Here is a 72,089-nt window from a genome sequence, read left to right on the forward strand (position 1 = left end):
TCAAACAGAAGGAAATTTATGAGTTGTAAAACACCATTACTCTTCACCTCCTCCATAATAAGTGCCATTATCTTGCAAAATGCATACGTTTTGACCTCACCACTCTGCTGGGCACTCAGGGAAACCCTCCGATACCAAAAATGAAGCGTCTATCTCAAAAAGTGATAACTTCAAACTTCTTGCAAAGTCTGTTAAATTTTGAAATTTTAACGCTCGTAATTCATACACTTTTGTGATCGAGTATTTCTCCGTTTGCATAATTACTTCATATGTAAAAACGAGTCGATTGAGCACAGGATCAATATGAAGTCAGAGTAACATCTCACGACCTTCTTTAGTCAGATCACAGGATACAATTTTGTGAATAGTTTCAGATGGTTACACGTAAACTGGGATGTACTGGTAGCATTGTTTGGTCAGATCAAGCACAATTCAAACTTAATAGAACTGCTAGTAGGTATAATTGTATGTACTGGACTTAAGATAATCCCCCATATTACGATAAAAGGCTGCAAATTTGCCTGGTGTAAATGTGTGGTGTCGTTTGTCTCCTAGCGAAATCATTGGGTCTTTCCGTTTCGACAGTACTGTAACTGGAGAAAAGTATCTAACAATGCTTGCTCATCCATTTTCTCTGTCACTTGTGCAATGTACGGTAATGATCGGTTTAATTACCAACAAGATGGCACCCCGCCGTATCATAGGTATGTGGGAGCATCTGTGCAACAAAATGTACCAGGTTACTACATATGACGCAGGGGATCAGTCAAGTTTTCTGCACGCTTTCCAGACCCGCTCAATATTTTTCCCATAGGATACAATAAAGGATAAGATGTATCGTCGTATACCATGTAACCTGGACACACTTTGGGATGATATTCAAATGGTATGCGCAGAAATCCGATTAGACTATTTGGTGCGAAGTAGGGAAACCAGTCGTACTCAGAAATGTACCATACTGAAAGCTACCATTTTGAATATCCACTTTAACCACCACTTGGAACATTCATCTTGACCAAAAAATTTACTTATTTTTTAAATTAGCCCCCCTTTACTCAAAATTTTAATCTTATATTTTGGAAGATAAATTTTCTATGATAGTTCAGAAGTGTGCATATGTTTTACGCACCCGGTATATGTTATTATTAAGTATTCTGTCTGAGGCAGGTCCTGCAACATTTCTTTCTTCTTTTTTAATTCGGACCTGAAAATGTTTTCCCACGTGTTTCGATCTTCAACTTTTTCTTTTAACTCCCAATATTTTCTTGTGTTTTTCAAATCATCAATCAGTTGTATTATTCTTCCTACTCTTCGCTTTCCTTCCATATTTCCCTCTATGGCGACATGAAGAAGACAATTTCTTCGCAAGATGTGTTCGATCCAATTGTACTTCCTACAAAGGGCGGTGACTAAAATCGTCCTCTTCTCTCATACCTGCTTTGAAACATCTTCTTTTTTACTCTGTCCGTCCATGTTATCTTCTCCATCTTCCTCCAACACTACATTTCGAAGCTCACTAAATATTTCTTCTCTAACTTCCGCAATGTTCAAGTCTCTGAACCTATAGTCCAATACTCCATATATAGCACCTAGTCATGACTCCTGATGAACCATACTCCATATGACTGTTGTAAATTTTTGTACAAGTCTCTTCTCTTCTCGAAACTTTTCTCCTCTCCTTTTGTAAATTTATGAACAAAATTCATGCCCTGAGATTTTCCTTTAATTTCAGTCTACTGGGTTCGATTCCCTGATGATATTTCATCTGTACTGTCAAACAGGATTGAGAACATTTTTTCCTCTTAATTATTCTACATATTGCAATCAAACTTTACCAACGTATAACTTTATTGTTTTAGTATTATATTTGAAGGTAGATTATATTCGAGTACCTGTAGTCGGCGTCGCTTTAAGGGGCATTAAATTTTAAAAACGGAGGGAAATTTCCTTATTTTACTCAAAATTTCTCTTCTCTTGTGCACCATAAACACAGTGTTATAATATAAAAACTTATTTCGTTCTAAAGAGAATAATGTATGAACGGTGATGCTCGAAGGGATAGTGCTGAAGCAGTAGCTACTTAACTGTAAATCAACAATTTCTTCAAAAAAAAAGTGCAAGAATCTAAAATTGTTAATTAATACATTAATGTATTTTGACATATACTATTTCCTTGCCGTATTTGTAGATCATTGCATACATATTGATAATATGCCTGTAAACCGATATACCACAAAAACGATTATTTCTCTTTAAAACACACATGGATTTATCTAGGTGGTCACTACAACCAAGACTCGTGTCTATTCTGAAAAGACCAAAGGTGGTAGCTTTCGTGATATCCATGTGCGTCTCCATAGGCTGTAGGTGCGTTAGCCGCGGTTTGTATGAACATAACTAATTTTTTTTACAAACTATATAATTATCACTAATATCTGAACTTGAAGCGTATGTTTTCTTGAAAGATTATTAACTACTGTTGTTGATTAAGATTGTAATTCATGAATAATGAGGTAATACATATATTATTAAAATAAAATCACTTGGTTCTACAATGCACAGTATCACTAGTTATTATTGATTTTAAATTCCTATAAATCCTGATAAATATCTAAAATATTGTTTTAGAAAATGTAACTACATTCTGCAACAATTTATTTGCAGGTGTCTGCCAAGAACCTTTGAAACTTTCAAGTTATGCTATTCACATGTATTATAACCATTTTACAATGTAGCCCATGGGGGCACAGTGGTTCAGTGGAATAGCGTTTACCTCTGGTGTGTGCGGTCCCTGTTTCGATCTCCAGAGAGGTAAATTTGGGATGGGCAACCCCAGGGTACTTCCAAATTCTCATTCCACCAATTTTTCCATCACCATTCATTTGCCTTAATTATCTATATCTCTTAGCTTAAAGGGCATAATTGTGATACGTTGAAATGAAAGATTTCATCTCATTTTTACAATGCAGGCCATGGTACTCAGGATAGTATATTTGGAGTTGACAACAGCTGATCCCTCGCAAGTTTGCTATCCCAGAGGCAAGCAAATGTTAAAAAGGAATCAACAAATTGGTTTCATAGACTCTACCAGTATCAAGTATTATGCCTATTATGTATTATACTCTCCTCTCTGGACTAATAGATAGCGCGTACGAGGACCGGGGTTTGGTTCCCGGTAGAAACTATTGAACACATTGCGGTGAATCGGAGAACTGAATGTCACATCTTATGTATTCTCGGTACTAACTAACTCTATGGCCTATGGAACCCGGAGGTTCAATGCAGAGTTCACAAAAGCTCTCCACTGACTTCTATCCTTAGCTAACTGCATCCAGTTTCTACTTTGTATTACAATCTCTGCGAGATCCATCTTAATATTGTCCTCCCATCTGCGCCTAGGTCTGCCTAATGGTTGTTTTCCGATTGGTCTTCCAGTCAAGACTTTGAAAGCGTTTCTCCTTTCTTCCATTCTAGCTACATGACCAGCCCACCTAAGCCTCCTAAACTTGACGACCCTAACAATGTTGGGTAAACCGTATAAATATGTAGATCCTCGTTATGAAGTTTCCACCATTCCCATTTCCGTTCCTCTTTTGTCCGAATATTCGTCTCAAAATCTTGTTCTCAAATACTTCCAGTCTTCCTTCTTCCCTCAGCGTTAGCAACCATGTTTCGCAACCATACAGAACAACAGGCAGGATTATCGTTTTATATACTTTAAGCTTCAGATTCCTCGACAGAATTCGCGAAGACAAGAGATTTTGAACTCAGTGATAACAAGAATTCCCTACTTTTAGTCGACATTTAATTTCTTCCTGAATATGGTTTTCGTCTGTTAATATTGATCCTAGATATTTGAAAGTATCCACTCGAAAGTATTCACTAATATCAAAAGTATTATTTGATATTTTAACGCATCCATAATTTGCCATACTACAATCCCGACGAACTTCCATGTATTTCGTTTTATCTGGATTTACTTCTAAACCAAGTCCCTGCAAGCATTTAATAAGACCTCTGCATTTCTTTCTATTGTTCTCCTATCATCTTCTATTAAATTTACATCATCAGCGTACGCCATAACCTGGTGAATACCATTATACTCTAGGCATTGGTTGCTATCTTTGATTTTCCTTATAGCATACTCCAGGACAAAGTTGAATAATAATGGGGACAACGCATCTCCTTGTTCAAGGCTATTTTTGACGTGAAATCTCGTGAACAAAAAGTTTCCTACCCGGATTTTACTTTAGGATTCGTTTAAACTTATTTTAATTAATCTAATTAGCTTTTTCGGTATTCCAAATTCTGTAATAATGTTGTACAATGTTTCTCTCCTAACCGAGTCGTAAGCATTCCTAAAATCAATAAATAATTGATGTACTGGGGTATTGAATTCTCATTTCTTTTCGAGTATTTGTCGAATGGTAAACATTTGGTTGATAGTTGATCGATTTCATCTAAATCCGCACTGATAATCTCCAATAATTTCATCTGCGTATTTGGATCATTCTTGCTAATAGAATGTTTAAAAGATTTTAGAGGATGCTGACAGAAGAGAAAATCCTCGATAATTATTACAATCAGCTTAGTCACCTTTCTTATGAATTGGAACAATGATTGATTCTTTCCACTCTTGAAGCAATTCCTTCTTGTTCCAGATAAGGAGAATAAGTTTATCTTGTTTCACAATTTTTCGTCTCGAGCTAAAATTAACTCAGCCGGAATTTCGTCTATACATGGAGATTTGTGTTTGTTTAATATCTTTAAAGCGTTTTCCATTTCCAATAACTTTGTTTGGGCAAGGTTTCAAATTCAGTAATATGATTATCCTATTCCTACTTACACTTCAGGTTTAGTCTCTCTGTCATCTGATATTAACAGGTAAACACGACTATTTTTTCTGCAATTCATATTTTAGGGCTCAGCAGAAACGAAGAAGTGTGAGGAGACTAATACTCGGCATAATGTGAATTTATTCTAAAATCGTTTCGGGAAGTAAATGATCCTCTGAACAACTCATCAACGATATGACAAAGAGTTGTATTTACAAAAATCTCACTTTTTCAGAAATAAAGAAAAAAAACATACTAATTCCGTAGAGAGGAACAAAGTTAAATACGTAATAACTCGTCATATATTCCAGGTAGTTATTATGTGGAATAGAAGACGAGTTATTGCATATTTAACTACTTCATTCTCTACGGAATTATTTTTCTTTCTTTAAGTCTGAGAAAGTGTTATCCGTTTTTCAAATACGACCCTTCGTCATATCTCGTTGACTGTTTGGAATTCCAGGAGGAGCCATGTTCTAGGTTACTTCTCTAGTTTAGTGGAAAGTTTAATACTTTCCGGATAGATGTCATATTAATTTTGTTTGTTCTACTTGTAGATATATAAAAAGATACAAGGAAGAGGTTCAGGAAGATAGTTCTGAGTATGTTAATCATCCAATTAATGCTTATCATATGCTGAGAAGAATTGTTGTGGATTGGAAAGACTTAAAGACGTCTTTGAAAGTGTATAAATTGAAAGGTATTTCTGTTCATGTAACATTAAGTGTATATTTTAGAGAATTTTATCTGATTTAATTTGACAGGTGAAATAGCATAGTTGTAAAAAAAATCGTCCTTCATTAGATTTTTATATTTTCCGCTCAAAACTGACCTTTAATTGGTATTTAGATAGTATTTATGTTGCTTTTCTTGTTTCTAATGATTTAGAAATTCGATTGTACATAACTCTGGGAACCAAAAAATGCTTCAAAATCTCACAGTCTACGCAACTTACTCTGACTTTCACGTAATAGATTTAACTTCACCTTCACACAATATTGTTGCCTATTCTTTCACACAATGCTTTTGCCTTTAACATCGTACTTGTAATAATTAAAAAAGACAAATAAGTATTCATCCTCATGTTTAATATTTATTGAATACTCAATTCATTATTTAATAGTTTGGTACGTTTCGAGCGCATCTATGGAGTTCTTTTTCAACCTATCAACAACAAACTCACGGTAATTAACACTTGACAATACACTGAATGTTACATTTACATAGATTATTTATGTATGACAATAGCATCAGATAGAAAAAAATGAAAGTATTTAACAATCTAATAAAATACTATAACTTTTATAAGTAAAACTTCATGTTCAAAGGTTCAAACCGAATTTGAAATACATAATATGTATAATCCCTCTATTAAATTGGATCAACTACATTCTCAAATTTATTGATTGTAACCAAATCTTGTATTTTACAGAATTTGTGACATACTTTTTAATGATTTTAAAAAGTTCCTTAGAAATGCTACCAACATCACGGTTTAGGCTTCGTTCTTCTTTCACAATGAAAAATAACTCAGCAACTAAGTTGTTCGTTAAGTTTTTGAATTTATATCTTAATTTCGATTCTGGCATTGAGTAGTTAGATTCACTTAACACTTACAGTGCTAATCACGTATATATCCAGAGTGATCGATCTTCTCTACAATGCGGATCACATTAATATACGGAGTCTATTTTAAAATTTATTTCAATGATGATTTGTCGTACAGTTGCGAAGTTAGCAGTTCTGAGTAATGTTTGGACATCATAGTTTCTCATTCCGTCACTAGATGGTGAGCAAATGCTCATAATTGTTCTGTGAGCATATCTTTAGGCATGTGTTTTCATTTTGAACATCATCTATCTTGTTATTTTTTTTTATTTTGAGTACATTTTATCTCATTTACGATGCATCTTCCAAGGAAGGCATGTCCTCATAATGTAACGTGTTATATATCAGAATAAAGAGAAAGATTCAATCTTTTCAGCAGTGTATGATACATGTACAGTATGCGGCAAAACAAACAGTACTGAAATAACATTGTTGGCAGTTATTTATTTATTTGTTGTATAACATAATGAAACATAGGAAATGTTGCCAAATGGGTGCAAACTGAATAATACTCAACACATATTGTAAATTTAAAAGGAATCGCGCCTGTAAATTATATGTTCATATTTCTATCGTATTTCTAGCCTGAGTTATCAATTTCTGTAATCAGGGAAGGACTTCTCGGACACCCTGTATTGACGATCATGTCGCACACATTATTCATAGCGGTCCTGTAGATCGATGAACATGTTAGTGAACACGGGTTGCTGAAACGACGAAACAAATGACCGAATCTTGTCTCTTAAATCCGGTATAGTGGTAAGAGGCTATCTGTTCGGAAAAGTGCTTCCTTCAGCATACCCCATATGTAGACATCAGGAGCCGTGGGGTCAGGGGAGAGAGAAGGATATGGAAAGTCCGTTCCACGGGAAATCAAGCGATTTCTGAACTCTTGTGGTCAGAAGGACAACTGACTCATTTGCAGAACGGGCAGTAGCTTTATCTTGCTGCATCCATTGTTGTAACGACAGATACTTTGTGCGACAAACTCCGCTCAAATCATGCAAGAATGGGTCAGTAATCAACTGTCGATTGTCTAGCGATCAATGTTCACATGGTTCTCATCACTGAACCATATGTTACTGATGAAATCTTCATCTTCACATGCTATAGCTCCAGAGCAATACAGCAGAAGTGTGCACTCATCTTCTGTAGTGAGACAATGCCCCACACTGTATGAACGGAAATAGTGCTCTAAAATAAACATTTTCTCCTCTGTTGTAAGTAACATTATCTTCGCGCCAACTGCACACTAAGATAGTCCACACACAACTAAACACATATGTGGCAATCACAGCTCATATCGCATTGCACCTGCGCGCCATCCGTACGCGAATTTCAGTACTGTTTGTTTTGCCGCATACTGTATCTCATATTTCTAGATTTTGAGATATGATTTTTAAAATCTAACAAAAATGACCACCATGCTTGGGATGGGTTTCGACCTACAGATCAGCATTGTAAGTGTTAAATGTTGTGAGATTGGTTTTAGTTGAGCGTGCTTTTATGTTCCTCACATGTTCCTTTACTCTTAAATTGTAGTCCCGTTTTGTTTGTCCAATGTATTTCCCCTCACACAGGTTGTCAAACAGTTTGATTTGCTTTTATCTGCGCTATTGGCATCTGTGAATAATCTATGTAAATATAACTTTCAGTGTATTGTCATGTGTTAGTTATTGTGAATTTGTTGTTGGTAGGTTGAAAAACAACTCCATGGATGAGCTCCAAACATACCAAACTATTAAATAATTGTTTTGGAGACAAATATTGGGTTCTTATTTTCTTAATTATAATAATGTATGTTCTCTCACGCCCATTCAATATTAGTGAATGATCATATATGCACTTGGGGCGATTAAAAATGATTGACACTCAAGTGATGTTCGTTACAATAACCATTTTTGGAACAACGTCAATAAAGTCATATTACAGGTTGACCTCCACAACATCTATGCACCGTTACCAGAATTACGGCAGTTTCTGTATTTACGTTGAACATTCCCTGGGAGCACATCGGCGCCATTGCACAATGGGCTGAAACTTGACATACATGGTGAGTATGTCGAGTTCTTAACCGCGCAAGACCTCTTTCATTGTGTCAGCCAAGGTACATTCACTCGGGGTACTATCCGATCGATGATCCATAGACTGCAATGTGGACTCGCATTGTCGTGTTGGAGAACAACATTCCGAATTCCGCAAGCAATTTCCGGGACAGTTGCTGAATGCATCTGCGCAGTTGTCGCAATGGTTTGCAGTACCGATCACTATTAATGGATATTCCTGGGGGCATCAATTCTAATAGGAGGTTCCCTTTTGATCCCATATCACAGTCGCCACTTGCTTTCAGACGAATAATCATGACCGTGTGTTCTTCAGGGAGGACTACCAGCGTGTCTATATTCCACAGAACGGCATTTCTTGTCGAAATCTCTTGTCAGAACTATGACTTGTCTACGATGGCCAGGCATTCCAAAAACTCCGCCGTATCCGTGCTGTACCACAGCAGCAATAGTTGGCATATCTCTCTACGCTGGGTGACACAATGGGACACTCATTGCACATATACTTTTCTCAGGTTCAAGTCATGATGGATATATGTTGTGCAGTCTTCAACCTGATAGACCTGTTGCGTTTGCCAAATCATAGAACATGATTCACCTTCTCTCAAGTATTAGGTAATACACACACTGAATATTGTCAGCTTTGCGTCTTGGGTCGCACGTTATCTACCCAACAAAACAAGAGTTTTGCGAGTTGATGCTGGGTTTCCATACACGGAAACTAATCTTGTATGGATCGGTGATGTAGTAACGCCTTCCTTCCAGAGAAACCACGCAGTCCGTGATTGTCCGTGATTGTCTCTTCCTATCCTGTTAGCGCACACTCCACTGTCTACACATTACCACGTTTGATGTTGCACTGATGTACCTGTGCGCAGTAGCACCGTAATCTGGTGGCTATAGGGAGCCTTATCATATATATTCCGCACACACTATGCACACACTTCCAATTGCTGTAGTCCTTGTTTAACGGGGCCACACCCTAAATATATTTATCATAGGATAAGGACGGTTGTCATGAGAATACTTACCCCTGATCAGTCAGTCTATACATTCTAAACTGTAAACCGTGTGCAAAGACAGTAACTTCGTAACTTCAAATTGAATCACTGATTGGAAAAAGGGAATAAGTGCATCAGACCTAAGTTTTCAAAAACGCTAAAAAACCTTCCCGAGGCGTTGTTTGTATTTGTTGCAAAAAGTGTATAATTGATTACTTGTAGCAAAAGAACTAACAAACACTAAGACAAGAAGAAGAATCTTGTATTGCAGCACTGCAATTGGTCAGATAAGCTTAAAAATGAAAAAAAAAATTCTCTTTTTCCAATTATTTAGAGTTGGACGCAATTGTAATTGTGAGTAGGATATGTAATGTGCAGTTTATGATAGAAAGCTATGAAAATATACATGCTGAATACAATGTTGTATGTTAATCTTGGATATATGTATCCGAACTATCACGCATGTTAGGCTTCTAACACTTTTATTGTCACCGTTCGTTTCTTTTCTTTCTTCTTTTTTTTTTGTAAATCACATGTTATTCGTACAGCAAGAAAAATCATACGATAGACAGCTGAACAAAATACGTAGCAAAATACGTTGTCAAAATAGAATGACTTTACGTAGGGACCTATCCGTCTGCATCTTCGTCTTCTACGGTTTCTGATTTACTGTTTGCAGCGAGTATAAGTACAAAAACGAGAGAAAAAACATAAGACTGACAGGATATATCTTTCAGAAAGGAACGAAGGTTATTATTTTGAAAGAATATTGTTTTAAAGATTTTATTTTATTTTATGTAACCTACAAAAGCAAACTCATATCATGCGCCTATACATCTTATGGATAGATTTATATCAAAGTGATAGGTTATATGGAAATTGGAGTTATTAACCGATAAATATAAAATTAGTCTTAAAAGGATAGACTTTTACTTTTGAACCATCAGTGCTGGTGGGTCTTTAATTTTCCGCAAGCTTTTATGCTCCTATGCTTTTTAAATCTTACAGTGGAATCAATATTTTCAATTACGCTCTACTTTAAAATTGTCTGCAAGGGAGAATATTTTACAAGGAAATTACTATCATTAATTAAATGGAAAGCAGTTCTCTCTAGGCGAAAGTGTGTTTCACGCTAATTATATATACATAAAGAAATACGAAACAAATTTATCACAGAATGAAATCCAATTGATTTCACAAAACTACTGCTCCTTATTCAGAGTAACACCGGAACACTTATATGTTGTATGACACACACTATGAAATGTATGACTCATATTGTATCTACAAACTTCAAAAGAATTAAAAAGACAGTAAAAACTTGTAACAACTTTATTACTCTACGGAATGAAATATTATGTATTCGCATTTAATACGTGTACTAACTTCAGTGCGTCTTAAAAATACTACCCGTTAAATGTCCTCTTCTCATATGGCTATACTACTGGAGACGGAGACAGGGAGAAATCTTTATGCTTCATTGCAATGTATTCAAAGGAATTGCGCGTATATCACGGAAAACATATCTTCTTTACTCCTCAATCGTATGCAAACGATGGGCAAAAGTTTCTCCTCTAAGCACCCCAAAGAAAGTACGAAACTTTTCCACGGCAAAACAATACATGTTACAATTGGTGAAAATCATCAGTTCTAAAAGGACAACGCAAGATCACACACGGTATGTTCAAGTTTGTTTTTACTTCGAACATTATTTCTTATATATCCCACGTGGGCTATTTGATTTGGCCATCCATCTGAGCAAACTTAAAAGAATCAGATCATTTTTACGAAAACGTTTTGTCGTTTACACATAATCGAAAATTGAAGTAGAATATGACTAGGTGAATTTCTTATGGTTCAGGACAATCTGAGTGAAGAAATTCAAGGGTGCACGGGTAATAGTGGAGGCAAATGGCTGCCCAGAGCAATTCAAAGGAGAAACGGGCAAACGTAATGATCCGTGAGAGTAGGCTGATATTGATGAATTCCGATACGAGGAATTGTTTCTGCGATCAGATGTATTATGATTATCCCTTTTACCAGTGGATTCTGTCCAGTGCGTTCATTTCGGTACTAACCCTGGAATACTAGGATAATTTTTAGGCTTCCAAACTGTACTATGCGTAAGCGTCGGATGTATTATAGAACGGCTTTATTCATCTGTCCGTCTGTCGAGAGGTATCAGAGGAAAACAGTAACAGATATCGAGATTCAGTGTTTTGCAATTGATTCGGCGTCCCAAGGATGACTTTATTTCCTTTGGTAACTCCCTGTTCAAACCGGAAGTAGTCCAAATCAGTCATCTCCGGTTTTAACGTTTAGCCTCATAAAATGAAAACGGTAACAAATAGCGAGAGGTATTTCTTTGCAAACGATTGAGCATCCCAAGGCAATGTTCTATGAATATCTTGAGCACGCTTCCGAAACCGGAATTCCCGGTTTTAATACTGATTTCTACAGAGCAAACATGGTAAAAGATATCAGAACGCGTTCTCCGGCAATCGATTCAGCATCCCTAGAATAGTTTCCATCTTCTCCACTAACCCTCTATTCAAACCTAAAGTGGTTTAAATAAGCAATTTCCAGTTTCAACGTTTATCGCCCTAGAACAAAAACGGCAACATATAGCGAGAAGCTTTTCTTTTTCAAAAGAATCAGCGTCTCAAGTCAACGTACCATGAGTATCCCGAACACTTCCAAAAACGCGAGTGGTTGAAATTCGCTACTTCTTCCGGTTTCAATACTGATTTTCATGGAGCGAAAATGGTAAGAGATATCGATATGAAGCTTCTTGCAATCGATCCACCATCCCAAAAGTAGGTTCTATCTCCTTCCTTATTCATTTATCTAAGCGCTAAGTGGTTCAAATTAACGATTTCCGGTTTCAACCTTTGTCTCCAGAGAACAAAACCAGCAAGACATAACGAGTAATGGGTTTCTGATGTGGATTCAGCGTATAGATGTACAGCGGGGGACACTTCTAAATGGTACACCTTAGCCGTAAATCTCCATATGACTGTACCATTTAGAAGTGTCTCCCGCTGTACAAAGGCGCCCATATTGTGGTTTACAAGGGGGGCAAGTATAAGCGACATTTCAAATGTAGTCTCAAATTTTGCGGTAACTATTGTAAAATATCTATTGGATTTCCGAAGCACAATTTTCTCTAACTGGAGGGGGGGGGGGGCAAGCGCCCCATCTTGCCCCCCTGATGGGCGCCCTTGCAGATGTACTACCTGAAGTGTGAATATTGAATTGCCATAGTTTGGAAATCTGCCGTAGTTTCACACTATGAAACGAAACTCACTTGTTCACCTGTTATTACTAAGATGGATGAATTTTCACCCAGAGAATATTGTTTTCCTTAAATAAATAATGTTATCCAAATAATTTATAAATGCATGATCTATGGATATCTATATACATTCATTGTGTATCTTTAGCTAAAAAAAAATCTTTTGAAAGAAACTTTCATTATTAAAAGATATATATATATATATTTCTGTGTTTTTGAATTGCATTGTTGAATAACAATTAACATAATTAGAGGAAAGATACAAAAATTGCAAAATTACATTTTTACATTCTAAATATTTATTTATTAACGTTACATCCATCTAATATAAATAAAATAAAGAGTTTGTTTGTGTTTCTGTCTGTCTGTGTGCGGTCTGGGAACCAGACAAGTTGACCGAGAGTTACCAAATTTTGGTCACGGATACCTTGGTCCAGGCCCCAGACCAAGACAAAGCGTTTTTTTTTTTTTAATTCGAACTAAGGAAGTTTCAGGGGAGCTTTTACCGGGACACGTAAAGGTAGTAAAAATGACCGATATTAGTGTCGAATTCATAACTTTCGCGGTCGCTGAGATCAATGTTGACACTACCATTAGCGATGACATTCAAATTCATCCACAGTTGTATGCGGGCCTTGGGTCACCAGAGGGAGGAATTCCGAGACATGTAAAAATAATCTAAAATTACCGATATTAACGTCAAATCCATAGTTTTCGGGATCGCTGAGCTAAATGGTGAAACTCAAGATCGGTTCATTTTCACATTTAGCCCACATCAGCTAAGGAACGTTGCAATAATAAATGGGGTCACCGAGACATATAAAAATAATCCACAATGACCGATATTAGTGTCAAATCAATAGTCTTCGCGGTCGCTGAGATCAATGGTGATACTTTCATTAGCGATGACATTCAAATTCAGCCGCCATTGCATGCAGGCCGGGGTTGCCTGCGGAGAGGGGAGTTACGGAAACATGTAAAAATAATCGAAAGTGACAGATATTAGTGTGAAATTAATAGTTTTCGGAGTCGCTGAGTACAATGGTGAAACTCAAAATCACGTTTACTTTCAAATTTAGCCCCCATCAGCAAAGGAACAGGGGCCATAATAGAGAGTTATCGAAACATGTAAAAATAACCCAAAATGATCGATTATTAATGTCAAATCCATGGTTTTCGCGCTTGCTGGGATGAATGGTGATACACCCACGGGTGTTGACTTCCAAATACAGCCACCATCGGCTGGGGGGCAGATTCATTGTTTTTTGAAAATTGGAACCAGGGAGTCACAGGGGGCGTTTACTGGGATATGTAAAAGTAGTAGAAAATGACCAATATCTGTGTCAAATCCATATTTATCGGGGTCGCTCATATGTATAGTGACACTCCCGACAGTGTTTACGTTCAAATTCAGTCCCCATCGGCCATCACAATGAAAACACATCTACGTTGTTGGATATACATTTACACAAAATAGATCAAATTTTAGAATATTTCTTAATTGTTCTTTCGTTGTTCAGTTTGTTTACATTGATATTTTATCTGACCCGTACGAATAACTGGCATAACAGCTAGTTAGTAATATAAGGGGAAATATTCTGTTTGTTGAACTTTTATCCCAAGTAAATTAGTAAATTATATTTCTCAATAGCTTCAAAAGTTTAATTATAGAATACAAAAAATGAGTTCTTGTGGTATTCGCTTTTCGAACAATTGTCACAAAGTTCCTATGTTGCGCACATATAAAATGTTAACATCGTGAGCACCACACTGCATACCTTTTGTCCAGACTTAAGGGACACAAACCTTCCGTGATGACCTGTACGATGGTTCCAATTCTCGTCTTCCTGACGCATCTCTAATTGCGAGAAAGTCTTCAATTTTCAGACGAAGATTTGAAGTAGAGTTTTTTTTTTTTGTCTGTAGTCTGCCTAACATGAATAGTTTTTTCTAACTATTCTCCTAAATCGTACAGAAACTGCAGACAGTCTAATCTTTTGCATCCATTAGCTGCTGCCATATTTAGCGGAAATTATGTTCGCATTGATGCCACTTCTATGTGGAATTCCATAAAATACAGCAAGAGGCCAGCGTTTCGTTTTTCTGCTACTGGAGTATGTTTTGCAGTTTATCGTAAACATCTACACCGCCTTCTGTGCGATTGTAAAACTCATTAACTACGGGCTTATTGCTTTCTTAAAGTGTTGCTGACTCATGCATACACTGTGAAAAATCCGTTATCTAGACAGCGGTTTATTGTATATACAAATATACGAAATCTTTATGCTTACTACGAAAGTCAGTACGAAGCATATGTTGTCCATATGCTACATATTTTTCTCGCTATACCATGCCATTGCAGGATGTATCACACCTAACAGTCTTCCGTATATTACATACATATACGCATGTTACACGCGTCAGCTATATGCTACATATGTCCATTTGTATGGGATATCCTGACCGCCTATATACAGTTCTTTCATTCGTACGGAAAGTACGTTTATTCGGAGCACTTGTGCGCAATGTATGTATAAAATATACTTTTTTTCAGTTAGACGTTTGCTGTATGTTAAGTCAAAAAGTACAGGATTTACACATGTAACCTACATTTTATGTACGCCACATACGTATTTTTTCTCAGTGTAGACGAGGCTACAAATACAACATTGCCTTTTCTAGGACTAGAAGGATATATTGTTTGGTATGTGTCACACACTAAAACTGATGTGTCCGGTTCTCGATTTTTTTATCACTAGCAATTCTGATGGAAATTCTACTTTGTTCTTTCACACAGTACCCACCATTGTGAGCTGGAAATCGGTTAGCACCTTTTTCATCAATGAAAAACTGGTAAACCAATTGTCAGTTGTAATATTGAAATACAGATGGTGATCAGAAAAATGGAAACACCTGTAGTTGGCAACACGTCAGATGTATGGGTTGGCAGTGGTGTCGTGGCGCCCGCAGCGCCAGACAGCTGGTGGTGGTGTGTTAGGTCGGTCTCCATACTACGTCTGGCGCAGTGGAACAGCAGTGTCCAGTGGCTGCAGCAGACGGAGGTAGTGTAAAATGGAAGACCTCTCAGATTTTCTAAGAGGGCAAATTGTTGGTGCGCGGTTATGTGGAGTGAGTGTGACGGCAGTGGCTACTGTGTTAGGTGTGTCGCGTGAGACAGTGTCGAAGGTGATGACGGCCTACACAACACACGGGAAAACCACATCGGGGAAGCGGGTGGGCGGAAGAAAATCATGAGTGACAGGTCACGCCGGGTATTAAAGCGCATTGTCACACAGAACCGTCGTGCTACTGCGGAGCAAGTGACGGAGGAACTCAATCAGCACCTCCCCCACCCTGTTTCGATAATCACAGTCCGCCGCGAATTACATGACATGAACTTACGGGGTCGTGTTGCACGGGCTAAACCGCTCATCAGGGACCATAACGCTTTCGCACGCCGCAAATGGTGCCGCGACCATGCAACTTGGACCATTGAGGACTGGAAACGTGTGATATGGTCGGATGAGTCATCCTTCACCCTATTCCCAACTACGGGCCGTGTTTATGTGTGGAAAACGCCCAAAGAAGCTTATGATCTGCAGTGTCTCCGCCCAACTGTGAAACATGGCGGCGGCTCGGTGATGCTGTGGGCCGCCATATCATGGTTTTCATTGGGTCCTGTGGTCACACTTAGCGGAAGAATCACTGCCAACGATTATGTCGCAATTTTAGAAGACCACTTGTATCCTATGGTCCAGATGTTGTTCCAGGACAATGACGCCATCTTTAAGGATGATAATGCACCCATTCACACAGCTGGCGTTGTTGAAGCGTGGTTTGAGGAACATCGGGATGAAGTTCAACACCTCCCCTGGCCCGTCCAATCCCCAGATCTCAACATAATTGAACATCTGTGGTCCGTCTTAGAAACACGACTCCGGCGACGATTTCCACCTCCATCCTCTCTCACAGAACTGGCCGATGCCCTGCACGAGGAATGGTGTAAAATTCTACTTGCTACCATTCGCGACCTCTATGCCTCCATCCCACGTCGCATCAAGGCTGTTCTGAAGGCGAAAGGTGGCCCGACACCATATTATTCTGGTAAGTTGCAATTTCGTTCAGGTTTTTCCATTTTTCTGATCACCATCTGTATCTTACATGAATAGGTTTTGTCAACTCTTCGACAAAATAATCAGTTAGTGCTTTGTCACCATTGGGGTGTGCTTTACAAGGTACAGTATACCATTGACAAGGTAAAATGAAATTGTCGTCACACATAAGGGCAAGCTTGACACCATTTTGCCTGGTTTATTAGGAATATAGGTTGAAACTTGCATTTTTTATGAAAGCCAAGTAACTGCTCATCTACAGTTATTTGACATGATGGTTGGTAAGTTTGTACAAAGGAAAATGTATCGGTCCCATAACCAACAAATGTGTGTGAAGAGATCAGCTTTCTTTCTGGTCGTAGGGGGGCCACGATGGCTCGGTGGTAGCCCTCCCTGCTGGTCTAGTGGCTAGCACGTGCGCCTTTGGTGTACGGGGTCCCGGGTTCGATTCCCGGTGGGAGAGCCTTTGTGATTTTAACTGTCCTCGATATTTCTGTGTTCGTGTCCCTGTCGCTCTAGGAATTGGAGAAAGCAAGTAAAAAATGAGTAAAGCAAGTAATATTAAATATAAGTAGATTAAGTAAGTTACTGGAACACGTTCGGTGAGTCAGTTGACTTAAAAAAAAAGTGGTAGAGCGTTCACCTCTGGTGCTTGGGGTCCTGGGTTCGATCCCAGCCCCCACCAAGTGAACTTTGTGGTGGACAAACACCGTGTGCGTGGGTTTTCTCGGGGTTCTCCCGTTTTCTCCCACTTTCTTCATTCCACCATTTCATTCATCACTCATCATCGCCGTCTCCTTTAGCCTAACCGGCATAACCATGGGACGTAAAAGTCAAAGATTTCATTTCATTTTTTCTTTCTGGTCGTATTAACTTATCATCAAATCTCAAACAATTGGAAATGAAATTGAATCTCTCTCTCATGGTATAATACTTGGATAAACATGGCTTCCTAAATTACCCTGTAGAAACGTAGCTGGCATTTGATTGCCTTGTTTAGGTTCAGAAAGAAAAAAAGGCCAACAAAAGCTCCTACTTCTATCATATTAATGTTATTTATCCAGACAGGATCCATTCGAAAGTTTTCTCTTTGGCCAGCTGTTTCCATATTAGCATAACGAACAATAGTTTCAATCATTCCTTCATCGAAGTAAAGTGACTAGCAGTCCAGCTCAGTTGCGTACTTTCTAGCTTCTCCAATAGAACTAGGCAATTTTCTAATTATGTTTCTTGTTTCGCATTTCTTGTTTCAGGATCCTAGAACAGTCGGCCACTTGAATGCAGTTCAGTACCGCCGTCACATTCGCTTGAATCGATGCAACATTATCAAAACGCTCCTTTCTGAGGGCAGTTTTGAGCTTACGAAATAGTATAAAATCCACTGAGGTTAAATCAGGTGAATATGGGATGTGTACGAGAACTGTGACCCTTCTTTTTCTCAAAAATTGACACAAAAAGTGCTTCGTCCAAATCCAGTTTTAGGTTCAGCAACTGCTACTGCTACAGCATGGATAAAAGGAGCGACAAGATCATTATTGGATCAGCAGCGGCCGGACAACCGCGTGGATAATGCCGGCCTTATAGCGATATCCTGTTAGTACACATTAATTTAATACTTCACCAATTTATTGTTTTTTTATTACACATAAAACACTCCAATATAGAACATCTTTCATCGTTACACCATGTGGAACTCATTTTAAGGTATTCCTCATTATAGGGTCTCATTTTCGTGTTTTGCGATATAAAGAATTGATACATCTAGTGTTAGCATTGAGTGTTACCCGCACAAATTTGTGGAAATCAACATCATCATCATGTTTCGGATTCCACGCTAAGCTGTAGGTTCATATCTCGCACAGCTTCGCTTATGCGAGAGACACTAAGCGCAAATCAAATAAAATAAATTATTATTACAATTGTATATACCATCTTCACATGCAATATATTAATACTGTCAGTTTTTCTGTACTGAACAAATAATTTATGGCAAGGATCATAGTGATCACATTATTACTACATTAAGACAAAGCATTAATAACCTGCGACATCGAAAGGGAGCAGAAAGAAAAAAGAGTGGACATATGAAAGAAGAAGACTTATTATTTTTGTTGAATAAAATTGAGAAAATACATAATTTAAGAACTAAATCATCGAAGACATCACTCTCCTTACGACATTGAGTTTTACAAAAAATACATAATTAGATTGTAACTTTTTTGTTTCAAAGAAAGAAAAACAAAACAATAAAGAAGAACATATAAATAACACTTTATCACTTTTTTGTCAGTAAAAATAAAGAACTTCAAGTAGTGTTATATGAGTAGAAAACAACATCAAACATGGTGTATCAATGCCTACAAACAAGCAAAGTTTTGACGTAATTTTACGTTAAACTATTTTACATTCTGCAAAATATTACTATATTAATCCTTTCTCTCGTATTATTAAGATTTCCAAATAAAGCTAATTTAAACTTGCGTAATTTTAATAGTCATATTCCTTGAAGTGACAGAAATAAACAACGAAATCTATTCTTACAAATGACATCATTTTACATTTCTGACAAATTGTGAAAATATCTCGGGTGAAAATGGGTTCGTTTAATATGGCACTCAAAAATTGATGGGAAACGTGCTTGATCCTCAACAGGAAGGATAACGTGTTTGGTAGCGAATAAGATAGATTGAGCTCATTTTGCTATGAGTTTATGGTACTCACTGACCCTTGTAGTTGTGATTTGTAGTTGAGACTTAAAACTCACATGATCCCTGGTAAATTAAAAATCACTTTTAAAGGCAGAATTAGAGCATTTTCAGCATGGAATTAAGTAATCTCATTATTAAGTGCTCAAAGGTACTTGTAATGAGAAAACAAACGCAATGAATATCACATTTCATTTGCACAGTACTTGAAGGGTCATTTCCTTTTACAAGGTTTAAATCGAAAGTTTCTTTAAACTCTCATTTGATCTATTTTTTATGTACCCCTTCCCCTTTTCCAGTTTTTCCTTCTGAGGTCTTTTTCATTGAAAGGAGATGATTGTTTACCAACCACTTTTCTTTTATATTGTTTGATGAGATTAAGGAAGAAAACAGAGTGGAATCACAACGTTGACGGCGTAATATATTCGCCTTAACACGGACACCAGAATTCTTCTTTAGTACGAAAGAGTTATTATTCTTCTTACTCAGCATTGAGTATAAGAAGTATGAGGTTTAATACTTTGAGGTTGACTGACCTCAACATCAAAATAAAAAGTTAACTTTAAGAAAAGCATGAGTTCCGATCTACAATGTGTGGAACAGGCAGCAAGTTCATTGAGTTAGATTAGCGAGAATTCGAGAGAAATTGAAGTAAGACGGGGGCATGCATAGAAAGATAAAGTTTTGTGTAAACTATATTAATGCTTATGTAACTCAAGAATGAACGCATCTTAAGGTAGGGAGGCTGTAGTGGCTCAGTGGCATAGCGTTCACCTCTGGTGTATGGGGTCCTTGGTTCAATCCCAGCTCGTGCCAAGTGATCTTGTGGTGGATAAACACCGTGTGCTCGGCGGGAGCTCATGTGGTTCGGATTCCACGTTAATCAGTAGGTCCACGTCTCATATAGCCTCGCTGCTGAAAGGGACGCTAAACTAAAATCAACTCAACTCAACACCGTGTGTGTGGGTTTTCTCGGGGTTCTCCCGTTTTCTCCCACTTTCTTTATCCAACAATTTCCTTCATTTCTCATTATCACTGTCTCCTTTAGCATAATCGTGGGATGTAAACCTCAAAGATTTCATTTCATTTCATTTACATCTTAAGGTAGTCTTTTCATTTCACTTCATCTGCTGATACTTATTTACTTACTAAAACAAATATCCGTCATTTTAGGAATAAAATGAGAAATTTAGAAATTTACTTACAAGCTTCTTTACAACTGGAATTTTACAAAACACTACGGAACGTTATCAGTTATTTTAAATAAGGATTTTATGTAACGAATTTCATTTCGCCAACACGAAAGATTGGTAAGATACACAGTTTTCGGCGTACAAATCCTTACATCCTATTTCTTCTGAGGATCTGACTTTACGCATTTTAATCAAGATGACATTATAAAACCTGACTCACGCCTAGTTCTAACACATTCAATAATTAATTTCAAATGATTTTGCCGTATTTTCTTGATGATGAGAGAACATCAATCGTGTTTATATAGAAGCGGATCGGGGGAAGACAATGATAATCGCAACTTCCCGTCAAATAGAGTTATTAGGCAGAATGAGTTGGAATCGGACTACAGAAGAGTATGTAGGTAGTTTAATTTCTATAATGTATCTGCAGATGGCAGGGGAGGCTTGCTTGTTATGTGTCATTGCATTGCGTTGCATAGGAATTTTGAACCTTCTCTCCCAGTTTAATGAAAAGATAGAAAATATGACTTACCGTTGTCTTCCCCCGAGCTACTAAAGATATTGAGAAATATATACAAATTCACTCTTGTAAACGCTAGGACACGTATCAACTTCTTTTTCAATAAATTTATACAGAAGATTTCGTCTCCATAATTTAAGTGAGATACTCTATTTTGGCATAAATTTCAAACCCTATCATCCCCTTTAAAAAATAAGGAAAATTGGATTATAGAAATATGACTGTAGAATAGTGCTATTTAAAAATCGTTTCGATTAGTTCACTCATTTTCTCAAAATGGTGAGACAGAAGTCGATTTCAATATCGAAAAATATATATATATATTGCAGTGGTGCCCCCCCTTATGTCCATGACGCACCCCCCCAATTGTCTATCCGTAGGTGTTCTTCCATGAAAAAATCTTCTTTTCGATTAATTTTACCCCCCATCAAACATATTTATATAGATTTTAACCCCCCCAAATATTTCAATGACGCAGTTTGCGTCATAGCCCCCCCTTGTGGGCACCCCTGTATATTGTGCGCTTAATAGTGGAATTTTCGAAAACTTTAAAAATAGTATAATGATTATTTTTAGTTAAGAGTATGCACACCGAATTACACACTATCAACTTAAATATCCTTTAATTTGTAATTTCCTGAATACGTATTGCGAAACTTTAATATTGTTGAAATTGTCCCAATTTCCACCTTTAGAAACCGATTTTTCGAAAACACCGAAGCACATTTTCAATTACTTTTATTAAATAGTTAACATTAAGTGCCGAGTTTCACACGCTCACCTTAAGCAAATCCTTACATTGACATGTTCTAAATAAATTTTGGAAAATTTTAATATTATTGATTTAACTGCAATGAGAATATTCCCCACGGAATGATAAATGTAACAATTGGTCTTCCTACAGCAAAAAGTACTCAGCCAATTGAGCTGAAATTTGGTACACAGATGTAGGCTAAGAAGTGCCAGTTTCGTAACGGTTTGGGTACAAAACTTCGCGACCAGAATCTCGCGGCGACAACCTCGAGGATAAAAACCTCGCTTGATCAAAACCTCACCGCCTAAAACCTCGCGGCCCAAAATCTCGCCGGGCCGAAACCTCGCCTGGCCAAAACCTCGCCGCCTAAAACCTTTCGGGACAAAATCTCGCCAGACCAAAACCTTGCCTGTTCAAAACCTCGCCGCCCAAAACCTAGCGAGTTAAAATCTCGCCGGGCCAAAACCTCGCCTGTCCAAAACCTCGCGGTCCAAAATCTCGCCAGGCCGAAACCTCGCCTTGCCAAAACCTCGCGTCCCAAAATCTCGCCTGCCAAAACCTCGCGTTCCTGATCTCTGGACACAGAATCTCACCTGGTCTAAACTACGCGAGACGTAATCTTGCCTGGGAAGAAATGTCGTCAGTATAAAACACCGTCACGACGATATTAAAATAATGACAAGAAAATATTCTAACGCGTGCTTTGAAAATCTGCATATATAAGAATGAAAATTACTATATTTGTGACATCATACCTCTTGAGCCACACGACCGATCTCGATCAAATTTTCAACATAAATGAGGTTCGCGCCTGTGATGTCTTTTGTAATTTCACTTTGACGGCATAATGAAATGGAGGGGGAGATATATAAAAATAAATAAAACTTAATAACTCTTGAAGCAAGAAAATAATCTCGATCGAATTTGCCAGACAGATCAGGTTACCGCCTGGGATGTTTTTTATCATTTCACTTTGACGGAAAGGCGGAGGGAAAGGGGGAAACATATAGAAATACATAAAAATTAAATTGACTGCGTTTGTGACTTAATAATTCTTGAAGCATCCGACCTGTCTCGATCAAATTTTCAATATAGATGGAGTTTGAGCCTGGGATGTTTTTTTTATTTCACTTTGACGGTGACCTTAGGAAATTCTAACAAAATCGAATAATATTTATGAAAGTATGAAATAATATGTGAGTTTTTACGTCCCTCGATTATATCCTGTAGGTTAAAAAAGACGTAGATGATAGGGGTGAAGGAGATGATGGAATAAAGAAAGTGAGAAAAAACGGGAATGCCCCAAGAAAGCCCTCACACACGATGTTTTATATTGTGATTATTATTATTATTATTGTGGTGGATACATTATTAATTGGTTGGTTAGACAGTATAAGAATATATGGAAATTAACTTAAAAATTTTTTGCATTGTTTAAATCCAGACTTTTGTGTAAAAAAAATTGTATATGCACATTACTTCATAGACCTTACAATTAAGGAAATATGTAAAAAAAAATATGAAGATTATAAATTATCAACACCAAACCAAACACCACATTATTATTATTATTATTATTATTATTATTATTATTATTATTATTATTATTATTATTATTATTAGTTGTTGTTGTTGTAATATGGAATTGCATATTAAGAAACTCATTGGGTAAATTTTAAGAAAAGGTTTCATTCCGCAAATTTTTGGCCAAGCGAGATTTTAGTCCGCGAGGTTTGAGATGGCGAGGTTTCGGCCTGGCGAGATTTTGTCCCGCGAGGTTATGGGCGGCGAAGTTTTGGCCACGCAAGATTTTCGGATTCGATGTTTTGGCCGGCGATGTTTCGGCCGCGAGATTTTGTCCGTACCCCTTCGTAACGACCCTACTTAACATAGGTAAAAGGATGGTTAAGAAATTACAAATGAAAAGAGAAGGAAAAGAATGAAAGAAAGGAAAGAAAGAAAGGAAAGGAAAGGAGAGAAATTCATAATTCATACATATGTGGTGCCACCTACATGTGTAATCTATAACAATGTTTCATTTTTTTACTAAGCTGAACTATATACAGGTTAATATGGTTCATGCTTATATCAGCTTATATAAGGGAGAAAACGTAAATTTGAGAAAACGTAAAAACCAAGTGTTTACACTGATCAAAAGAAAATGTTGAAACAACGCATAATCGGGTTGGCGAAATTCGGGAGTGGTCTTATACGAAAGGACATTAGGAAACCTGTATATGCTTTTGCAGTAGCTAATGGCAACGAGTACAACTGGACCTATTACCGAGGACCTCCCTAAGACATCTGTGAGGAAATCACTGCCGGCGGCAAGCAGTCCACCTCTATCATACCATCATCAGGTGCGTCATTGAAGAACATTCTTCCATCACCCAAAAAAGGGAACATAAAAATTTCGCACCCACGAAGACAGAAACAGTGCCACTGTCTTGACATCAGCACATCATATTACTGCACTGAAGTTAAAAACTGGTCGGAAGAGTTTGGTTAACACCAAATCTAAATGAAAGACACAATCAGGCAAGTCTACGAGGACTAAGAAAAGGTTTCTAGACACCCTTGATGACACGGATGATGACTCCGATTCTTCTTACGTACTAGCTGCCACGAAGTCCACATTTGCATCCTTGCAACGAACTGCACATGATTTCTACAACTTCTGCTTATTGTAATACTCTGATCCACGATGTGCTAAACGTGAGGACTGGATTCAGTGTCAAGGCAAAGGTCGCGAATGGTATTACGAAAGCTGTGTGGGTTCTAGGAGTAAAAAGCAATTTGTTTGCGGTAAATGTCGAATCTAAAATCGTTCTTGACATTAGATGATAATTTTCTCCTTCATGTTTTAGCATAGCTACGTCTATTATTAGCGCATTACAAATTGTGTTTGTTTACATGTTCTATGCTATCAGTTCTATTTCTTGTGTGTTCTATGCTATCACTTTCACTATTTGTTTGTTCTATGATATTTCCATGTTGCATGCTTAATACTAAACATAGTAATCTAGTATTTTTCGTTTTTTTGTATAGCGATCGTAATCACCCACCTACGTGTCGGAATCACCCGCATAAGGCGGGTATTTCCGATCGACAATAGGTATTTACAACTTTATATATATAATCTATGGCGTAATGATTTACCCCCTACTATCTCGGGAATTTTGGAGGACATATCAAGGTATGTCATAGTAATTTGCTTTTGCAAATTGCGTTCATTATATTCAGCTGCGAGCTGTTTGTGCCCAGAACGATCAGAATCAGCCTCCTTTACTCTAGTTCTCCAGATATAGGGCGTGCAAGAAAAAGTTTGATTGAATGAAATATATTGGATTTTTTAAATCAGGGGCCACAGAATATTTGAAATGCACGGAAATCGATTTTTTTTTTAAATTTTTACGGAATAAGCACATCGTACTGAGTTAAGTGACAGTTTGGGTTTGGCTACATTCAAATATGGCACGTATAAGAAATTTTTTGATTGAATGAAATATATTGGATTTTTTGGATCAGAGGACACAACATTTTTGAACGGCCCCGAAATCAAGTTTTCGTATTTTCTTTTTTACGGAATAACCATATCATACTGAGTTAGGTAATAGTTCTTGTTTGGCTGCACTCTATGTACTTCTCCAGATATAAAGCGTACAAGAAAATTTTTGATTCAATGAAATATTTTCATTTCTTAGATTAGGTGCCACAAAATTGTTGAATGGCCCCTAAATCGAGTTTTCGTTTTTTTTTTTTTTTTTTTTTTTTTACCAAATAAGCACATCATACTGAGTTAAGTGATAGTTTGGATTTGGGTACACTGTATGTAGTTCTCCAGATATCGGACGTACAAGAAATTTTTTGATTCAATGACGTATATAGGATCATTTGGATCAGGGGCACAACATTTTTGAACGGTCCCGAAAGCGAGTTTTCGTATTTTTTAATTTTTTTTAAGGGAATAAGGATATCACATTGAGTTAAGTGATAATTTTGGTTTGGCTACACTATACGCAGTTCTCCAGATATAAGCCCTACAAGAAAATTTTTGCCTGATTGTATCTTTTGAACCAGTAAGTCGCTATAATTCAGAACAAACTCTAAATCATTCTCTAATGAAAAAAGCTTTTGAACGACTTCCAAGGTTTCGTGAAGAATTCTTATCGAAGTAGAACAGGACAACATATGCCTTAGCTTAAGCTCGTCTTCGGTAACCACACATAGCTTCATAAGGTTACAATCTTAACTGTGGTGTTTTGTTACATTGTTAAGAAATCTCAAAACTTGCCTGTTTACAAAACTGTATGATGCTCGAAGATAACCGTGAACTTCGTGCTTTATTTCCTTACGAAATAATATCTGTAAATAATTTTCCAATATTTGAGCTTAAAGGATTGATTCACATTGTAGCGTTATTTTTATCATACAGATGCTTTCCAATGAAAAATTACTTTTCATATAACTTCTTGAAAATATCATTAATTTTGATTTCATTGCCTAATTGTTCTCAAGTTTTGGTGGTTTTCTCAAGTTCGTATCCTACTTCCCTCTCATTATGTTCACAAATTGTGTGATTGTATGAGAACGTTATGAGCGTACTGGCAAGGACCTACGTCGTGAAATGCAGTCGAATCTCAGCCGATGGAATACATCCTGGTCACGTGTTCCTCGTATAAACTACCGTGTTCCAATTTTTAGGTGTGAAATTTTCAAAAGCGTTAGGTATGTGTTCAGTTATTTTTAACCCTTAGAGTATCAAGTCTAAAATGTTACGTAAAGTACTGAGCCAGGGTCATTTTGACACATGCGTTTTTTTTTGTTAAATATATATATATATTTAACAAAAAAACGCATGGGTCAAAGTTATATCTCAAGTTTGATCAGAGAGTTAAAATTTCGAAAGTACAATAAATAGGGCAATGTACCTGATCGTTCTTTATATTACAGTAAATTTTATACGCTGTATACACTGTCAGTGGCGGCTCTTGACATGGCCATAGATGCCCAGAAGTCTAAATCCTAATCCTAACCCTAACTTCGTCACGTGATCTGTGTGAACTTTCAAACAATACCTGAATTATAGTACTTTAACATTAGAAATTTAAACATGGAAATATGCTGTCTTGTTAGGATAATCCCTGTCACACATGCTATTTTGGTTACACCTGACAGCTCTTTCAGAGTAGTTCGCTGGTGCAGTGTGCTTTGCATACAAACTTGTGGCAGATTGCAGACTTTTGAGAGTACTTGTTGTCATTTCCTTCACAATACGCACATTTGACACGTTCTTAGCTCGCTATGTGTGGCGACTTGTAGATGGTTTCTACACACTCAGTTTTCTACCACAGAGTTCAACTATTTTCTTAACGTGGATACTGTATCCTTCTGGGTTGTTTTAGATGTAGCAATTGCCGAGAAAAAAATGTACAGCGGTAAGTGTAGAGGGGAAAGGGTGGGAAAAAAGAGTTTACTAAAATAAAACATTCTATTACTCTCACCCGAATCAAAGCTTGGTAGAGCGGTGAATTGATTGTTGCAGGTAAAAGAAAAAAAAATCCGTTTCAATCAGCATAATAATAATAATAATAATAATAATAATAATAATAATAATAATAATAATAATAATAATAATAATAATAATAATAAATGTTATTTTGTGTCCCGTGCCGCGGAGTACCAAGGCTGGGTCAAATTGACCCAGCTACAATTTCTGCTATATTTTGAGGTACTTTGTGTTTATTTTATATATGAATTCTACTAAAATGGTTTCCAAAAGTAAAAAATGGTTGTTATCTGAGGAATACCTAAAATATTGGCCCACTACGTCTTCTTGAAATTGTAGCATTTCTTTGTAAAATATCATCTGGGTCAAATTGACCCAGTCTTGGTACTCGAAGGGTTAATGGTAAGTTCATATGCAGAATTACAACTTCGTAGCTTCAGGGGTTCGCGAGATACAAAATCTTTTCTAAAAAAGTGAAAGGTTCTTTAACCCCATTAGTATAAGTATTTTTGAAAATCCTTCCATTGCTCTTTCCTTCTTGATAAAAGGAGTCATTTTTGCCTACAGTAGTATAATCTGGGCGATGATGAGTTCATCACTCCTACTTATATATATATATATATATATATATATATATATATATATATATATATATATATATATAATAGTATAGATTGTTCTTTCACTCATTATTAACTTGAAAAATAATGAAGAAAAATAATAGGATGATAAACACCTTATGAGCACCTTATAAGCACCTTTAATTGTAAGCAGAAGAAAAATCTTACTTGAAAGAACGCACATAATTCAATCATTTTTTGGGGGGGAAGGGAAATATGGACATAGATAGGTTACTAAATATATTTTTATTTATTTTTTTCAGAGCTCATCGACAAATTCGAGACAAATGCTGTGAATTCTCCGACGTTTGATGATTTCTCTGGGGCTGCTAATTCGCTGCTGATTCTTCAGGATACTTATTCTTTTGACTTGCAATTATTTGTAAAAGGGGAGATTCGTATGGAAAATAAAACATATAAAAGTTACAAGCCGCTAACAGGTTTGTATATAACCTTATTCCTTGAGAAATAAGACGACTGACATATTGTTAGGCATTCAACATTAGCCATTGTATGTATATAAAACTAGACAAATTTTTCACTTAACTATCTCTCCCTTTTTTGCATATAGAGACACATGAAAAATGCTTGTTTTATGATTACTTTAAATTTTCCTAGCCACTGAAAATGGCTTTGCGTACCTCTGGGTAACGAATATCCGTGGCTGATATCCCAAGTGAGCATAAATTATATAAACAGACAATATCACAAAGTATGATATGGGGGGTTTACAATCTATTGTTGGATTTTCTTTATATAAGGAGACGTCGCAAATCATACAAATCACTTTTCAAACTAGAGCTTGACTTATCTTAAAGAAATAATATAGTTATATTGATATCATATATAAACGTGATATTAAAAATGCTACGATAAACAGACATTTTCTGAATCGAATTCAATGAGACATACTCAAACTAGCAAACATTTAACCACAGTTCATGTAAGTACATATAGACACTAGTAAGATATCCCTTTAGTAAGTGAGAATTCCTATGAAGAACTTCTGTCGTTCTCTGCCTATGCCATTTAGGGCCAAATTATAGTATCCTTGTACAGTGATGGTTTTGGATGCTCATTGCTAAGTAACAGGTTATATTTTGAGGTTGCTGAAACCTTTTACGTAGTCTGGAACCGACACCATGGCACTATTGGTACCATAAATATTTGTTTACTTTTGCGATGACCAACTTTGATCATCTTTGCAGATATATTAAGCCATATTATCGGAAAGAAACACTGTTACTTCAAAATGCAACACGATATGTATATAAGTGGGTGACGAATCAAAACGTTGTTTACTGTCAGATGCTTCTAATTAAGTTCATCAGTGTAATATGTTTCATTTATATAATATTTAGTATAATTTTTGGTTTGTAATGCTAGTATGTTTGCTTGGTACCTTTGGGTATTGTGTTAAATAACTTAATACTATCGTCATAACACAACTTTTGATACGTACACTACATTATCACCTGTTGTTTTTATTTGGGCTGGAATTTGTCCGTAATCATATTCGCTAGGTAGTAATCTTAAAATTGTTTTTACCAGTGTTATAATTATACTCCGACAATAATCAGAACGTTCGTTATTCTTTGTTCTTATTTATTCAGTAAAGTGTGTTTTACGATAATTGTACCACGCTGAAAAAGAAATCTATCTTTGAAGAGATTAAAGAACCTCTGAACAGTAGAAACGAAGAGAATCTTTCCTATTCACGCCATAGTAGAGCATGCAACTATATATATAAACTTCCTTTATTTTTATTTCTTTCAAGATTTTTTTCTATTGATTTAGTGTCTGAATTAAACTTACATTAAACTGGCGTGCTTAGAGTTTTATCGTAACAAACTAGGGTTTGACACCGAGTTAGACATTCGACACTGCTTACGTGATCGTCCAAGTCTTTGATAATAAGACTTCTTATCTTGTCACGATTTTCTCCTTTGAAAGTTCTTCTCTTGAACATCAGACTCACGTGAGATCATTACGCTGTATTATAGTTCGAAAAGAGCAAAAGCTGCTATTATTCTTTGTTAGTTTATTACTCTCTGTTCATTATATTGTCATTCATACACTAATAGGGATATGTATAGTATTAATTACGTCTGTTTTATGCATCGACAGTGTCATAAAAAGAGATGTTACATTATACACTACTGGTAATAAAGGTGTTTTATGGCATTTCAGGTATAACGTATTATTTAGTTCATTAAATATTACAGCTGCTGAAGCAAAATCTAGCTTTATATATGTTGATTCTATTTCATTCAGTGGCATTGCAAAATCATGTGTGAATAATAAGCCTGAAGTCGATTTCTGAATTGACATTGACAGCTCACCAGTTTTTATTAAATTAACCTATCCGTATAGACATTCTTTTCTGATTCTAGTTGAAGCGAGTATAGAATAACTAATTATGCTATGCGTTGAAAAGAGTGATCCGCTCTGTCACTAATTGGAACCCGAAACTAAGTAAGTCTCTAATCTCCGACTCCAAACTACAGTCTATGTTCTATAAACAATTAGTGTGTTTAATAAATATTCAGATAAATATGTTATATAAAATTGGGGAGTCTCATTATTGGTCAGTTTCAAATAGAAGCGATTGAGATGATTGGAAATTCTCAGGAACAAATAGACCATATTCGACAATTTCTTTCTTTTTATAACGAAATGTATAAGATAATCTATTTAAATCTTCGGACGAGAGGCAGTGGAGATTAAGTGAGTCTTGGTATTTGTTTGACTTCAAAAGCAAAGAGTGGGAGTTATGTGAAAACCTCAATAATCATGTACATTATATTGTGTTAAAATCCAATAGTATTTACAAAAGTTATCACATTTTTCTAAACCTTCAGAAAAGAGGAGGTTTACTCTCTCTTCTCGCTTGATTTTAAATCCAAGTACTGAGAATGATTCTGAAACCTCAAAAAGTATACACCACATTTCATGAAAATCTAATATTTTTATGCAAAATATCTTGGACCATACTATTTTTTTAATCTGTGGGAGGGGTTATCTATACTACATTAAGGGGGTTAAATTCACCTCTCATTCTTGACTCATTTTAAATATCAAGCACAAGGGACTACGGAAAATAATTGTATTAAAACTGTATATGAGTTTTATATAAGTTTATATAACTTTTAAAAAAGGAGTGTCTAATATCACTACTTTTTCTTTACTGATTTCAGCTACATGCAAAGTGAATGATTGTGAAGCTGTAAAGAATATACATGACATATACCACAAAATCGAACAGTTATAACCGAAATTACCGTGGAACATATACAGTTTTTTTCTAATTAAGGAAGGGGAGGGGAGAGAAAGAAGGGGCTGAATTTAATGCTCACTTTTGACTGATTTTATTTCAAACACTAGGGATTACGGAAAAGAGTAAAGCAAAATATGAAAGAAACCAAGGGGAGGAGATAAGAGAGCAAATTCAGTGCTTTATTGATTTTAACTTGCTGGATAGCGGATGATTGGGAATTCTCATAGAAAATGTAGAATATATTATGCTAAAATCGAATATTTTTAAACAAAAATTATCGTGGAATAAATTCTTGAAATTTAGCGGGTGGAGGAAAAGAATATTCATTTTTTTCACTTTTCATATAATGCTTCTGGAAATAATACGAGTATTTTACAGCAGATGATATATTCGAAAATAGTGGCAAGACAGTTTTATCAAAGTTCAGTATTCCTGGTATTATTTTAAGTCCTTTACAAACCGTTAGCATTCTGGGAGCAATTTTACTAAAATGACAAACTTATTTTCCTTTCTCAGCCAGAGACTGCTTATTTATTGGAAAACATGCATTTAATAATGGACTCTTTGATAAGGCTATTGATTGGCTGGAAATGGCTTTGTTTAAAGCAAATACGGAAGAAAATACAACCGCAACAGCCACACAGGTGAAACCATTTCTTAGAACGTCTTATAGAGTGGTAAGTGGAATTGAAGAATCAATACCATATTATAGGTAATGTTTATTTTCCTTTAGAAAAGTCATTTAACTTTTCACATATAGGGCTGATTGTTTATTATACATACCTAATGGTTAGCATTTATATTTTAGTATATGTACAATAGGACTCAATTCGATTTCTGAAAGGGGCACAAAAACAAAAAGTAATGTCCCAGAAACACGAAACAATTATGAGACTTCCTGAGTTGAGAAGTATCAATCTACGCCAGATAACAAGAACGCAACAGATGCATCGTCAGTTTTATAACAAAGAGGCGTAAGCAACATTTTACAGGATAACATTTTAAAGGAAAAACGAATAATTTAACCTTTTCTTTTGGAAGGTAACATAGCACTTTGTCTCCAAGGTAAATACTGAATATTCTATAGAAGAAACACTATTCCAAGATCCGTTTTAGATAACTTAAGATAAAGCATTTAAGTGCTTAAAAACAATAGGGGAGGGATGGGAATATGGCTTTTCGTCAGCTATGTTCTTGTAGGTTTCATTGGATCTACGTCCCTCGCTGGATGAATTATTTGCATTAATGTAATCTATTTTGAAGGTTAAGGGAATAACGCAGCTTTAAATAGATGTAAATCAATCTCCTTTCTTTACAAAAATATTGTTTGTTGTCAGAAAAATATAACATGTACTTATTTATTATGATCACGCAGTGATACTTATAAAATTGTGTTGTTAGTATGTTCGTCCATCCATTCATTACTTTGGTTGATAACTTTTGAATGGATGCTTATGTTAAATATGATATATACTGTAAAATTTTTCATACGTAAATTTACAAAATCTTTGGCAATCTCTTTGCCAATCCTCTATGTAAATCAATTTACACCTATAAAGTAAAATTACTAATATGAAATGGTGTAAAATTACTTTTTTATCAATAAAAATGTCATACTTTCTTATAAATCTACTGTAAATTTCTAAAAAAAAAAAAAAAAAAAAAAAAACAGCAAATTTTGTAATTTAATCTAAGGAAATGTATATAAACTTATAAAATGAAGATTAAATGACTTTACATTGATCTGTGATAATTTAATTACATTTTTTTTCAGCGTAGAGATAGTCACTGTTAAAGTTGCCGTTATCCTTTAATCCATTAACGGATTGATTCCATTAACGAACTTTGCCGAGATAATTGCTCTAGCTATTCATTGAAAAAAATAAATATCGTTTACATGTATGGGATATGGACTACAGAGAGCCACCGTTAAAGTCCTGTTATACATTAATTGTTAACGTTTTAACCCCATTAGCAAACTCGAACGAGATAGCTGTGTGTTGCAAAAAAAAAAAAAAAAAAAAGATAATTAAAAAAAATCTTTTACATGTATTAAATTTTAATGCATTTAAGAGATTTTTTTTAAATTATCTTTTTTTTTTTTTTTTTTTTTGCAACACACAGCTTGAGTGATTATTTCAGTCAAGTTCGTTAATAAAGTCAATCTGTTAGAGTATTAACGGATAACGGTGACTTTGACGGTGGCTATCTATAGCAGATGTACTAGTGGACGCCAAACGTATGAAGCTTCCGAGCTACCGGACCGTTTTTAAATCCTACTGTGAGCTACCAACCTAAAGAACTACCAACATTTCTTTCAAAAAATCTTACATTTGTTTTTTGCCTATAAACTTACATTTCTTGTAAATAAAAAATCAAACTATCCAAATTAGCAAATGCCTAATACACACACGACAAACATAATAACAACAACCACCCCAGGCGTATAAAATCAACTGTGAGATGAGCCTGAGAATGTCAGTTGCGGAGAGAATCAAGCAGTTGTTCTCGTCAGCGCCCCCTGGGAGGAATCAAGGATAGCCAACCTGATAGTTAACGCGATCTACCGAAAATATTCCCGCGAGCTACTAGTAGCTCCCGATCGACGGTTTGGCAATCTCTGAGATATAGCATGTATAATATAGCGAATTCTTTAATTCTGCTTTTTTTTCACTTTTTGCAACAGATAGCTGGAGGGATTATATCGACAAAGTTCGTTAATGGAGTGAATCCGTTAACGGATTAAAAGATACAATTACTTTAACAGTGACTATGTAAATTCCACATCCCATGCATGTAAACCAGAATTTTTATTTTTTTTCTGCAATAGATGGCTACAGCTATTATCTCGGTTAAGTTTGTTAATGAAGTCAATCTGTTAACATATTTACGGAGAACGGTGACTTTAACCATCGCTATATTTAGCCCATGTTCCTCATATGTAAGCGATTTTATCTTTTCTTTGCAATAGATAGCTAGAGCAATTATCTCGGCCGAGTTAGATCATGGAGTCAATCTGTTCACATCTTAACGGGTTATGGCGACTTTAACGTTGATTATCTATAACCCATATCCAACAGAAGTAAGCAAATTTTTGATTCCGTTTTTGCAATAGATTACCTGCCAGATTATCTCGAGCGACCTCGTTAATGGAGTCAATGTGTTAAAATGTTAAAGGATAACGGTGGCTATTTAAAGCTCATATTCCATGCGTATAAGCATTTTTTTTTAAAAAAAATAATAGTTTACGCAACAGATAGCTAGAGTAATTAGCCTACCTTGACCAAATTCATAAATAGAGTTAATATGTTAGCATTTTAAGCCGTAACGTTGACTTTGACGTGATTATCTGTAATTCATTTCTCATTTATGTAAGCGAATTTTTGACTTTCGATTTTGCCAGAGACAGCTAGAGCGATTATGTCGCCCGAGATCGTTAATACAATCAATGCATTAACATGTTAACGGATAACGGCGACTGTAACGATGGCTGCTCATAACATGCATGTATGTTAATTTTGATTGTTTTTAAAGAGATAGCTATTGATTGTTAACATATTAACGAACAATTAACGCGACTTTAACGGCGGACCTCTTTAGTATATATCTCATGCATTTAAGAGAATTTTTAAATTCTGTGTTTTTTTTAGTAAATAGATAGAGCGATTACCTTGGCCGAATTTGTTAATGGAATGAATTTGTTAACAGTTTAACGCGTTATAGTGACTTTAACGGTGGCTATTTATATTTCATATCCAACACATGTAAGAAATTTTTTTTATTCTTTTTTGTTGTACACAACTAGAGCAATTATCTCAACCGAATTCATTAATGGAGTCAATCCGTTAATATATGAACGGATAACGGCGAATTTAAAGGTGACTATCTATGGTGGCTATCTATGACCCATGTCGCATACATGCAACGAAATTTTTGAATTCTATTTTCTTAAATAGATAGCTGGAGCGATTTTGTCGGCGGAGTTAGTTAATGAAGTCAACCAGTTAAGATATTAACGGATAACGACAGCTTTATTGGTGGCTATGTATAGCCAATACCCCACAGATATAAGCGACTTTTAAATTCGTTTTTTGCGATAGTTAGCTAGAGCGATTATCTCAACCGAGTTCGTTAATTGAGTCAACACGTTAACATATTAACAGGTAACAGCAGATATATATATCCCATAGATGTACGCGAATTTTTGAATTATGTTCTGTGCAATAGATGGCTAGAGCGATTATTTCGGACGAGTTTGCTAAGGAAATCAATCCATTAACATCTTCACGGATAACGGTGGCTATTCACACTCCATACATGACAATATTTCGCGTAATCCCCTATACTGTATTCACAAAAGTGTAGTTATTGGTTAAGAAGGAATACTTTCAGATAGTTTTGCTCACGAGATTCGTTTTTTGCTTTGTCTAAGGTCTTATCTCGAGAACAAGACGAGAGATACACTTTCAAATCCGAGACGAGATTAAATACACTACAATTCTCGTAGCTATCGTTTTCGAGACGAGAATTTTTTCTAATCTCGTCACTAGGTCACCCAGCTAGTTCACCCAAGTTTAGATTTGACACAATGTTTTAGTGTTACATGATTCGTATATAAAGGCTATAAAATGGTAAAGTGATTGTACGAACACTATTAAGAACATTCATCGACCTTTAAAGGTACGTAAGTCATTACACAGTATACTGCAATAATAAATATGATATAAATGTTGTAACATCACATCCTTTATGAACTTTTTGTAACGCCTTCTTTCTTACCTCATCTTGTCTATGAAGTAGCATTACTTTCAAATGACAAAATTACGATATAAGATGTGAAGAAGTAATACAAAGTAAATGCTTAACTTTTAATATTCCCTCTTTCTCACAGAAGCTTTACATATTAAATTGTTCTTCATTAGATTCAATACTGATAGTTAAGAAATGTAATTAGGCAATTAAAAGAAAGCAAGAGAGACCACTTTTTTAAAGATTAAGAGTAACTAGGAAATATTGTAAATCATGTCGTAGCTGAAAATATTTTTCCTTTTAACAATGTGGCATTTCCTTGCAAAAGCGTTTTCTAGAACAACAGGTGTTGACCCGCAACATAAAACTTGCAGATCATTAGTTTTAGGAACACAATAATTCAGTTTTAGTACGCGGCGTTGTTATATTTCAAAGGAATTTTCCTTAAGGTTTTCATGTGTTTTAGACAATTTATTTCATTCCGTGATTTTTTCAAGGAACAATGCGCTAATTTGTTCTACTGGAGCTGTTGAGTTTTTTTTTTTTTTTTTTGAATATCGAGATCAACTACCACATCTCTCCTGACCTACCTAATCCTCAGATCTCAACCCTATTGAATACTTGTGATCACTTCTGGAGCTCGGAGTCCAGAGCAGTTATCTTCTTCCATCCTCACTGACGAAACTCATTGGTGCACTACATGAGTATTTCTATAATATACCTCAGAAAACCTTTCATGAACTACGACCTTAATTCCAGGACGAATCAGAGTTGTCCTGTAGGCTAACGGTAGTTTCACGTCTTATTAACCACGTTAGTTGCACTTTCTTTTAGCTGTTTCCATTATATTGGTAACTAACTGCGCATGGCAGGCTAAAAGACTGGGAGTTGGAGCTCCCGTGTGATTATATGGTTAGATTACGTGCCTCTGACGAGGGAGACCGGGTTCGATACCCGGCGGGAGCTCATGTAGTTTGGATCACATGTCCAGCTGTAGATCCTCGCTGCTACAAGGTTCACTAAACTCAAAGCAATCCAGTGCAAGACTGGGACTTAGAAATATAAGCTAAAAGCCATACTAGGTACTTCGAGCATCACTGGTTAGAGATGTATTTGAATTGATCAATATATTCTGATCTGGACTGACTCGCATACGATGTTTAGGACATATGAGCTAGGTATATCTTTTCAAATCACAATCAATAGAATGCTTAAATAACGTCCGCTTTTTCGCAATGCATTATACTATATTATTATTCAATTTATGGACAATTTTATAATTTGCAAATTGAACATCCATTATTAGTACAACATATCACGTTGAATATGAAATATTTACTTTTCGTTTAAGAAATGTTCTTTTTTTCAGCATGATGAAGTACTAGAGAGGAAAGGTTCTCGTGGTGATTCATGGAGAACCTATCCAAAGCCATTTAACTACAGTCTTGCCAAGAAGAAGAAGTACAGTAAAAACAAAACAAACAACAAGGTTGAATTATTTAAAATATTACCAGAGTATCAGACACGTGATATTTTTAATAGGCTGTGCCGTCACGAAAACATTCGCGTAAGATAATTTTTACTTTTAGATAATTTACACACAAATGCAATAATCATAACCATGAGGTTAGAGAGAAAACATTATAATATAAATGTGTTACCTCAATTAGTATTATTAATTAATCAAAGGTATTTGTTTTGTGTTAAGCTGTCAATATATTCAGTATTTTAAGAAAAAATAATACTTGCTGTTTATTAACATATTAGTTTCAACTGTTGTCTGGAACTATCATACATGTTCTAAAATCATTTGTCTTGTTTTGATAAACCATATGTCACTAATTAATGTACTATGAGATATCAAATGTCATTAATTACAGCTATTTTAAATGGCAAGTTTGCACTGATTAGTTTTCTTGTTCAACGATTTCCATGTTTGCAACGTGGATTGCCTATTACATGCTGAAAGTGAAGCATTTTGATATTTGTTCTAAAAATAACTTTTCAGCCAGCACGTTTGGATGCCAAACTGAAGTGCAAATTTTTACACAATGATGAATTTTATTTACGAGTCGGCGCAATGAAAATGGAAGAAGTATCTCATTCCCCTTACATCGTTATTCTACATGATTTTATGTCTCGAACTGATGCTAATATCTTCCGGAAACTAGTAATTTCTAGAATGGAGAGAAGTTTACACAGATGGAGAAAAAACTGGGCTGCATCTAGCATAAGAACAAGTAAACAGTAAGTCTTCTAGTTGAAAGCTTCATATAAAAATTGGTCAAGTTCTAAATCTGAATTCTTCAGATAACGTTATACATTATGTTAACGTAAACTATTATATAAGTAGCTCCTAGAACTAGCATACAAGCATTCGTAAGAAACTCTCGTGGATATATGGTTAGCGCTGGTGCCTCCAGTTTCATACTTGATTCTAGCTTATATCTTTTGGATTCCACATTAAGCTCGGTGCTCTATGAAATAAATATTTTCTATTTTATTTGGTATGCTGAATAAAAATGTATCTATTTAGACTTGTTAATTTGTACTTCTGCGTAATAACACACAAAGGTATAAATACTTTAGAGCTAACTTTTTCTGGTGTCACACGAAATGTGGAACGAGACTATGGTCAATCGATTTGTGTTAGTGAACACGAAAATCCATAGGCGGGAAAAACCCTCGTTCGCAACCGTTCCGTACTTATGGTAGGGAGTAGGGAAATGAAATAAATGTTAGAAAGACAAAAGGTATGGTGATTGGAACGAAGCAGTCTGTGTCAAATATAAAAGTGGGAGGGGAGAAAATAGAACAAGTGAATAGTTTTCGATATCTGGGTAGTATTCTTAGTAATGACATGAAGTGTGAACGTGAAATAAAAGCAAGAACAGGAATGGTGAAAGAAGCCTTTAGGAGGAAGAAAAGTTTGTTTCGTGGGACCTTGAATAAAGAGTTGAGAAAAAGACTTATAAAATGCTTCATGTGGGGTGTTTTATTATATGGTACGGAAAATGGACATTACGTAAAAGTGATGAAAAACGACTGGAAGCCTTCGAAATGTGGATGTGGAGAAAAATGGAAAGAATTATTTGGGTCGAGCGGAAGATGAATGAGAGTGTGTTAGAAATGGTGGTGGAGAAAAGAACACTTTTAGGTATTATTGAGAAGAGAAAGATAAACTGGTTAGGACATTGCCTGAGAAGAAACTGTATCATAAAGGACGTGCTAGAGGGTATGGTGGCAGGAAAGATAGGGAATGTGTGAAGGAGGCTACAGTTAATGAACGATATAAAAACAGAAAGATCATATGTGAAGAAGAAGAGGTTTGCGGAAGACCGTGGAGCACGGAAACTTCTCAGCTATGACAAATGACCTGCCAATAATGGCAGAATACCTATGATCATGATGATATATAGGCGGAAACTGGTTATCGTTTAATTTCAATATATGAAACTTGAGACATAAATTTGTTAATGGTATACCAATTTTTGAACAAAGGATTTCGAATTTGCCTAATTTGAGAGATCAACCATTCAATATTATTATTAGGTTTACAACTACTTTACTTCTATTATCGGCATTAATGGCAGTCTTTTTAGATATAAGAAGAAGATTAACGTTAAAATTATAGACAATCATTACCCAAGACTTATACTAAGACCATGTACAACTCTTGATACTTTGAGAATGATTATGTTAATACATCTTTGGCAAAGTTTTATGCAAAATTCGTGTACTAGTAAAATACTATGGCTTCTTGATTTTCGTTCCAAAAGTGTTGTTTGGTCAAAACTAGCCTATAATCATACAAGTGAGTTTCATTTCCAAGTGTTAAACTATGGTAGACTTCCAAACTATTGATTTCAATACTCAAGCTGGAAGTACTGTAGTACGTCTATAACTACTGGTTACAATAGATTAATAAGATCAAACCTGTTCCTTGGATGCTGAATCCATTTCAAAAATCTATTACTCGCATTACCTTACTGTTTTTGTTCAATGGTGATAAAAATTTAAACTGGGAATCGTTAATTTGAATCACTTCCGCATTGAACAGACAGTAAAGGGAGGATATATAACCTATTAGAAAGGTGAATCGATTGAAAAAAAAAAAACTGCTTTTAGATATCTTTTACGATTTTTGTTCTACGAAAATCAGTATTGAAATCGTAAGTAGTAGTAAATTTCAACCACTTCTGGTTTTGGCAGAGCATTGAGTGCTGTGATGGTATGCTCTCTTGACACCCTGTATCGATCGCAGAAAACTGGTTGTTGCTATCTGTCACCATATTCGTTCTACGGGGATAAATGTTGAAGCCGGAAATGATTACTTTGAAATTTCCGATTTGAATAGCGGGTTAACAGAGAATATGGAACTTGCTCTTGGGAAGCTGACTCGTTTGCAAAAACTGCATCTTGATATCTCTTACCGTTTTCGCTCTATTACGAGTAAAATCAGTATTGAAACCGAAAGTAGTAGTAAGTTTAAATCACTTTTGGTTTTGGCGTAGTGTTGCTGATTGTGATGATATTCTCTCTTGAGACCCTGAATCGGCTGCAGATAATCGCTTGCAAATATTTATTATCATTTCTGTTCTATGGCGATAACTGTTGAAACTGGAGATGGCTAATATGAACCACTTCCTGTTTGAATAGAGGGTTAACGGAGAGGATGGAATCTATTCTTGGGACAATAAATCGATATCAGAAAAAAAAAAAACATTTCGATATCTCTTACCGTTTTTGCTATGTGGAAATCAATATTCAAACCGAAAATTATAGGAGATTTGAACCATTTTCGGTTTTGGAAGAGTGTTACGGATATTCTTGGTATGTTGCCTTGAGACCGTGAATTGTTTGCAAAAAGCCGCTTCTAGCTATATGCTAATATTTTCGGTCTATAGCAATAAACGTTGAAACTGGAAATTTCTAATTTGAGCCACTCTTGTTTTGAACAGAGTGTTACTGGAGGAGGTGGAACCTATCCTTGGGACATTGAATCAATTGCAAGAAACCGCTTCTCGATATCTCGCTTCTTGCTCTGATACCTTTGAAAAGCTACTAAAAATACTAATATTTCGTTACATACTGAGTTAAATTATACTTAGTTTCTAGTTTCTAAAGAGATGGTGATGTGTTCAGTGAACTCTCGTGCTCTGAATAGCAAGAGCAAAACAATAGCTGTTGTTCTCGATTGATACCGTTTACTTTAAAGCAGGAATAATAGCAGGGTATGACTAGACTATTTCCAATGTGTGCGCTAAACATGTTAGTTATGAACAAGTTAGATGAACAAAAGACTGTTGCTGGTCGTGGAATATCGTAGTAATTGTACCCCGAGAGAACGTTGCTAACATTCGCAGGCAGATAATGTAAGTACATACGAAAGCAAAACAAGGTGTGAAACGAGGCTTCGAATTTAAACTTACAGAACAAACGTTATTGGATCGAAAGGAACAAACTTTTCTCCGTGAATGTACCGTCTTACCAAAATAAAAGTAAAACATCTCTGCTTATTTTACTTTTAAAAAATCTGTGCTCACAGTAAAGGATTTGTTCAAAGTAGATGTATACTTTATTTAGCTACTAGGTCTATCTTGGAACTCTCATTAAAAATAGTTTTGAACAGAACTCCTTTAATAGATAGGTGGTTAGCAATATTTATTTCAAACAATAGTAGGCCTACATTAACAGGCAAGCAACTATTTAAATTTTCATTATTCAGATAGTTTAGTTTCAGTTAACTAAATGTGTGATCATTTATTGTAACAAAAGTGGTGCATTGCCTTAACAGGTATTTGATAGGAGAGTATGTGTATTATATTAAATTACTACTTAGAACGTCTTTTGTTTTAGACGCATGGTAAGTTTACAATGGTTTCGTTGTAGTATTCAAACATCATATATATATATATATATATATATATATATATATATATATATATATATATATATATATATATATATATACATTTTTATATTTTATATATTTACAAGAACTGTAATTTAATTATATCTCAAGTCGCAAACTAATGCGCTGCAAAGTACAATTATAGTAATACAAATGAGGATAAATGATGAGTGGTAAAAGAAACTACATTGACATGGCGAAATTAAGAGTAATGTGATTAATGGTAATAGTGATCACAAAAAATATTGTCGTTACTTACGTATGTGGAAGGAGAAAAAAATAGTGTCTTCGATTTTAGGTTACTTATAATATTACACACACTAGCGCAAGTAGGATAGGCTGTGAATTTGTCCCACTTTGTCTTGGATATATATATATATATATAAGTTTGTTTTATTATCAATGCTTATATACTTTTGAATATCTTTAGTTTACGAAACATAATCTTGAGACATGAAAATTAACGAAACTAGCAATAAAATTATTGAGGAATCGTATGTTCTTGCACCATGGGAATCCAGAAATAAGTTCTGATGAGAAAGTAGTTACGAAGTTGAGAGTAGCTATGTTCTCTGGGAGAAGCAGTCGATTTTCATGAATGAATAGGCGTATAAACGAAATGATGGTACGTCTGAGTTAGAATGCTGCTAATGCATATAATTCCTTCAGATAAGGAACAGTTGGATTCGTTGGATTCCTCGATATTATGTTATATTTCATTGTAACAGCATTCCATTATTCCCTTCTTCCTTTATGATAATGGTATTTCACTTTTATCATTTTTCATTTATCTCCCGCCAAGTGGGTTTTGTGGTAGACAAATATCGTATTCATAAGTTTTCTCGGGACTCTCCTGTTTCCTGTAATTTTCTTTATTTCATTATTTTGTTTATCATCATCATTACCGTCTCTCTTAGCCTTGGAGCATAAACGTGGTTTTTTTTTTTAAGTATTGAACAGTAAGCTAAAATATTTAATTTGATTTTAATATGAACTTTTGTACTTTAGAAAAGCCAATGAAAGGAATGATTTTAGCTAAGTTCGGAAGACAGGATCTACAACAATTATATTGCTCAGGATCATATGCAGAAGACGTCTAAACGTGTGTGTGTTACATATATGCTGTCATGCACTTTGTAAACTGTAAACTGTCACGCGTGGTGAAGTGGGATTGCTTTTGAGGAAAATGCATGTCGTTCGTGAAACTTATGTCGTAAACACACACTACATAGTTGACTTGAGTTTTGTTACATATACCGTTATATTTTGCTAAATTCCATTATAATATTTTATATTTAGTGTTATTTCAAGTGTTTTAACAGAATCATCATTAATATTACGGAACAATTATATAAGAGAAATTGTGAGTGTTGTTACATTTCATTTTCTTTCTTAATTTTGAGTAGCACAGTGGCTCAGTGGTAGAGCGCTTACCATGGGGTTCCTGGTTCGATCGTCAGCAAATTAAGCTTATGGTGGGCAACATTGTGTCCGTAAGTTTTCTAGGGGTACTCCTGTTTCCTCCCAATTATTACATCATTTGCCTTAATCATCGTCTCCCTTAACTTCAAGGACATAAGCGTGAGACGTTAAAAAACTGAACTTTCTTAAGTTTGTTTATTTTTAGTTTATATAAAAAAAATACACCCACTACATTACTTTATGATTATTCTAATATGTCTTATATTGGCAACATCTGTGCATTAATAGCTGAAGTGTTAAATGAGAGAAGAGCTAATCCACAAATTGAAGAAGAATAGATTGTACGACACACTTCGATTACTTGAAGACTACATTATTTTCTAATATGTGGAGCTAATTCTAATGTAAACTCTAACAAAACAGGCTCCATAGCTTATGAATATAACCTACTATTGGACGTTGTTATCGTTGAGGTTTCCCTATAATTTCCAGAAAATAATTTACTTTCTGGTTCCTCTTTCAACACCTGAATTATTGAAAAATATAATACCTAAAATAAATAAAACATCAAATGCAATAGATTTGAAATGGTCATTTAATAACGAAATTAATTTGGAAAGTAATCCAAGGCGTCTAAATGAAGGATACAGTGTATTTAATTTATAACCTTTTTCAAACATGTTGTACACCAAAAGAAGTTGAAACATGATGTGTGTTGCAATATCCCGTAATACAAATATTGTTAATAGGAAAGTTTTAATTTGTGTTTTCAAATTACTTATTTTAGATGTTTGGGGCGATAAGTGCACAAGGGAATCAATCCACTTTTAGTCATTTTGAACACATTTCATCTCCAAGCCCTCTATCTGAAAGTTCTTTCAGAACTTAAAAGATTCATGTCCAGATATTGTAAATAAATATTATAGTGTTAAAAGCAAGTGTTGACTTTTCCATGTACTTTAGTGTACTATAACTTCGTGTCTCTTTTTATCACAACTTCGATCATTGTACTTGATTTGAACGCACTATATTTTAGTCAATAACTTAAATTCAAAATATCGTTTACCTTATATACCAACAGGAGCTGGGTTAGAGAGAAAGACGATCCTATCATTTTACAAACATCCAAGAAAATTGAAATGGTTACTGGTCTGAATTGTATCAAGCCTAGTGCAGCAGAGAATTATCAGGTAATGCATATTTTACTAATAAAATAAAACGTTATATTTTAACATCTCACAAATAGTCGAAATTTCAGTTTTAAAAACAATATGATTTATTAGTGTTAAAATTTCTAAGGCGATGTAAAAATACTTACATAATATTTATCTTATTTAATTAAGATTAAAATCAAGTTATTGTATGTGCTCGTTTATATGAACTAAGCTAAATGTTCTTGGTGTAAGTCTCATACTAGATATAATGTTGACAAATATGATATCACGTTGAAGTACCCAGCTGAGTTATATACAGGCCGATTATTCATACTTAACAAGCCAGTTTTGTCAGGCCACACTGACAAAAAAATTTAGTTCTGACTTGCTGGAGAGAAAAAATCTATATAGACATCGAATGATTTCTGCTTAAACTCAATGAACCATTTGTTCTCCGCATCCAATAATTGCAGTTAGTGGGGTGGACCTCACACCATGCCGTTACTGTATATGCGAGCTTTTACCAGAATTTGGTTCGTACTGACGGTTGGTCAGGAGGGTGTACGGAAAAAAACAGAAATAGAAAGATGTTTTGGGGGACTACCCTGCAAATCTCGCTGCACCCGATCCTGGGCACAGACCTCTATCTATTTCCCAGGTCCCCCATGCACTAAGTTGGTCTTCTAGGAACATGCAGGGTCATGATATGTTGATTCCTGGCTCCTAGCGCTCACGAGAGGCTATCTACCAGAGTTCTGGAAGAAAAAAAAAACGATTAAGAAATGGCGACTAACAACGTTAGTAAGCTTGGAAGAGTGTAGATGGATAAATCTCAGTAAGCCGAGAAAACTATCCCACATCTAAATTCTAGCATATGGAAAAACTGCAATGCCCGGCTTGAACAGTGAACAGCGGAAAATCAGGTGCACTGCTGCTATGAATTGGTTCTACTACGAAACAAGAATATGAATTGTTTTACCTAGCACTGATAGCGGATCAGAGCCAGTGCTGGTTGGCATGAGGTTGTTCTCCACTACGAGAGGTCAAAGCTGACATAAAGGTTCTTTTTAATTGGAGCTACATCATACACATGCAAGTTTGCAAATCACACAAATTTGACTCTTCTACACCTACCTGCTTTCATCAGCAACTCTGCTCCTTTCTCAGCACGGGCTTGTCATGTTTAGCAAAATGGCAATCTTCTAACAGAATAAATGTATTTAAAGCATCAAGAGATTTGTTTAACTAAAAAGAAACACTATTTTGCAGTCATATTTTTTATGCTAGGTGGTTCTTAAGGTTATGCGTTAATTAAGGTTTCAAGTATCAAAATAAATTCTTTACAAATGTGTCTATCCATATGAAATTGCGTGGAATCGATGAAGGTTTCTTCATCATTTCTACTTTTTAAAAATTTTTAATATACTATTACCATATACTATGGGCTGCTCAAAACTTTTTTTTAAAAAAATAATCCCAGCCAGTTTGTGAATGGCTGTAATTTTTGTTTAGTACTGTGTGTTAATAAGTGACTTTGCAGACGTTAAGGTAAATTTATATGCCTTAGGACTGGACTATTTTAAAACACCATTATCTTTTCTTCAATTTTATCTCAGCATGAAAAGCTCTAATTGAACCCTAACAGATGAAAATTATTCCCTAAGTTTAGTATCAAAATTTAACAAATTTTAGTTTTTAGAGCTGACGTTTATAATAAGGTGGTGAAATATCAAAGCTGATATTTTAAATTATAATTTCATATGGGTTCCTGTCACCACGGCATGCGCGTCCTCAAGTTGCGGATCGAGGAGAAGGCCTCTAGATATAGAGGTTAGCTGCGAATATACTGAATAAGCAGTCGCGGACAGCCGACTAGGAGTGGTCCTCCAGCTTGGGGGTTTGGGTAGGGCTAACAACCTCATCTTGTAAAAAAACGCACTTGTTCAGAAATATTCACAAAAGCCTTGGACAAGGACTGATAACTTGGCACGACATCAGCAAAAGAAAATGGACATGAGATTTGGAACATGGAATATTAGGAGTCTTTATAGGGCAGGCGCGTTTAAGTCCGTAACGAGTGAGTTAGAGAAATACAGGATGGACGCAGTAGGAGTTCAGGAAGTTATGTGGGATGGAAATGGATCTGTGAATTCCGGAAATTTTACGTTTTTTTACGGGGAAGGAAATAAAAATCACCAGTTAGGAACAGGATTTTTCGTTCATAAACGTATATTACCAGCAATTAAACAAATTGAATTTGTTACTGACAGACTTTCTTTTATTACTCTTAAGGGACGGTGGTGTGATATTATTGTCTTAAATGTACATGCCCCAACTGAAGATAAGGATGACGATATAAAAGACAGTTTTTACGAAGAAGTGGAACGGATATTTGACCAACTCCCGAGATACCATATTAAAATTCTATTAGGGGATTTCAATGCGAAGGTAGGACGAGAGGATATTTTCAAACCGATTATAGGGAACGAAAGTCTGCATAAGGAAAGTAATGACAACGGTGTTAGACTCGTGAACTTTGCAACATCCAGAAACCTAATCGTGAAGAGTACAAAATTCCCACATCGCGACATTCATAAATACACTTGGACATCACCAGATGGGAAAACATAATCAAATTGATCACGTTTTAATAGATAGAAGAAGGCAATTTAGCATAATTGATGTCCGGTCGTTTAGAGGGGCTGATTGTGACACTGACCACTACATGGTAGCAGCGATAATACGAGAGAGGTTATCGTTGAATAAAGGTAATATTCATTGTCCGAAAACGGAGAGATTCAATTTAAAGAAATTAGAAGAGAACCAGGTAAGAGAGAAATACCAGATTGAAGTTTCGAATAGATTCTTGGCTTTAGAAGATTCGGAGTGCACTAGTGTTGAGGATACCTGGATTGAAATTAGAGATAGCATTAAAATTTCAGCAAAATAAAACTTGGGACACGCGGAAATACGTAGGAACAAACCATGGTTCGACCAGGAATGCATAAAACTAGCAGAGAACAAAAAACAGGCAAAATTACGCTGGCTACAAAATCCGAATGAAATAACTACACAAAATTTCGCAGATATCAGACGGGAAACTTCCAAAACTTTTAGAACAAAGAAACGCGATTTTCTGAAAGCTAAAATTAAAGAACTTGAATATAATAGTAAAAATAAAAACATCCGGGACATGTATAAGGGAATCAACGAATTTAAGAAAGGCTATCAACCTCGTGCTTATATATTAAATAAATCTGACGGTACAGTTCTCACTGACACGGATAGCATCTTAAATAGATGGAAAGATTTCTTTGACGGTTTGCTTAACACGCAACCAAAAACTAGTGTGCATGGAGAAAAAGAGATACACACCGCAGAACCGTATATTCCAGAACCCAACCGAATAGAAGTAGAAGCCGCTATAAAGAAATTAAAGAAACACAAATCTCCGGGTGTAGATGAAATTCCGGCTGAGTTAATTTTAGCTGGAGGCGAAAAATTGTGGAACAAGATACACAAACTCATTCTCCTTATCTGGAACAAGGAAGAATTGCCACAAGAGTGGCAAGAATCAATCATTGTTCCAATTCACAAGAAAGGCGACAAAACTGACTGTAATAATTATCGAGGCATTTCTCTTCTGACAACATTCTACAAAACACTTTCAAATATTCTATTAGCAAGACTGACCCCATACGAAAATGAAATTATTGGAGATTATCAGTGCGGATTTAGACGAAATCGATCAACTATCGACCAAATATTTACCATTCGTCAAATACTCGAAAAAAAAGTGGGAATGCAATACCCCGGTGCATCAACTATTTATTGATTTTAGAAAGTCGTACGACTCGGTTAGGAGAGAAAGATTATACAACATTCTTACAGAACTTGGAATACCGAGAAAGCTAATTAGATTAATTAAGATATGTTTAAATGAATCCCAAAGTAAAGTCCGGGTAGGAAAATTTTTGTCCACGAGCTTTCACGTCGAAAATGGCCTGAAACAAGGGGATGCGTTGTCGCCATTATTATTTAACTTTGCTCTGGAATACGCTATAAGGAAAGTCAAAGATAGCAACCAGGGCCTAGAGTTGAACGGTATTTACCAGGTTATGGCATATGCTGATGATGTAAATTTAATAGGGGATGATAGGAGAACAATAGAAAGAAATGCAAAGATCTTATTAAACGCTTGCAGGGACATGGGTATAGAAGTAAATGCAGAGAAAACTAAATACATGGAAGTGCGTCGGGACCGTAATGCAGCAAATTATAGATGCGTTAAAATATTAAATAATACTTTTGATAAAGTGGATAGTTTCAAATATCTAGGATCGATATTAACAGAGGAAAATCATATTCACGAAGAAATTAAATGTCGACTAAAAGGAGGGAATTCGTGTTACTATTGGTTCAAAATCTCTTGTCGTCGCGAATTCTGTCGAGGAATTTGAAGCTTAAAATACACAAAACGATAATCATGCCTGTTGTTTTGTATGGCTGCGAAACATGGTCACTTACTCTGAGGGAAGAACATAGACTGAAAGTATTTGAGAACAAGATCCTGAGACGAATATTCGGACCCAAGAAGAACGGGAATGGGGAACGGCGGAAACTTCATAATGAGGAATTACATAATTTATACGGTTTACCCAACATTGTTAGGGTCGTCAAGTCTAGGAGGCTTAGGTGGGCGGGTCATGTAGCTAGAATGGAAGAAAGTAGAAACGCTTTCAAAGTCTTGACTGGAAGACCAATCGGAAAACGACCATTAGGAAGACCTAGGCGCAGATGGGAGGACAATATTAAGATGGATCTCGCAGAGATTGGAATACAAAGTAGTAACTGGATGCAGTTAGCTAAGGATAGAAGTCAGTGGAGATATATATAAAAGAGAAAACTGTAGGAAAATTTTAACTTTGATATTTGACTGAACGAAGTTAGGAGTTTGTGAATTTTCAAAAATTGCACGGAAAAGACTTATTTATGCTGCTTTCTACCATTTGCTTTTGAACTAGATACTTACCCAACTTGAATCATAGAACACATTGTGTTAATTTATTATTTCAATTTTAATGTTAAATAACTTACACCTTAGAAGAAGTTCAACATTTAAATAAAAATTTAATTTTGAAAATTAAACAGAATTGATTACTATTAATGGATAAAAACAAAATAAAGCATTATAAGAAGTAAGAAGTTAATAAAGTATTGGGAAAGGTGAAAGCATTGAAAGCATTAGACATTGAATTTATAATAAGTACTGTAAGTAGGACAGTGTCTCTGCACGTTCATTATTTACTTTTCCAATGAAAGTGGCTGTCAATATAAGAATAGAAAAAATGAAACATTTGCAACCAGAAAACAGATTTTGGACTAGAAACTGAGTGGCACTCTTTTTGCCTCCTGGCATTGGGAGAATGTCTGTGATGAAGTAAGAGTCACAACAAAACATGAAGTAAGTAAAGCCAGGTTGCAAAGAACAACAGGAGATCAAATCCTTAGTGTAGAAAAATGTTCGATTTCTGCAATTAAAACATTCAATATGTTACCTATTTTCTCGCCCCACACGAATAAACTGTTTTACACCTTATTGACCTTGAAACCTGCGAAAATACAACCTTACACAATGAGTGTTAATTTACAGAAATTATTATTTCAGGTACTTTATCCAGTTTTATAATTTCAGGTACTTTATCCAATGTGTTGAATTAAAAGAACATTTTAATAGCCTACAAGCACCGTCTCGTAAGATGACCAGTAAGCAAATACATTAAAACGCAGAAAAATAACTTAAAAAGTAAAGGGTACGTGCTACCGCACAAGAATGTTCCAACTTTTAACACTACATCACGTTATGCTGCAATTATTACTGACATGAGAAATTTATTTATGAAACACGAACAAGATTATGAGACGTTTCTAGTAAACTTCATCCGAAGCAAATTCTCCCAAAAGCAAACAACCCCTTTTCGATTTTTTCGAGATGTTGTTTATGTAATTTATTAGGGTTATTAATGAAATGTTAGTTTGTTAATTAAAAATAGGATAGAATATCTAGATGCAATTACGAAGAAGAGGCCTTATCAAAGTATAAAACAGCTCTCCCAAGCGAGAGAAAAGTATTAAAATTTTCATGTTGCCCACCAACCTATGGTTGAGGGGAACAAGAAGTTAGTTAATAACCATGAAAAAAGTTGCATTTGAGGAAATTCGGATGATATTTGAGGAAATTGTCTTTAAAAAAACGTGAGAGTAAACTATCTCGTCTGAATATTTTCATGACAAGTGATTTATGCATCTTTACAGGGTTATTAATGAAATATTTATGAACAAAATATCGTTTTGAGAGATCATTCGATAAAAAGAATTCACTCCCAAGAGTAAATTATTCTTTGAGGATTTTTTAAAAAAATAAATAAATATTTAAAAAAAAAAACTTTCTGCTATATTATCGGATTATCGTTGAAATATTTAGAAGTAGTATGTGCGTAAAAAATTTGTGAGTTTTCGTTAGGAGAATACAACGATCTGCTGGTTAACACTGTATTTTGTTGCATATACAAGACACTAATAGGCCTATATAACAATTTATTTTAGTAAAATGAAACGAATGACACCTCTTAGCGCCGCAAGAATTACTTTTTCTTTTTTTTCTTGAAAACTACACATTAGAATTTACCCTCTAACTTATTATCTTGTTCACTTTTTGTGATTTATCTCCTATATATACTTTAGACAGGTCCTATGGACAATATTTAGTTCAACTTTCAGATTTTATGATAATTTTAGGCTATTATCTCATTAACCATACTTTGTTGTTGTCTTGGTACTATCATAATGAGGAGCTTAATTAGAGTATAAATCAGTATAAGTTTCACTTCAACAACTGGAATGGTTCTCGTACAACATCCATTTTTAGGTTTACAAATTAATTTTTCTTCATTTTCTCGCAAACTAAGCATGAGTCTTCCGCTCATTCATATTATCTTGCTCAGTTCAATAAAATATATCGATTGATATATGTTTCATCCTTGGACATTTCGTTTTCATTAAACTATAATAATCTTGTAGAATTTATGAAATCTGAACAAAATCACCTGAGACATTCTTGGAAAATCTTGGAAAATCTCACAACGAAAATGAAATACGTCTTGTGAATCTTTAAAGAATCAACGAGTTTCGCGATATTGACAAGTTCTTAATGAAATATTTATTTATGAAATATGAAAATATCATCTAAGTCGTTTTTGAGGAAATCGTCTGGAAAAAACTCACCCCAGGAATAATTACCAATTAACTACCAATTATGTATTTCTCAGGACAAACAGGTTGTCATATTGTCAGATTACTAATTTATATTTATATTAAATATCAAATATGAACAAAATCACGTTAGTCCTTTTTGAAAAGATCGTCTGAAAATTACTCACTCGGAACTTACCTAAGACATTTTTCCCAGAAGCTTTGTAATATTTCATTCTATGAGATACCGTGAAATGGGGGAGGGGGATGATGTATGACTAGTCATACTTACCCTATATATAATCATCTCGCCTCTGAGTGTACATAAATCAATATGTTTCATCTTCTTTGAATGTGTTTTAATGTTATATTCACCATGTCATTCTGTCAAAGCTCCCGCGGTGGCTCAGTGGTAGAGCGTTCACCTCTGGTGCTTGGGGTCACGGGTTCAAACCCTTCTCCGCCAAGTGAACTTTGTGGTGGACAAACACCGTGTGCGTGGGTTTTCTCGTGGTTCTCCCTTTCCTCCCACTTTCTTCATTCCGCCATTTTATTCATTTCTCATAATCACCATCTCCTTTAGCCTAACCGGCATAAACGTGGGACGTAAAACTCAAAGATTTCATTTTCATTTTTACAACAGTGCAAAACAAAGAGCTAGAATAGTACAATTTTCTTTTTAGAATCCACTGATATACAGATACTTGCTTTGAGGAGATACTCAAAGATTCCAGTGTTTTGTTTCTTTTTATCCAAATCAAGAACAACTACTTTAATCTCTGGCATTTTTATTTCATTAGATGCCATAATTGCTGCACTACTAGCTTTTCATGTTCTTTCAGGTTGCGATTCAAGTTGAACTTGGACTGGAAATGAAAAGTATTCCTACTGGAAAACCTTTATTAATGCCACAGGTGAAGTTATCCAGGCTACGACACCTCTAGGAACAAGTGAGATAATCACCGATGACACATTTGATGAACTCGAGGCATTAGATTGCCAAGTTTATAAACCTGGAATTAATATTTGTAAAGTCGAGGATTTGGAGGGGGACCTATTTTCGAAGAAGCAAGCTAGGAAAAATTAGCCCCTACAAGGAGTACTTTGGTTTCTACTATAAAAAGAGTCCACTACCAAGTAATGCTTAATTAAATAAGAATGAAGATGATCAACTTCAAACTACAATCCCATCTCCTAGTCACCACGGATGGCAGTTGGAAATTATGTCCTATTCGTGTGAAATTTCGTGTACTCCGAATTCAATTTTGCAATTGATTAGATGCTGGTGCTGGAAGACTAAGTGTAGTCCACCATGTAAATGTCTCGTATACAATCTACCATATATTGAAATGTGCGAGTGCGAAGGAAGGAATTATTCACATACAACGACTGAAAATATCTTGTCCAACATGGAAGACGATTTCACATAGCAATATCTTCCAAAATTAGGTAGAAATAGCCTTAAGAAATGTTGATGACAGTGATTAAAACACTAGTGTACTAATATATATAATTTTCAGGACGAAACGTGCTATTAATCAAATTTAGGGTTAGAGTTACAACAAAAATCTTTACAAATCTAATGTTCAAAAATTTAGCAAATCTCTTTACTTAATCATTTTGCTCGAAAACTGTTGATTTTATCACTAAGTTTCAAAAAGTTATTTTATTCTCCTAGGAGTTAGCTTTTATATGACGTCAAGTTCATGACAATCAGATGAAAGTTAACCATTTTGCAATAATATATATTAATATATAAGACTCGTATATACATACATACATATATATACATATACATATACATATACATATATATATATATATATATATATATATATATATATATATATATATATATATATATATATATATATATATATATATATATATATATATAACTACAAAAGTGACGACAAAAGTACATTTTGTCACTTATCTCTAAGACTATTGGTATTACGTCAAACCTTTATAGCCTATAACTACTTGTACTCGCCTCAACAAGTTCTTTCAAGCTAGGTTTCTTAAAAATCAAACAGAAAGTAATTGAGCTACAGTTTTTAATGGCGGCCATCTTGATGACGTCGACAATGCTGTCTGTAACAGAAAATGAAGTGCCACCATGGAAATTATTCGTGTATATGATGTTTACGAACAAGTAAAACATAACCAACATTTATGTACTAAACCTGTCTCGGAAGTCCTTTTTTCTACACATGCTTCCCTATTATAACTCTTACTTTATGACAAATATATTTATAAGTCTTGAACAGTTAGGGCAAACATTCTTTCTACTAATACTACTTTACCATTCTTTGAAGAACTTAAATATTGATTACTCATTGAATTAAGTGCTTGCTTATGAGTTAACTCCATTAGGCTATAAGCAACCTGCTCGCGTTACCCATGAGTGAGTCACATCTACTTAAAGATAGATCGATTTTTATTACATGTATGATATCCATCGACCTGTGATTAGTATGAAATCCAGGGTCGTGCGGCTTCCTAAATTACCCTGTTCCTTCTCATATTTTGCACCAAATATTTTCCCCAGACTCTAGTTAAACAAAAATTGTTTTTGGTGTTTTATGCAAGTCAGTGTCCAATTTTTACAACCATATAGTACGACAAGCAACACTATGCTTTTTAGATTGTTACTATGTAATGTTAATATATATGGGTCTTAAGCATGCTATATTACTCATATTTTTTACATATTAGTTCTTGTACGTGTGTTTTGTTTTCCTTTTACATCTTTTCCTTATATTCAATTGTAGGTAGCAAATTATGGAGTTGGTGGAACGTACCTTCCACATACTGATACTGTGTTTTGGAGCAGATCATCTAGTAACGAGAGAATGGATGGTTATACAGCAGTGACAGGTGATAGAATAGCAACGTTTATGATATACGTAAGTGATATAGAAACATGTAAAGTTGCTCTTGAATAACGCAGTGAGTTGAGTTTTAAAAGCATACAAAAAAATAATTAAAATATTGTGTGACATATGCGGAGGTAGGCTTCCGGTATACACTAGATAAAAAGTAGTGTCCACATTGTTTTTATTCTTATCTTTTGATCCTGTCTTCATGTACAGAAGCACACCTGTTACATTCGTTCAATGGGGGCGCCTCCCTTCTCTTATCGCATTCTGCCACACACGTGAAGGACTCGTACGCCGCCAACGTGCCCATTTTCTTGGATATCTCACAGGGACCGCCATATGCCACGGAAGGAGTTCTGTTCTGTCATACTGCTTTGAACATTTTTTTTGTTTTTTTTTTGGTGAAAACTTTTTCACAAATTATCTGAAAACATTGTTGTGCATTGCACCCATGCACCACTTCAATCTTAATCCACGTACTTTGTTCGTCTTTCCGAAATATATTGTTACGGGGCTGTCACTTTTCCCCTCTACTTTGCAACACTGCTGCTTTTGACTGAACAATAAACAGTCGCCACCACTCACCACAATTCAGCGCCTCATATTCAGTGTTCGTAGTTTGAGTGAAATTTCCCTAACCTAGGTAAATTTTGCAAAAGGGGGAAAAGGGAATTTTTCGATAAAACGTGAAAAATCCAGGGAAATTCCCTTGCTGACGGATTGACCAATATAAATGCTTAAAATTTTCTTTGTTCTTCAGAAACAAACCAATACAATAGAAATAGTTTTTGTGAGATGAAAGTAGCATAATTTGCAACCATTCTTGGCTGATGGAAGAGACGGTGGCTCAGTGGTAGAGTACCTCTGATGGGTGGAGTCCCTGGTTGGGTCCCCAGCCAAGTAAACTTCTGGTAAGAAAAAAAAAAACATTGTGTCTGTGGATTTTCTCGAGGTACTCCCGTTTCCTCGGTGGCTCAGTGGTAGAGTGTTCACCTCCGTTGCTTGGGATCCGTGGTTCAAACCCTGCTCCAACCAAGTGAACTTGTGGTGGACAAACACCGTGTGCGTGTGTTTTCTCGGGGTTCTCCCGTTTCCTTCCACTTTCTTCATTCCACCATTTCATTCATTTCTCATCATCACCGTCTCCTTTAACCTAACCGGTGTATCCGTGAGACGTAAAACTGAAAGATTTCATTTCATTTTTTCCGTTTCCTCTCACTTTCTTATTCTTTCATCACCATTCAGTTGTTTTAATCATTGTCAACGTTAGCCTAAGTGCATAAACGTGAGACGTAAAAAATTACTTCATTTCATTTCATTTTATTGTCTGATTTTATTTGTGTGTATACATTTGTAAAAAAACGATGAAAATAAACTAAAAAAAACAAAAACAAAAAGCAAGTGAATAAAAAAAATGTGGTTGGCATTTCCTTTAATATACTTAAATTAATCTTATCACATAACTTCTGTCAGAGATATTGGACACTCAACAAACCAGGGAAATTTGATCAGAAAAGGGAAAATTTTAAGTCAGTCGAGGGAAATTTTCTTAAGGAAACCTAAGAATACTGCTCACATTCCATTATCAGCTACGGAACTATTGTAGTGCTTAAACGCAGCCCTCTGACGTCAGAAGAGTGTTGTCATCACTTTTTATCCAACCTGTGTATTTCGTCAATGAATACTTCAGTAATAACGGTAGCGTTATACAATTTAATTTAAGAAATGCGAGCAAGAAAGCTTTGTGTGGTGGCTCATAACCTTTATTTGATATTAATATCTGTACCAACACCCATTTTACCTGGAAAAACTCTAATGAGATCTCTAAGTGTTGACAGACGATAAAAACAGTCTTCATTCACACATTCAAGCAATTTTTTAGGCTATCGATCCAAACTTTTAAAATGATAAACTTGGAATTACCTCATAATTATATTTTTCTTCTTTTTTTCCGACAAATGAAAATTATAACTTTCTCTGCTAGGAAATTAGTAATATTTTATCTTCCGTGTATTTAATTTAGCATTTATACGAATAATTGATAATTTGAAAACTGAAATAAAATCTTTGAGTTTTACATCCCACGGTTATACCAGCTAGGCTAAAGGAGACGATGATGATGAGAAAGAATAAAATGATGGAATGAATAAAGTGGGAGGAAACGAGAGAACTCCCAGAAAACCTACGCACACGGTGTTTGTCCACCACAAAGTTCACTTGACTTGAGCGGGGATCGAACCAGGGAGCCCACGCACCATAGATAAGAGCCCTACCACTTAAAAAAAATCCTGACTTAATTTCATATTTCCACCACTTTTCAGGACTACTAGACTCAACAGAGACACGAACACAGAAACATCGAGGACAGTTAAAATTCCATCCTTGCTAATACAGAGGGACTCGAACCCCCAATGGGTTTCACCTCACGACCGTCAACCTAACGCCTCAGACCTCTCGGCTACACCCACCGGCATCCACTGAACCACCGCGATTCCCAATTGATAATTGAATATCAAACATAATTGAACATTGCGTAGAGTAACATTAGAAGAGAATGATCAAATAATAAATTTGTAAATACTGTTCTATTATTATGAGTACGAAATTTAAGCTGCTAGTTTATATTTACCGAAACTTGATAAATATCTTAACTTTATTTTAATGCAGCTATCTGATGTAGAATCTGGAGGAGCGACAGTGTTCCCAAGAATCGGAGTATCTATTCAGCCAAAGTTGGGAACAGCTGTCTTCTGGTTTAACTTATTGCGAAATGGTTCAGCAGATCCAAATAGTTTTCACGGAGGATGTCCTGTAATAATAGGTTCTAAATGGAGTAAGTATTTCTAAATCGGTCAACGTATTTGTTTCTTCATGTATTTAAATAATACCGAATGCAAGAAAAAAAAACTGTTTTTGATGATTTGGTGTTCTAAGGAATTCAACTGTTTTACTCTAAAGAAGGTTGAAATTATATCGTTTAGAACGTATTGCCAATGTTCTGTTTACCAATTTGTATAAGACATTCAGAATATTGAAGATAATGTCGTTTAGGTCAGCATTTCTTTTAGCGTGTTAAATATCTCAGGTTGCTAAAGACAGGTAAATATTTCGTGGACCATGTAAGTATAATTACGTATAAGTATATGCTGTGCTTGACTGTTATTTTAAACATTCATTATTGACATTTACAACATTTGAATTCGAAATTTATTCTTCTTACTGGCATTAATGACACTGAATGAATATACTTCGTATAATCTACTGCTGTTCCTTTTTAGAAACTTTCTGACCAGTAGCAAGGGTGCCAATTTCTCTGTAAATTTGGGGGGAGCCCATTCAGATGAAGAAGGTATATGCATGAAGATTTTAAGACAAATCGCACTCAAATTATGCCAAATATTGTATACTCATAAATACAATAGGGAGCCCACATGAACTTTGGGGGCCCTGGCCCCCTCGGCCCCCCAAGGATCGGCGTCCTTGATCAGTAGCGTCATTTCAGATTTGTCATAGGGGAGCAAAATGCTCCACCGACATAGGAGTTTTTTTTTCTTATTACTATATTAGTATACAAACGATCAAAAGGTATGACTTCTAGCGGGTGAAAGAATGAGTCATGTTGTTTCAAGAGTGGGAGAATGCTCTGCAGAAGATTTTCAAAGAAGGATTCTGTTTATTTTACAAGGCTCATATATAAATTATTATGAAGGAAAATCGAAACATACTTTCTTAATACACTTTAGGATTTCGGAATTTAACACCTAATGTATATCAACATTCTTGAAGTATGTACAATCAGAAACAATATTAAGTATAGGTTGGAGCTACATTTCTTATATCTCCTACCTGTACTTAATATTGTTGCTGATTGTATATTATATATATATATATATATATATATATATATATGACATATTACTGTGATAGCGTGCATGTGAAGTCTCAGAGAAATATAGTGCTACAGCTATGTTTGTAAATGCATTTTTAATATTACATATTTAAATTCTTCAGTAGGAAAAAGTAATTTTATATTTCTTTTTTTTTTCTTTTTTTTTCATTTCAGTAGCCAACAAATGGATGAGATTCTATGATCAGATGTTCAAGTTACCTTGCATAATTACTAAGAATGAAAGGTTTCTACTTCCTTAATAATACTACTACTAATAACAATAATAATAAAATCATCGTTAGATGCCACAAAAGATTTTTTCTTTTCATTGGAAGTTGTATATAAAAGAGTTTTGTTAAATAGATTTTTTTAAAAAAAAGAACGAATATTCATTTTTTACATAGACTACTTTTAGTTGAAAAATAAGTAGTGCTGTAAGAAGAAACCCTAATTATGTATAATCAGAGAAATTGGACTGAAAATAAAAAGGGAGAATGTTATATTTCAAAAAAGGTACAATTGGTAGTTAAGATCTGACAATAGGGGAAGTCTTCACAAGATTCTTCAGGTCTGAATTCTATTTCTTAGAAATGTAAAACTCAGGTAGTCTATTTATTCTAGTATTTAGGTAGAGTTTTCAACACAACTTTAGTAAAACTGGAAAGCATGTGTCAAGGAATATATACAAGGTGAACCTGAAAGATGTGCACAAATTCTGGAAGTTGATTCGTGACATCAAAAGTATACAGAAAGTCCTCTTGCATGTTTTCCAATTCCATGTCGTGTATATACAAGTGACAGGGGTGCCAACTTGGAATCGACAGTCTCATCCTGCCAATTGGGAAAGATATGCACAAACTATCTCTGTCCATGTAACTGCCTAATGTACCATTTTGCTGATGTTCATAGCCACATTTAACTAGTTTTGATGTCACAAACCGCTTTTCGCAATTCATGCATATTGTTCTGTTTCATTCCAATTGTTAGGATTCGATCGTCAATTCCAAGTTGGCACCCCTATCACTCGCACACGACACGGAATTCGACAACATGCAAGAGGACTTTTCGACTTCTTTTGATGTTACGATACACCTCCCGGAGTTTGTGCATATCTTTCAGGTTCACCCCATATATAGTGACGGATCCGTATGATCAAGGGAACTTACCATAGTTTACAGCTTTATCCAGTGTAAAGCAGGATTGAAGCCCATTTTATTCAGTGTATACCTGAGCGTCAAGGAGGGAATAACCCCTTGGATCCGCGCCTATATATATATATATATATATATATATATATATATATATATATATATATATATATATATATATATATTAGTAATATATATTAGTAATATATATTAGTAATGATTATTAAAATCTTCGACCATAAATCTCAGTCACCCCTGAGTATAGTATTTGATCATTATCCTAAGGTCTACGATAGACTATACTTGGTTTGTATGTAGCATATATTTCATTTTTTTTTAAATATACCTAGGTAATTGTTAGTTGTTTAGTTATTCCGATAGATCGAAGTAATGTAAAATATTGTTATAATACAAAATATTAAAATAAACCATTCCTAACTCTTAGGGGCGAGGGAGAAGAGCTATCAGTGTGTTTCTCATGACCAAATGTTAAACAAAGTCACCATTTATAAGAATTCAGCCACACTGAAAGCTCACTTACTTCTGATTAGAAAATTCTTGAGCATTACTTTCTCTGTGTTTTTTTATTATCGTTAGAATTACCATGCTTTCATTAGTTTCGTGCATCAATTAGGCCTATGTTCATTATAATTTTTACCTTCCCCCTTTCTTTTCCGTACCAATTTCTCTCTCATTTATGAGAAATCTAGTTTATCCTTGATGTTGTCGTCAGTCATTTACAGTTTGTTGCTCTGTGATGCCACAGTTTTCTGCTGTTATTCTCAGGAAACCACACACAGAGAACAATGAGCAGACACAAAGGTTGGCGTTGATAAAAGACAGGCAAACAAAATGATAGAGGTATAACGTAGTAGATGGTTTTGCAGATGCACTATTCGTGGAACACTGCCAAAACTAGTTTATTTCATTGCCCTACATCGTATACTCCCTTTATTTGCTTCATTGTTAATCTTGATATTTCCACTGAGTGCTCTTTCGTCATACAATGGCCAACTGTAATCAGATTCTACTTTTATAAAATATAATTTTGAAGATTTTTTTCTGATTTCCAAATACGTTCTCAACACCATGATGTATACAATAACATTATCGCAAAATGGTTACACTCTATACACTGTTGAATTTGCAAAAATGATTTTGTGCTTAGCGTATTCTCTCCGTATGTAGTAGAAAAGGCATAAGTAGCTAGCAACATTTCTTTCCTGAAAGTCAGAAGGAAGAAATCTGAAACCGTATTTGGTCAAGTGTGATATTTTCCATTAAGGGTGCTGTCAGAACTTGTCAATTCTGAAAGTTTATGGTAAACAAACATCCCCTCGTGACGCTTGCGAGGAGAAACCCGCCACACTCGGAGAAGTAAAACGTGAAACAAAATCCTTCTGGAGAAACTTTTTCTCGCTCGGTGTGTGAGAGTATTGGGAATCATAATTTATTCAAGTGTATCTTTGGATTGTTCCAAAAACAAAGTTACCAAGTTTCCTAAAGAGAGTGCTGTATGTCAAAGAATCTGACCGTTGTGAGCAACCTGCTTCAAAATTAACTGAACTTTTTTTTTAATTCTCAGATAAGATCAGCATGCTCATCTTATTTTCTTTATATATATATATATATATATATATATATATATATATATATATATATATATATATATATCAGGGTTTAAAATTCACTACTTACGCATGCAGTACATCCGCAGAATCCTTAAATGTAAACTTACCAATTGTTGAGTAAAGAAACTCAGATTTTACTTCACAACTGGTGGTACATAGGCCCACGCGCATTATTTGGAGATTATTTGAACTACTTCCACAGTGAATATTAGATAGACTGATTTTAACTGAGCAGTGTTAGGCACATAGTCCACATTTTGACATTAAACCGAGCTTTTCCGTTTTTGGCACTTAGCACGGATTTCATTTTCAGTCTACAAATGTAAAAGTTCCTTAACTGTTCCTAAAAGGTTCGTTAATATTGATTTTTAACCTCAATATTTTTTTTCACAAAATGAAACTATGATACACGTTTACTCTGATAATACTTTATATTTCCATCTGTTTTATCTTAAATTTTATCTTTGAGAATCGATATTCTATCCTAACTATATATAAAACTACATGAACTGACATAAAATAAAGGGGTACTTTCGGTTGAAGTGGAAAGTTCAAACTTGGCATCATTGTAGCTTTCCGGGACTAATCCACAGGAAAATTGCCAAAAGTTAATATTTTTAATTTTTAGGAGATCTAAAGGGAGATAAAGAAATTCCCCATGTTATATAAATAGGTCTTTTTTGAACCTATAATCTCATGTTTTAGGTACTTCGAATTGGAGAAATACTTGAAATGCTTCTACGTTTTCATTGGCGTTAAGTGAACCACTATAAATAAAAATTTCCAACTTTAGGGGGGTTTATGGGAACTGAGAAATTTTTCCCATATTATTTATAAGGGACACCTTTTACGCCCAAAAATTATTAGGCACTTTCTGAAGGGTTACAATGATTAAATTTGACTTGATTGTAGCTTTTTGGGACTAAACCACAGAAAAAATACCAAAAGTGAATATTTTTCATCTTTAGGGGTCTAAAGGGGCTACGAAGAAATTCCCCATTTTTTTTTTTTTTTTTTTGGTACCTATAATCTCATATTTTAGGTACTTGGAATTAGAACATAAACCTGAAATTCGCTATGTTTGTACGTTTTTGTTGGCGTTATCCAAATAAATAATCAAAACTTAAAAAAAAAGATCCAACCGTAGAGTGGTTTTATGGGGAACTGAAAAATCTTTCCCATGTTATTTATATGGGACACCTTCTACACCCCATAATGTTTAATCACTTTCGGCAGGATTAGAATGATGAAATTTGGGATGATGATTAGCCTTCCGGGTCTAATCCAAAGCAAAATTGACAAAAAAGAATATTTTAAGTTTTCAAGGGATCCAAAGGGAGGATGAAGAAATTCCCATGTTATTGAAATGGGCGTGTTTAGGGATGGGCACGAGTCGAGTCAAAGGTAATTTTCTCAAATCGAGTTCCGAGCCAAGTCACTGGTTTTGAGGTCGAGTTTTGATTGATTGATTGATTGATTTCGAGTTTTACGTCCCGTTCAGCAGCGAGGCTATATGAGTGGTGAACCTACTGATTAACGTGGAATCCGAACCACATGAGTTCCCGCCGGGAATCGAACCCGGGTCTCTAGCGCCAAAGAGGTCGAGTTTCGAGTAGAGTCGAGTTTGGTAAGTGGCTTGCTCGTTCAGCTCGTATTAACTCTTTTTGAAATCATGGTCTGAATAGACTGGAAAGCGAAAGGAATGAGAAATGTAAGCAGTAATGTGGAATACTTTTAGTGTTGTTTACGAGAGGGGTCACTGCCCGTATCTCGTCTCGTCTGGATAACGAGACGACAATAGGTTTTTATAAGGATACAGTCTCAAATGTCGTGAGCAGCAGTATAAGCATATATTGCAGTTGTTACCATCAAGACTGAGACCTGCACAGTCGAATTTTTGAGCCCAAGCAGAACTCAAACTCGGGTACTGATGTCAACCGGCTCGACTCGTTTCTACTGTGCGAACAGCTCGAGCCGGCTCTTTTGGTATGAGCCATCGGCTCGGCTCAATTGAGCCGATGCGATGACTTGAACCGGCTTGTCTGGGATGAGTCATCGACTCGTCCCAATTGAGCCCATAGTTCAAGGCAGTTCGGTTGGAATGAGCCACCGACCCGGTTCGACTCGGCTTAGGTTGAGCCATTGACTCGATCCGGCTCGGTTAAAACGAGTCCATTGGCATGGTTCGATTCGGCTCAAACGAAACTATGGCTCCAGCCGGCTCGGTTGGGTTGAGCCATCAGCTAGGTTCGGTTCGGCTCAGGTGAGCCATCGGCTCGAGCTGGCTCAGTTGGGTGAGCTGTTGGCTCGGTTCACTTCTCGGTTCGTCTCGATAGTGAATGAGTTGTGTGTCTAGCCGCTCGAACTGTTGACTACAGTAAACCTGGGCCGAGCAGTTTTGAAGATGTTTGGCCGGCGTCCTATAACTTTAACAATTTTCGGCTCGAGCCCGAATACTTGCTCCTCCGGATGTCAAAGCCTGAACCTCGTAAACGATGTCTATATCTTGTGAAGACTTCTTCGCTACCGAGGTCGACAGTCAACTAGTTTTTAGTATTCAGATACAAGCAGTCTATCTTTCATGTTTATTCACGGTGTTGCTATAATAATAATAATAATAATAATAATAATAATAATAATAATAATAATAATAATAATAATAATAATAATAATAATAATAATAATAATAATAATAATAATAAGCACTACTACTACTTGTACTAGTAGTAGTAGTAAAAGTTTCATCGATAATAATTATATTGTTATGTACGATACTTGAAGAGTGTATTTGAAACTACATACATGATTTGTCTCGATTTGACTCGTTTTGGCTCGACTCGACTTGAAACTCGACCCGAATAAAATTTTCCGAGTTGAGCTCAAAGATGTATGTTTCGAGTCGAGTTAAATTTCAAAGAAAACTCGCTCGAACTCGCTCGTGCCCATCCCTAGGCGTTTTCTTGGGATACAAAATCTTATCTTTTAGATAGTTGAAATAGAAAAGAAACTTGAAATTTGGTAGTATTAAAGGTGCAAGGCCATAGGCCGAGTAAACGCGTAAGTCAGGGGCGAAGCCGTCATCTGGGCCAAATTCATTATTTTATGAGCAAATGCACGAAATTTATTGTTGACGCAAAAGCTGATGTATACTAGACGCGAGTCCATAGACCGAGGAAAGGCAGGGGGTCTGGGGGCAGAGCCCCCAGCAAGCCAAAGGCTAGTTCAGGATATAAAGTTGAAGAATAAGAACCACAAGCTGGTGATTATAGAAATGCATTTTTTTTTCAAATTAATGAAAAATGGATAAACTATTCAACGTTTTCAATATACGTAGATTTCGAATGTGATTTCAAATTCACACTTATTAGTATATTCCAACACTATGATGCATAGAATCCTGAAATTTTGTGGAAATATTTATCTTGCACTCTAGGCTGTACATTAGATAAAGTAGGGTTTTCCAAAATACGTATTTTGAAGTACTGTGGGAGGAGTGAATGATTTTTTTTCCATTCCCCAGATCTCTGAAGCTATTAGACACAGAACCTTGAAATTTGAATAAACGTTTTTCTCTCACCCTAGGCTACAAATAAAATAAAGATTTTTCAATTGCTTACCTTGAGAGAAGATGGGAACTAACATAAAACCTTGATGTTTTTATAAATACACAATCTCCTTGCAAAATAGGCTACAAACAAGGCGAGATTTTGGGAATTGCATATCCTAAGGGTGATGAGTTTTTTCTTTGCAATTTGGCAGTTCTCCGAAATTGTAAGGCCTTGGATAACCTTGAAATTTTGTATGAACATTCTCCTTACAACATAAGTTGCAGATAAGACAGAGTTTTGCGAAATACAATTCCTAAGAGGGGTGTCCGGTTCTTGAATGATTTTTTCCGTTTCCCAGACCTACCAAACGGTCAGATGTAGAAGCCTGAAATTTTGTATGAGCGTTGTTATTGCATCCTAGGTTCTAGATTAAACAGAATTTTGCGAATGCGAACGTTAAAAGGGGTACGGAAGTTTTTTTTTTTTTTTTTTTTGTAGTAGATCACTAAAACTATTGAACGCAGAACCATGAAATTGTATTAATTATTCACCTGCATTCAATATCGAAGACAAAGAGAAATTGAACTTAGGAAGATTGAAGATATTGTTTACGATAAAACGTGGGGGCATACGCTAGTTCATATATGTTCTTATCACAACTATCGTGCAGACAAGTTCAATTATGTTCTACTATTCGATTCGATTGATACTTGTGTGTCTGTCTGTCTGTTTGTTCCATAATAACTCTCGTAAAATTTGTCTGATTTTAAATAAACTCGATATGTACCACTTTCCTCTCATCTTCCAAAATAAATATAAGAATGAGCAATAAGGGGCTAAAATGGTCAAATACACTTTATGCTTCAAGTTTAACATGCATATAAAACAATTTTGGAATATAAAATACGTAAAATATATTCGATTTTGACAAAGCACTGTGCATATTATCTTTATTACATTCTAATCATCTCCAGAGCTTGAATTAAAATCTGTCAAGAACAAAGAGGTAAATTCCTCACCCTGCGAATTAAAAAAAAATCTACCATGATTTTCGAGGAAAATAGAAATCGATTTTGATCAATATGACGTATATTTTGTTTGAGGCTTCCCAATCATTCCCTTTGAAGTTAAAACCAGCGAAGTGTGAACGGGTAATTACGTCTCCCCTCTATCCCCCCCAAAAAGTTCACAACTATTTTCGTGAAAAATATTCGATTTTGATACAATATTATGTATACTTATTAGACGTTTTTTCACAATTCCCATGGGAATGGGTTTAAAATCAGTCAAGAGTTAGAAGTTCATTTTCATTATTAATTTGGGGTGATTTACTCACCGATAAAGAAAAATACGTTTCACGATAATAAGATAGTTTATGCATAATTCAATCAAGTTGCCACTATTGAAGCAACATTGCAAAGAATGACTCAATTGGGTATACCTTTTTTCACAATACTAGATCAGCAATGATTGTTAATAGTATTTTGTTCTTATTGGTAGCCGTTTCTCAAACCCCGTATTCTACGCGATCTCTCCTATAGGAAAGCTTTCTTGTGGCTAAGCGCTTAGCTCATTTGCCTTTGGCATGGGAGACGCGTATTCGATTCCCAGAGGGAGTTCATGCGGTTTAGATTTCACGTTAATCTGTATGTCCAAGTGTCACAACCTCGCTGCTAAAAGGAATTCAAAATCAGACCAAATCTCTTACAGGGGTACAGGATATCTCACTCGGGTAGGCAATACTACAGAAACAACCTGGTATGATAAATAACATATAAAATATGTTTAAGAAACTTAATACAAATGTCAGTAAAATTATATATGCCATTTACGATAGATTACTTAATATCGGTACTGTGAAATCATAACTACAAACTGTGCTCCTAGAAAAAAAAAAGACGTTACTTAATGGATAAAACCCCATTGAAATAAACATTTACTCAGTCCTGTAGGCAGAACACTAAGACAAAGGGAGCGGGGACCCTTTAAGGGGGGCTGACTTGAGTTCACCCTTTATGGATAGAGCATACATTTTAACAAACAAATAAAAGTTTCAGAGGGCTGAAGGTCGAAGTAGTAGGGACTCAGCCCCCTAGGCACCCGCTAGCTCCGGGCCTGATGTACTTACAGGAAACAACTGTACTTATATATCATATTTTCTCATTACTCTCCCAAATATGATGTTGACGAACAAAATGTTATCCCGCACGCGTGATGTCTTCTAGTATTGCTTTCAATGAATGAATGCTCAATCTCTGTACTTCATAAATGCGCGAACCGTCCTATTGGAAAGCGTATAGCGAACCCGCCCGGCTTAGATGTAATTTTGCATACTAGCGGTAAATTACATACAACGCTAGTTCGAAAATGAACTAACTCAAATATGCATACCTTTTTCATTGTTTTACACCCCGACCTTCCTATGAACTTATACCGAATGTTTGGAATAATGTACACACTTATTTTACACCATTCACGTAAAACGTGGGGCATATTTCTCAGCGAACAGCTTCTATCAACACATGAATTTAACTGACGTCTTTATTTGCAAAGTTTCCAATTTTCCGTTCTTTAGAACTCACCACCCCTTTTCTTCCCTCTATCTGGCCTTCGCGCCAACTCTCCTACCACGCAATTTCTCCTTACTTTATTTTATGTATGTTCCACGACAACACGTAAGAAAAATTGATTTTGGTAGAGTATGAAGTAAATACTTCTGAGGACTCTTAATTGTCTCTACTGCTTGGAGCTGAGTCGATGATGACAGACTGACACCTTCCAATTTTAAATGTGTTTAGTGAAGAATCGTAAAAAATACTGCAACTTTTTTTTGAAAAAAAAAAAAACATAGTGCGTATTTTGCTCGAGGTTAGATAATTACGTGTATAATTTAAGAGTGAAATTACCGAGCAAGTCGAACAATCAGTAGCTTCTACAAAGAGCACCATCACTACCTAGCAGGCTCGTAGCCAGGATTTCGTAAAGGTGGGGAGTCCGTGACATGAAATAGTGTGGTCATCACAACAGGGGCTCGATCATTCTAAACTATTTTACTGCAAACATACATTTTTTCGTTTAGCCAGCATTTCGTAATGGAGGGAGGGGGGTTGACATGAGATACTGTGGTTATCATATCAGGAGCTCGATCAATCTAAACTATTTTACTGGCAAGATATATTGGTTTGTTAGGACAATAAAATGAGGATACGGTAGGAGTATTTTAATAACAAACTATGAAGAAATCTCGAGAAAAGAAATAAAAAAGTACGGCATTTAAAAAGTTTTTACAATATCTATGTCCCGTTCTCTATTCATTCAAATATAACAATTTTCATTTCATCATGATCTCAATCATTCTAAAAAGTACATATCTACTATTATAAAAAGTACATATTCAATGTCTTGTAAAATATTTTACAATATCTGCGTTCCTTCCTCTGTTGAATCAAATGTTAACAGAACTTTCTTTCCACATACCGTAACTCTTTCGTTTTCATTATTCCGTCAACTAATGTTTGTTCCAAATGACAAGTTAAAGGAGCCGTAGAAAACTGTTTCTGAAATGACATGCTTGATACTGCAGAGAAACGTTGACGAAAAATTATGATAAAAAAAATTCCACACTGTTACAGAACGGCACTGTGCTTTCAAAAGATTGAAATTTCCCTGACTAGGTGCAGAAATTCTGAGAATTCCGTAACTTTTCTAGAAATTTCAAATTCCTTGACTTTTGCAGGGTATCCCACTCACCTTAACAGCACAATATGTGCTAGGCATGTGCCATTTTGGTGTTCCAGCTACTTTTTAGGTACCTGACACTTGGCACATATGATATTCATGTGCTAAGTATGTACTTCAGCTACCTACAGTTTTAAGTACTTGTTACACCTAACTGCTATTTGCAGCTATGTACCATACATATAGCATTTATATACCTAGCTCAGTTTCGTACTCTAACAGTCATTTGTTTTTATGTCGTCACTTGGGACATATATCTTTCATGTTGTAGGTACGTCCTTTAGGTACATATTGTTCCAGATACCCTAAAAGCACAATATGTGCTAGGCATTCGCCATTTAGGACTTCTAAATTCATCTCCCACATTTGATGCATTTGTTGCATCTTTTTTTAAGCGATTGTGTACTAGAAGCAATAAACGCATCAACTTTATTAGATGGCAACTGTCGCCGATCATTTGAAAGTGAATATGGAAGAATCATGAAATAAAGTAAATAGACACTCGTCATTTTCTTATAAAATTACATGGCGAGCAGATTTTATCTGATTCAAACGGTTATAGCCGAATATATGCGGTTAAAGGAGCACTCTGATTAGCCTAATGGAAAAGACCTCAATAATTTATCCCTCTACAAGCCACGTTCTCTTCATTGCCTCTCAGGCCAAGTCGACCGGTGGCAATAGCCGAGTGGTCTCGGGCTTTCGGCTTCGGATCATGAAGCGCAATCCACTGGGGATTCGAATCCCCCTGAAGATCAGGTCGGAATTTTAACTGTCCTGGATCTTTCTGTATTCGTGTCCCTCTCGTGTTTGAATTACGCAAAAATTGCGCGAACTACCCATGGCGAACATATCCCGGTTGGGACGAACTTAAAAAACAATGTCGGAAGAGCACGCAGCTAGTAATACAAAGGTTGGTGGTTCGCGCCTACCCTAGGCTAGCCCTATTTTCTTTTCTACTTGTTTAAAGTGTTGTTTAGACTCACTTCAATGGAAACACATTACGCATATAGGCGATTTAACATAGTTTTGGGGGAGTAATTTTGTGGTTCGTTGACGCTTACTGCAATGAACATACTAGGAACATACTAGAAACGTTCCCCAGGTACCAAATTTCACAATAGTAAATCCCCACGTTAAGCGGGTTTGCATATCCAGGCTCCTAACTAAGAAAACCATTAGATTACTCCAACCCCAATCATTTCACAGATTAAACCTGTTGCATATAAGTTATTAGAACGTAAAATTGAATGTAGTTTATACGAAAAAGACCTTTATGCATTGCAAGACCTGTAACGCCCAAATATTCACCACAAACTTATAGCGGCATCGACATAAACAAACAAACAAAAAAAGTGTGGAGCAGGAAACTACTTTACACAAAAGTCTAAAGAAGCTTAGTGAAGACGTACGAACTGGTCGAGCGGTTTGGGTCAATAGTCTATCAATCATAAGTTTGTGTGTTCAACCCCTGTAGGAAGTACTCGTTTTGTTTTTTTTCCTTTAAAGTATGTTCCTTATTTTCATCAGAGGACTGAAAACATTTCTTTGAATAAATCTTTGGCAACTACGTTTCTCTCAAATTCGATTAGAAGGGAACATTATATGAATTGCAAATCTAAAATCCAAAACTGAAAACAAAATATTAAGTATGTTCAATATTTCATTATTATCCTTTGATTTGTAATGAAAAACTAATTTTAATTTCAGAAGATTCTCCCCGGGTAATGGTCAATATATGAGTGAGAGGAAATTGCTAGAACATTAATTGTCCACTTTGAGCATGATCGAAGATATGGCCACGAATTTATGTCGACAGGGTCTCAAATTCTCCCACAGGTCATGCCCTGAAATCATCACTTTTTCTAAGGTTTCCTTAACAAGTACCTAGGTAGAATATTACATTTATTTCTCGTTCTACGTTTCGAAATGACAAAATCATAATTTTAAAGATAATTATAATACGATAAGCATAGAGGTTTATAGAACTAATGAAGTAAATAGTATTGTGTAAGTTATCGGTTTCTAATCGGATTAAAACTAGAATATTCGTTTGCATCGCACTTTATAAAGTAAATCCTCTCTATATATAATCCTTACTGGAAAGCATGTTTAACTCCAATTACTTAATCAATACTTTTAATAATATATTTTTATTGTAATATTTTTACTATTCAATGTCGTATACACTTCATTTCCCAAAGCAAAACCTCGCCAGTGTATAGTGTGCTAGTGAATATTATCAAATAAATTATCATTCAGTTTACGTAAATACTGCATCGCCTGATTTGAAACTTCGTACTTTAACGAATAATAATAATAATAATAATAATAATAATAATAATAATAATAATAATAATAATAATAATAATAATAATAATAATGATGATGATATGTGAGTTTCGTTTCTCAGTGTGAAACTATGGTAGATTTCGAAACTATGGCAGCTCAATACTCGAACTTGAAGTAGTACAGTGAGCCGCAGAAATTTTTGATGTACAAAGTCCGCGAGATAGGCAACCCAACTTACGCCTGCTCCAAGATTAATTACGCCTGGTAGAGTATGTAGAACAGCAGCATGAAGTTGTCCCCAACTGTTAAAAGAACAAATATAAAGTGTGTTTTTGTGCAGGAGTGAGGAGAAACGCTGGCTGACGAAATGACAAAAGGATGTCTTTGGATACTTGTACTCACAGTAAACAGTACAATACCTGAAAATAATATACGGACACCAGAAGTGCCGATGAGTTGATAACAGTCAGGGGACTTAAATAACTTCATAATCAACTCAAATGAGTGATTATAAACAAGTTAACATACTTCAAATGACTATATACATACATACATACATACACACACACACACACACACACACACACACACACACACACATATATATATATATATATATATATATATATATATATGTATATATATATATATATATATATTGTCAACCCCCCTTCGTGTGCCTTCTATCGCAAATGCGTAGCTCAAAACGCAGGGAGATTGTCCTCCGAACATTCTCTATAATGTCCGGGAAAATTCAGTAACTAATTTCAAGAAAATAAACACATGCCAAGTTTTCATTAATAAACATTTGTATTTTCAGTAAAGAACTTCGTGATTAAAGTGTACTGTGTGTTGTGTAGAGAATGTACAAAACATTATCAGATCACTGACTATTTTCTCTATTTGACAACGATGACCAGATAGCAAACACATACCTTCTGAATCGATGTTGATGATGGTCCTCAGGAAGCAAGGT

The 72,089-nt window shown here is 35.4% G+C and overlaps 1 protein-coding gene across 1 annotated transcript; it reads left to right on the forward strand.

Annotated features, from left to right (window-relative positions):
• The first annotated feature begins 648 nt into the window (after positions 1-648).
• On the forward strand, positions 649-59,016 carry LOC145687572 (prolyl 4-hydroxylase subunit alpha-2-like). The gene is made up of 10 exons (XM_081761038.1): positions 649-704; positions 5,393-5,535; positions 28,482-28,658; positions 32,012-32,172; positions 37,614-37,710; positions 42,104-42,110; positions 44,662-44,770; positions 54,760-54,894; positions 57,535-57,700; positions 58,931-59,016. The coding sequence occupies exons 1-10, from the start codon at positions 649-651 to the stop codon at positions 59,014-59,016; spliced, it is 1,137 nt and encodes a 378-aa protein (XP_081617164.1).
• The last annotated feature ends 13,073 nt before the right edge of the window (positions 59,017-72,089 follow it).

Source organism: Thermobia domestica, chromosome 6, assembly GCF_964235325.1.
Source record: "Thermobia domestica chromosome 6, izTheDome1.hap1.1, whole genome shotgun sequence".
NCBI lineage: Eukaryota > Metazoa > Arthropoda > Insecta > Zygentoma > Lepismatidae > Thermobia > Thermobia domestica.

Excerpts from the sequence above, each read along its gene's own strand:
- LOC145687572 (XM_081761038.1), top strand. The coding sequence starts at position 649 with ATGTACGGTAATGATCGGTTTAATTACCAACAAGATGGCACCCCGCCG. Across the intron at positions 54,895-57,534 it reads TAGCAACGTTTATGATATAC|CTATCTGATGTAGAATCTGG; the intron begins GTAAGTGATATA and ends ATTTTAATGCAG. Across the intron at positions 57,701-58,930 it reads AATAATAGGTTCTAAATGGA|TAGCCAACAAATGGATGAGA; the intron begins GTAAGTATTTCT and ends TTTTCATTTCAG.